Raw genomic sequence first — 60,979 nt, forward strand, 5'->3', positions numbered from 1 at the left:
TTCTTTGACCTTCATCTTGGCCTGTTCATTTCTATGAAGTATGCATACATTTTTCTCTTCCTAAATGATTAAAAATAAAACACACATGCATAAGCTGTACACAGGTTTATAGTAAAATCTGATTCAGTGGTTGATTGTGTACTATCTCTTTTTCCTCTTAGTAAATTATTACATTCATTAAATTGCAGTCACGATGATATTAGCTCTCACCGACATAAGTAAAACCAGCAAATTTACTCCGAACCAGCAGTACAAGCTTACAACTAGTCGTATGAAAACAAAGGAGCAATACTACACAAATACAGATAGTACATTTCTATACATTTTGCATACCTTGTCTTCTGGGATTTGGTCTCTAAGAAGCCGTGCACATCTAAAAAGAAATATTAAAACAAAAGATACACGATTATTAGATTTAGACTTAGAATTATACCACTTCCCAGCCATTCACTACCTATATGTAATATTCACAAAAGACCTCATATAGACTTCTGGATCGATCTCATCAGTCTTTGTACAGATGAAGTTGATGCTTTTGCATTCTCCTCCTGGTCCCAGTTCTTCAGTGCAGTGCTTTACCATCCCCCAAGGGCCACTGTCAGTGCTTGCTCGATTAATAGCACTTACAATCCACACAGAAGAGCATTCTGTCAGTTTCTACATAATTTGAAATATAACAGCGAGTTAGGGGACATGTTCTTAGTGTCATAATATACTGTATTTATTGTGTGGTTAATCTGGTTAAACTGTTCTTTTGAAAGGAGCATAGTAATATATTTACAGATTTCCACAGATCATCTCTAATCTTGTTGCAGTCTCCAGATCCTGGAATATCAACAAGCACAATGTGCTCCAGAAGTTCACGACAATTTGGAATCTTGATCGTCATACTCTTCACAAGCGGCCAGTACCAGTCACCGAAACTTGACTCGCTGTGTTGTATGTAATTTGCAACATCATTGATAAATTCAGAGACCTGTTGAGATAATAAATTGGTTTGTTTTACCTTGCTGTAAAGCAAATTAAGAATGCATTATATATTTAATATGTTAAATATTAAACAGTCTCCTAAAACTTACATCACTTTTTGAGAAACTGTTTGATCTTTCCTTTTTATTGAATCTTTCAAATTTGTCATCGTTCTTGAGCTCTTCTAATGTTTTCTTGTCTGCATCAGCTCCATACAGTGCAGTGATCTTTTCTCCAGCAATTTCCAACAAGTCATCATTCCTGTCATCACTTTCATCTGACAAAACTCTGAAAAGATCTTCCAGCTCTTTCTCCCACTCCTGCAGAGGCACACAAAACACAATATAGTGAAAAATATGGCTTTGTTCCATTCCCTACAGTCGGATTTATTTACACATTTATAAAGAACTCTGATTAAAAGCATAGTCAGATGAATACAAATGAGGATACCTCTTTAGAGAAGAGTTCAAACTCTGCTGTGTAGTTGGAGTCAGTTAGATTGGCTTCCACCTGAGTAATAACAGCTGTACAGGCACCAAAACAACCAGATGGCAGTAGATACTTTATCCCCAATATTGCACTTAATAGGGAGCTCTTCCCTTCTCCTGATGTTCCAAAAATCCCAATGGTTGCCTTCTTCCTGCTGCCTGTATCTATTTGATCTGAGTTTTTCCGAAATCTTTTCATAATTTGCCTCGCCTTCTCCATGATCTCATCTGTGTGAAACAAAGAAGACAAAAAGCAGCCGTGTTTCTGATTTAATAACATTTGTGTACGCAACATAAGTGACAGATGTTTAATTATATTGTTTTATATTGTTTACATGTTTTACTAGTGCGTATGTAATTCTAATATATATTGTGCAGCAAATGGCAGTTACAGCACAGGTGCTTGACTCAAAATGGTAAATATGAAGTTCCCTTTCAAGGGAACTCATGCTGTGTCGAGTGACGCAGTGGGAACGCTCTGCGTGATAATGTATTGAAGCACACGTGAAATCAATCCAATGGTGTGGCAAACGTCAGAGGCAGGTGACGTCACAAACCAGGAAACTATAAAGCCTGCCCAAATAAAGCAGCGTTAGCTTGTCTCCTCAGTAAGCGGCCTCTGTGAAATTGTCATATTTGGTTTGAGAGGAGCGGAGCGTCTGAGACAAAGAGAAGTCGCAATTCAAACTTAACTCACTATTCTAGACATTAGCATTATTTAAGTGTTGATAATGAAGGAATTAAATCATTTAGGCTACATGTAGTAATATTTCTGTCATAAAAAAAGTTTATTAAAATAATATGGATAAAAATGGATAAAGTGGGTAAAAATAATTCAGCAAAAGTGAGGATATTTAGACCATGCTTTTGAGGAGCTGGTGGAGGTTTTAACGTGTGCTGTTGCCAGATTAAATGTTGACTGGCCAGCCGAGAAGCAGGACGTTAAGAACCCATACTTTCACATTTCCATCCTTTCACATCACAGGAAGTTTCTGAGGTTTGCTTTCGGGGGCAAAGCATGCCAATATCGAGTTCTTCCCTTTGGTCTAGCTTTATCACGCACTTTAACAAACTGCGTGGATGCAGCTTTAGCACCACTGCGCTTTCAGAGTATTCGCATCATGAACTACATCAACGATTGGTTGAGTCTAGCTCATCCTGTTGAGACGGGCTGAGGCCCGGGGAATAGAGGCTTCACCCCAAGGTGGTAAAGCAAATATGGAGGGTGTTCGACCAGGCCCAAGTGGATCTGTTTCCGTCTCTAGAGACGTCTCACTGTCCACTCCCATTCTCCCTCAAGCATCCAGCTCCTCTTGGACTGGATGCCATGGTACAGACGTGGCTGAGGCTGCATCTGTACGCCTTTCCCCCGATCACTCTGCTTCCGGGGGTTCTGGAGAGAGTTCGCCAGGACCAAGTTCATCTGCTTTTGATGGCCCCTTTAGTGGCCAGGCCCACCTCATAGACTCTGGCCTCTCAAATGAGGTTTTTGGGATCATACTTCACTCCAGAGCTCCCTCCACAGGGAAACTGTAAGCCTTGAAGTGGAGAATGTTCACTTCTTGGTGCAGTGATCGTCAGCTGGACCCAGTTAACTGCCCTTTTGGTAAAGTGCTGGAGTTCCTGCAAGAGTTTTTCACTGCAGGACTATCCCTGTCTACTTTAAAGGTTTATCTGGTTGCCATAGCTGCTTACCACATTCCTTTGGGTGGAATCTATTTAAGGAGAAACACTTGAGTATCTAGTTTCCTCCGTGATACTTTGAGTCTGAGGCCCAGAGCTCGCATCAGGGTGCCGACCTGGGATTTGGCCATTGTACTTTAAGGCCTATCCCTGGTTCCCTTTGAGCCTATTGAGGAGGTTCCAGCCAAGTTCCTGACCTTGAAAGCTTTGTTTCTCCTCGCTATCACTTCTCTTAAAAGAATAGGAAATCTGCAAGCCTTGTCAGTTTCAACTTTGTGCCTGGAGTTTGCGCCTGGAAGGGTCAAGGCATTTCATCACCCTAGGCCTGGCTGCATTCCTAAGGAACGTTCCTTCTGTCCTTCTCCCTTTCATGATCCAGACCAGGAAAAGAATAAACTGCTGTGTTAGGGCACTGGATGGTTATGTCCACAGAGCTGCCCTGTGGTGTAAATCGTAACAACTGTTCATATGTTTTGAGCCCCCCTTACAAAGGATTCCCAGCATCAAAGCAGATAATGAGCAAGTGGGTAGTTGAGGCTATCTCACTCACTTATGAGTAGGTCAGACATTGGCTATGTCAGTCCATTCCGACTCTACTAGGAGTATGGCTGCCCGTAAATCTCTTGTGTCAGTAGTTTCTCTTCACAACGTTTGCGATGTGGCAGGCCGCATACATTCGGGAGGTTCTACTCTCTGAACCTGGACTCTACACCAGGTTCCCAGGTGCTCTCGTCCTAGTGCTGCTCTTCACAATTTCACACAGGACAAACACTTCTTGCTATGGTGACGTTAGTATAGACGTTTCACACAGCGTCAATCAACTATAACCTCGGTTCCCTGAAGAAGGAACGAGACACTGCGTCGCCCTGCCATACTTCCTACATGCCTGTTTCCTAGTTTCCTGATTCATGTCGCCCACCGCCTCTGACGTTCTGCCACACCATTGGACTGATTTCACTTGTGCTTCAAGACGTAATCACGCAGAGCGTTCCCACAGCTTTAATCGACACAGCATCTCATACCCTCTTCAGGGAATCGAGGTTACAGTCATAACCAAGGCGTTTCCCTGTTCTGTGTTGCTGTGGGTTTCCTCCGGGCACTCTGGTTTCCCCCACAATCAAAATAATTGCAGGACAGGTGAACTGGAGACTCTAAATTGTATGTCTGTGTGAATTATCCCTGTGATGGACTGGCCATCTGTCCAGGGTGTTTCTTTGACTACGGCCTGAGATGCTGGGATAGGCTCCAGCATCCCTGTGACGCTATATAGGACAAACAGTTTGGATCAATGATGGATGAATGTGATACCTGTATGACTATTAGGCAACCAAGTGATTAGTTACAAGTGGCAGGTGGACAGATTCAGTTTTTACTTGCCTATTGTCAGCGGTGAATCCATTCTCGAGTCGGATGATTTATGATCACGCTTTCTTTTAGTACCTATATCAGAGAATTCATTCCACTCATTATTTTGCCTCAATCAAAGAATGTACAATGATCTTTAATTTGTATACCTTGTCTAGTCATTGTGGGATGGATGGAAAGTCCTGGAGGGGAAGGAACATACATTCTTATTAAAGATCTATTGTTTTTTACATTTACATTTACATATACATTGTCATTTAGCAGACGCTTTTGTCCAAAGCGACTTAGACAAATTATGACTAAATTAAGCGAGTCATCGTGAAGAGGCAAAAAACAAAGCAAGAAGTGCTCAAAATATGAAGTTCAGGCATTGTTCAGAGTAGCATAAGCCCGATAAGCGAGGGTTTAAAGGGAAAGGAAATTTCTTCTTTTTTTTTTTTACCAACCAATTTTTTTTCAACTATTTAGTTCTAATTACAACTAATAATTATATTTGTTATTATAATTAATTTATTTGCTCACCATCAGAGGAAGATGAAGATTGTGATGGTACAGGAAGAAGTGGAGGTATGTTCTTCTTCATCCCATGAAATGTTTCCATCTCTTCTTTCAGTGATCCAGAAATGGCGTATCTACTAATTATAGTAAAGAAAAAAAAAAGAAAAAAAAAGAAAGCATTAATTATAAAATGTACAGCTTTACTAATTATAAAATGTACAGCTTTACTAATTATGATGTCCTCAAAATATGTACAGAACTACTGTCCCAAATCAACAGATACTGCAAATTGTATTTCCAGTTAATTACATTTATTCATTTAGCTGACGCTTTTATGCTATAATTCAATTAAGTCACCTTTTTTTGGCAGTGCTTTTATACAATACAGATTGTCAAAGCGGCTTCACAGAGATCAACAGGAAAATAGTAGACCAAATTATGTAAACTGTTTTTTTTTTTTCTTCTTTTTTTTTCTAACTGGTTTATAGCCTAAATGGCTCATGGTAAAATGAATGAGCCACTTTAATAATCGAGTTGGGAACATTTCTCTGCTCCGGCTCACCACTTTTGCTCCTGAGCAAAACCCAAGAACTGTGAGTCACTTTGGAATGACAGTTTCTCCTAATCTTCATTAAAGTATGTTTAAAGCATAATTGTTTATATTGGGTAAAGTCAGAATTTAGGAAGGATTTTAACCCATGTGCTCGGAGTACTTCAGGTGTCTTTGTCCAAATGCCCATGCCCTTTTATTCATTATCCTCACCTTACATCGACTTCCATTGATTCATCTTCCTCAGAGATTTTAGACTCATATTCACTCTCTTCATACACCTTACTCCCATCATCCCTTTCATCTGTTTTAGAGCAGTTTTCTTCTGATTCTTTGTCCCAGTCCTCATCCTTAGCATCAATTCCTAGGCAGTTTAATTGTAGCAGTTCACCATTTCCTTTGAATAATATCTCTATTTCATATACTTCAGTTGTATTGTTCTCCACAGTAGCTTTGACCATTTCTAGGTCCTCAGGTTGAAAGCAAACTATCACACTTTGTTTGAAAATAAAAACCCCAGACTTTTCTAAATGTCCAAATAACTGTGAGGCATAGCTTTTTAGAGCCAACATTATGAGTCCTGGGGTCAAAGGGCAGCCCTGATGTAGCAGTTTGTATTTCTCAACTGAAAAATCTTCTTTTGCATCACTGAGGAGATTTTCTATCATGAGAAGATCCTGGCTCAGAGTCGGGTTTGACCGTTTTTGCTGTTCTAGCTCATCCTTAATATGACTCAAACTTATTAAAGCATGATGTGTTTTGGGAGTGATCATGACAGCAGCTGACTCTCTTTGTACCCGCCCCTTTGGAAGGGACTCGATGACGTCATCTAGGCGTCTTGCCAGAATAGTTGCAATGATGAGGTAGTCAACATTAAAAAAGTGTTGACTATCATCATGTGGACTTTTCACAGTTTCATTAAAGTGTGCCTCAGAGCAGTTAAACGCACCGCTGTGGATTCTGTCATAGAGCATCTTTATGTATAAAATTAGATCCTGAATTTTGTCTTTATAGGAGGATGCTGGGGTGCCGTCTGGTCTCGGTGTGTCTGACACTTGAAGAGATTGTACAGCTGACACAATGTCAACCTCACTGACTGCATTTGAGCTCTCTTCACCCATTGATGAACCAGTCTCATCTGTCAAAAGATCCTTTTTTAGATTCAGCCATTGGAAGATTGTTTGTATCTGTGGATCTTTCTGAATAGGCATCTCAGGGATGTTGATCTCTAAAGACACAGGCCGGTGGTCTTTTTTTTCACTTTTCTCTAAGTCTCTTATTGCACAAACTCCGACACGCCACATACATTCTTCTGGAACAAAAAAGTAATCCAGCCTGGACACAGGAGAGTCTTTAATGTAGAACGTATAATCTTGCTTTATGGGGTTCTTTCTTCTCCAGACATCAACCAGCTGAAGAGATTTCATGAACCTCTCTACAAATAACAGCAGTTTACTATGAGTACTGTTTATTATCAAATTGTTCATTTTTTTGTCGATAAATCTATTGAGAACTGTGTTGAAATCTCCACCAATCACCAGCAGCCCTGTGGTCATTGACTGCAGGTACCTTGAAAGTTTATCAAGGGTTTTTGTGTCTGTGTGATGATTATAAACACTAACAAGAGTGTACGACTGACCTTCCAGTTTACATTTCAACACAACATAAGCTCCACTGTTATCTTTTTCGTCACTTATGTATTTGAAATCTAGTGTTTTCCTCACTAGTATGGCTGATCCCTTACTATAGGAGGTAAACTTTGTGTAGAAAATATGCCACTCATCTTTAAAGTCTTCTACAATATTTTCATCTCCTTCTCCAATGTGCGTCTCTTGTAATAAAATAACATCCACATTTTGTAGTTCTTGAAATTTCTGATCTATGTGTCGCTTAAGTCCATTAACATTCCAAGTGATGAAGTTTATGGTATTTGAAGCCATTGACAGATCTGCTCTCACAGACCAAAAATCCTCAGCTCAGTAAGTTCCCTGTCAAAACAAAAAGTGATGGAGGGTAGGGACATTTTGTTTTGCATTCTGATTGAATTACTGAGACTTTCATGGTAGACAATGTCTCCAAATTGATTTCAAAGATTACATCTTATCAGGTCATGCCCACAAGGTGGGAGTGTTGTATTGTATTCTAGCAAGAGATCCATGATGACCATATTTTGCTGTGTTCAGTGACTAGTTGTTCAGTGACTAGTTGCTGTGTTCGCTGACTAGTCATAACATAAGACGAGTAAAAAAGCAGTTGTGACTAAAATAAGAATAGTTACTAGTAACAATTACAAAAGATACTAGTGTCTAATAAATAAGTACTAACTAGTATCTATTGAATAAGTACTAGTATCTAAAAAATAAGTACTAGTACCTAATTAATAACTACTAGTATCTAATATATATGTACTAGTCACAATTGGAATACATACTAGTCAGAACTGAATAGTTTCAGATCCCCATAGAAGTCCATGGCAAAAAAATTGTATTTGTTACTAGTAACAAAAGAATAGTTACTAGTCACTATTGGAATAAGTACTAGTATCTAATGAATAAGTATATGGCAAGCCGTTTTAACATTTAATCATTTAAACCGACTAGTCTCTATTTTCATGCTACTAGTACTTATTTTTTTAGATACTAGTATCTATTCCATTAAGTACTAGTCCTTATTCATTAGCAACTAGTGCTTATTCTTTAGGTACTAGTGCCTATTATTTAGATACTAGTGCTTATTCTTTAGGTACTAGTACCTTTTAAAAGATACTAGTACTTATTCATTAGATACTAGTTCTTATTTATTAGATACTAGTACTTATTCCAATAGTGACTAGTTCTTATATATTAGGTACTACTTATTCATTAGATATAGTTCTTATTTATTAGATACTAGTACTTATTCATTAGTTACTAGTACTTATTATTAGATACTAGTACTTATTCATTAGATACCAGTGTTGGGTAAGTTACTTAAAAAAAGTAATTAGTTATAGTTACTAGTTACTTCTCACGAAAAGTAACTGCGTTAGTAACTGAATTACATCATTACAAAAGTAACTAATTACTAGGGAAAGTAACTATTGCGTTACTTAAAAAAAGTAACCCCCAATATGAAATGTTAAATGAATGAAATGGACACTAAATAGAACATCTTATTATTATTAAACATTGTACACTAATCTACACTATTTTAATGTTTCTGTGGGACAATGTGAGAGACACCTATTAACTTAAATATTAAAATATTATCATTACTATAGTGGAACAACAAAATAATAGATGGTTTAGAACTTTTAATATTTATTGCACAGACCACAACTGGCCAACAAATAAGTCATAAGTCAATAAATCATGCTTCTTAAGAAATAAATAAATAGTAGCCTTATAAAAATATTCATACACTAGTGCATATAATTAAAATGATAAAACTCACACACCTTTACAACTGGTAGACATACTGTATAGCCTAAGTTTTTTCTTCCTCACAATAGTAAGTTTAACAAAAAGTGCTCTCAATATAATACTGAACAATGTATCAACATAAATAATAATAATACAATATAATCTTTTATGGGTTTATTTTTATAACCTACAGAGAACGTCATCATCAGAGGTTATTTATTTTAGCCAAATTCTAGTCATGTTTGCCGCACGTGTTCACAACCGTCAAACAAATATGTTTGAACGTTCCCTGCAGGTTATTTTGGAGTTTATGTTATATAAACTAATTAAAACATTGCATATGATACCAATATGCTACATATATTATTCTAATGCTGAAATGTGTAATTTATTTATAAATACAGTATTTATGCTCGGACACATTCGGTCTCTCTCGCGCACTGTCGAGTGCGTTCTCGGACACACTCGTTCTCTCTCGCGCACTGTCGAGCGCGCTCGCGGCATTCGCCTCGCTTTTGTACAGTCCGGCGCCTCATAAACACTCACACACCAGAGAAAAAAACTTTGCAGCTCCTATGGCTGAGAGAGAGCCTACTCGGATGAAAACCGCTTCAGTGAGCTCAACTATAGTAACGCCGCATTTTTATTGACAGTAACGGTAACGGCGTTGTAATGGAGGAAGCAGTAATTAGTTTGATTACTCGTTACTGAAAAAAATAACGCCGTTAGTAACGCCGTTTATTTATAACGCCGTTATTCCCATCACTGTTAGATACTAGTACCTATTAAATAGATACTAGTACTTCATACCTCAAATGTATATTATGACTAGTCAAAATAACATTGTAGATATCTTCAATGCATATTATGACTAGTCATTGTCACATTGTAGATATCTTAATTCCAATTAAGGCCAGTCAAAATTGGAATTAAGATATCTGGAATTTGAATTTTGACTAGTCAAAACTAAATTACTACTAGTAACAGCCAGGGGTATTTAATGCTAAAACGGCTTGCCATACCACCTTATTTTTAACACAAGAACGGGGCGATAACGATATAACAAGGGGAGGGGCATGTTGTCAGGGTGTAAGACTGGAAAAACTGGAAGAACTGGTTGAGGAATGACCACTCCTCGATAAGACAAAGGACCTTGCTGGAAATTAACATTTGAACTCCCCCTTGTGCACTATCGAAACAAAAGTCTCACCTCCGAGTCATCCTAATCTATATTTCATTCCCTCATCTCCCACTCCTTCTCCCCCATGCGAAGATCACCAAAAACTCACCCAAGAATCTAAATGGTTTAATGTGAATGATTATCATAGAGTATTATACATGTTTAGTATAATTTGACATTTCTCGGGTGACTGGTACAAATGTCTCATTGCCAAACAAGTAAAACAAAAGGTAATAAGGTTTTTAAGAGTTTAGAGATAACTGGCACACAAGGAGGGTTGGTCTCTAGGCAAATGGTCTCATACCCCCAAAAGGTATAACTTCTGAATGCAAATTTCCATTGTTAGCACTACGTTTTTGGACAGGAATGTGTTGACCGAGGAACATTGTTAAAATATAGCAATAAACAGATATTTTTGTGAAGCTAATCCCACTCCACCCTCTAAACCCAACATTAACCATTTCTTAAAAATGTACGTTATACAGTATTAAAAAAACAGGTAAGATAGGCTATATTCACAATAATTAATTAGCAAAATTGTCAAAACGCAATAGTTCAAATGGTGATTGCATTCACAGTGCTTTCTGGCAGTATAGTTTTGAATGAAGTACAAAGTAAAATTTAATTTGTGAATCTCTGACGATCTTTTTCCGATATGGTACAGTGTAATGGCGCACATATCTCATTCAAAAGCATACATAACATTACCTAAATCACCACATAGTGCAATAGGTGACGAAGTAATAAACATTTGAGCATGTGCGGATTCTAAAGATTTGAAATACAGCACACAAATAAAACGTTTAATTAACTTTAAGAATCATAATAATTAGCATTAATATATATATATATATATTTTTTTTTTTTATTATTATTATTTTTACCTTTTATCTCAGGATAATGTGTGGGACAGTAGTATGTCGTCGTCAATTCAGCTGTCAAGTTGAGCAGAGTAAGATTTATGACCTTGTATCTGATTCACCTTTGGGTGTTGTCAGGATTATGTTTTGTTCCTGTTCCCTGTGATAGTATCTCCCAGGCCTCCACCATAGCTCCTCCCTCCTGCGACTCTGTCATGCAACATCTCGCTGGCTGCGCCCGGGTCCCTGCCTGGCTCCTTCTGCTCTTGGCTCCTCCCTCCCTCTCTCCACTCCCCTATGGACTGTTTTCATTCCACTCCTGTTCTATACCCTCCTCCGGAGTGCCCGCCTTCCCTGTCTCCTTTGTTATGCGCTCTTTATACAACAGCCATACGTTACAGGTGTGGACTTATTGGCGCGTTAAGCAAATGGAAAGAGAAATTTTCTCTTTTGTCAATTTTATTTGAATTTATTTTGTAGAGAATAATTGTCAAATCAGTAGCATACATACTGTAGATGTGTACAGTAGCCTATGTATTTATTTGCTTTTTTCATTTATCCATAATATTCCTTAATAATAAAGCTTATAAAGCTTTTACACTTTAGACTTATTTTCGAAAGAAGTCTAAATAACTGTGACATAATTTTCTTCAGCTTCACTATTAATGATTAAATCCTGAACTTTAGTCTTCTGAAAGGAATAGGAATCGGTTTAGGAGGAAATTAAGGTGAGAGCACATGAAGTGAAAACAAATAGTGCTCTTTGTTGGTCTGTTTGGCTTGTAGGTGGATCGGGGGAGATCAAACTTGTTGAATGGATCCATGCATATTAAACAATCAAACATCATTATTGCATGTAAAGGCTTCAGGTCTGTTATCATTCAGTGAACTGCTGTTACATTTCTGAGGTAACTGAGAATTTCATGAGAAAGAATATGATTATGAAACAATGATATCTTCAGGAGGACAAAGATTATAAGTTTGTATCATTAGGTCAATATATAGCTAATTGATTGGTTGAAGATGGTTAATTCACCAAACCTCTCGGCTCTGTGTGATGAAGCATTGGTTATGTTATTGACTCGCATATTATGGAAATATTGATAAGGAAATACAAGAGTTTGCATATTGTTTACGTTTCTTTTATATCTAAGTATCTGATTCACCTTTGGGTGTTGTCAGGATTATGTTTTGTTCCTGTTCCCTGTAATAGTATCTACCAGGGGCCTGTACCATGAAGCCAGTTTAGGTGGCTAGCCAGGTAAGCTTTAGATTAGTTTGCGGAAACCCTAGGTTTTAGGTACTCTAAAAGTAGCTCGGCTTTAATCGGTGTTTGTCGCTATGGTATCTTACGTTGCACTGCTAACCTGTTTCGGGGCAGGTTATGTTCTGGATTCGAGATCTCAGATTGAAATTTGACCAATCAGCTGTGAGCAAAGAAACATATAGGTGACGTAACTAGTTCCCATCGTCTGTTCTCTGTTGCAATGGCCTCACCTTTTCTTCCAAATCCTGTGGACATCTCCGCGCAAATTGTTAGACGAGCACTTTGTAGAGAAAGGGTTTGTAGGGACAGACAAAATCCCCTTGACTTTCCTGATACTTACTTGTATGAAAGATACAGATTTTCCACAGAAGGAATATCTTATCTTTGAGATATTGTCTTATCTTCCTCGTCAGGGACGTTGGGGATGGAGAAACACACCCAAATTAACTTCGGTTAAACAGGCGTATGATAATTTGGGTAAATGTGTAAGCTAGATGTATGCTTTTATAATAAAATGTCTATCTATCTATCTATCTATCTATCTATCTATCTATCTATCTATCTATCTATCTATCTATCTATCTATCTATCTATCTATCTATCTATCTATCTATCTATCTATCTATCTATCTATCTATCGTAATAATGTATGCGTATAATGTACACTGCGTCTGTGTGTAGATGAGAGAATCAAAGTGTATGCGCGTTGTGAACACGCTACATTGATTATGGCCAAGCATGCGCCCTTAAAATAGCATATGAATAACATGCGCAACGCGCCACTGACTTTAAACTGTTTTTTTTCGGTCAGTGGCGCAATTGTTTTCTAAACCTGTAAAATAGCATGAGGGAACGTTTGCGCCGGAACACGCCTCCTCTTTGCGCTGAACCGCCCCGGGGAGCGCAAGTGTATTTCTTAGTTAACCGACGTGCATCTGTGGAGGGAAAAGTCCGCTTTGCGCGGGTGCAAAATAGGAATGATACATGCATCGGTGTACAAAGTCAATTGCGCTGGGTGCAAGATAGGGCCCACAGTATTTACTGAGAAAAATGATGACGTGTTCAATACTTATTTCCCCCGCTGTAAATCTTTAAATGAATAGTAACTAATAGATAGGACAATGATTTACTGTACATTTCATCTGCATTTTTCATGAGTCTATGTTGTGTCAGCGCTTTGAGGAAGGCAAGTTAAATTTGGTACAGTATAAAACACTTTAAATTTGGTACAGTATAAAACACTTTAAATTGTTCATTTTAATTATGACACAGCAAAACTTTTCTGTTCTATGACAGGACTTTTTGATGGCCTGTTGGTAGGAGACCGGTTTATGCATGCCAGAGGTTTTTGCTAACCCCCTATCCTGACCCTCAGAAGGGCCACAGAGCTGCTTCAATGTGGCCCTAGGTAAAACCAGGGTCAAGATCGAGATGACCTTTGGCATCCTAAAGGCACTTTTCAATTGTCTTAGGCGCTTAAAGGGATACTTCACCTCTGGGAAGATGAATGTGTATTTAAAATAGGTCATTTAAGTAGAAGAAATGTGAAGACATTTTTGAATTTGGAGCTTTCTAGACTGAGAAAAGCCAGAAAATGTATTTTTGGCTTATGTGGATGAAAGACAACAACTCCCAGAATGCACTTGCTTCGCTGTCTTAGGAGGCCACGCCTACCGGTAAGAGTGCGCAGTTTAAAACAACAAAGCTAGCCTACGTGATGAGTTTGCGAGGGATTTAGAGATAGCCCAAAATGTCCGGGATTCGGCTTTTGCGTTCTACAGTCGCCATTCATCATGTTTACTGTGGCGAGCAGGACGAGGCTGACGGCCGCGGGAGAACAGCGCGAGGCCGGTGGCATGATTACTGAGACGCGCCGGGTCTCCCATCTCTCACGGAGGTGCGGGAATTTTTCTTAGCAATGGTAAAACGCACATCAACCGATCACTTGTTTAGCGTTCATGTAAACACTACATTCAAATTCACCAATCAGAATGAATTCAGTTAGATTGAAACAAAAGGTGTGCATGTAAACAAGGAATAGCGACCGCAGAAAGCAAAAGCTGAATCCCGGACATTTTGAACGATCTCGCCCGCCGGACAAGTCCGGGAAAAGGAGGATGGTTACTTACTCAGCTTTCTCCTACTATTCAGCTTTCTCCACAGAACAAGAGCCTGCTAGCTTAGCTTCCAAAGAAAGACGGCTGACACTGTGTACATTCTGTGAGTGAGATCCCACCCTGTATGGGCGGGCTGAAAACATGCGGAACAACGCCATCTACTGGCTGTAGTCTTTAGCCTCTGGCCAGAAAATCCTCCGATGACACAAAATGACGATTTTTGCGTCATCGGAGGATTTTTTCCAGACAAAAAATACATAAATCTCTTGTCTCAGGGGGATATGAGGGTGGAAAGCATGGTAATTCTAAAATACTACAGGTTTTCTACTAATACAAAGCTTAATGCTAAATCCTGAAGTAACCCTTTAAGAATGTCACCAGAGCGGGCATTACAGATAGTGGCTGCATGTGCCATTCTGCACAATATAGCCACTATCAGAGAGGAGCGAGTACCACCACAAAACCAGCTTCTCCCCGATGAAACTGGCCCCATCACACTTGACCACCCAGCTGGCGCAGCTGTCAGAAATGCAATCACAATATTTTACTTTATAAAGCACATTGATACTGCAAATAGGTCTCAAACTGTTTTATTAGTCATGTGGCTAGGGAAGAAGAAAGAGAGCAAGAGAAAGTTGCATTAATAAATATTCATAGTGTTCATTCTAAATGGTTACTTGGTTAAATAAGTTCACATACTGAGATCTGTTTTTTCCAGCTGTTTGATCTCCAATTTATTTATTTTTAATTTGGAGCCTCCTCAGCTCACTGTCCAGCTCCTTTAGTGAACAGTCTAGTTCGAGACTCCTTTTGTAAAGGGCCCTGACTGAGTCTGTTTCCACTTGAAACAATTCCACCATAAACAATCATTACAAGTTTTTGGGAGGTTAACCAAATCACAAAAAGTGGCATGACTTTCTACAGAAAGTGGACTGACTGTAATTTATGTCAAGGGATTAATGCATTACCTTGTTCACATTCCTTCTTTAGCCCATTGAGGTAGAGGCTTGAGTTTCTGGGGCAGGTTGTGAAAAATCCTATAATAAAAGAGATATGTAAGGGCCAGTTACTTAATTATGAGATTCAAATGTGTGCCATAATTAAAAAACCCAGACACAGACAGAGTGTCTTCATCATTTGCTTCACCCTAATAAATAAAAGTAGGCCAATGTAAAACATAACTGTTATAAAGCAGGTTATGTTCATGGTGTTCTGTCTGCTGCATACTGACCTCTGTGCAGGAAACTGGGAGCATGTGTGCTGGCTTCAACAGGGACACAGTATTTCCCTCTACTTCAGAACATAGAGTCAGCCATATCTAACACAAAAAATTATAATGCACTGCACACACATACCCAGCGTCACTTGCTTAGAGGAGCCAGCACCAGGGTCAGACTGTACAGCACCTACAATCCCATCCATAATCAGCCGTCCCTTATTGTTACTCAGCGCCAACTCCTCCGCCAAAGTGTATTCTGGAGGAGGTGGCCCTCCCCCAGTTTTCCGGATTTCACACTTTTTTCTGTTTGCTGCAAGTGCAAACAAGTGTTTGTGATAAAATAATAAAAGGTTATGGTAAATACTTACCACTTTGAATTATATTTTTATATTTTGTCTTGATCTGCTGCCAAGAATGTTTGGAGTTGGGGTTGCATCTAAAAATCAATGAATATCAATATTAGGATGTAATAGCCTATACATTCACATTTTACATATACACACACACACTTACTGTTTATATACACACAGCATATATACATGTGTGTGTGTGTGTATATATATATATATATACTGTATATACATATATAAGTGAAAGCAAAAAGTGCTCTTTGTGGGTCTGTTTGCTCTGAAGGCGAAATGGGGTGATCATTCATGACATTTATTGACTTCAATTTATCAGGCCGTCAAAATGATGCTGTCATGTAAAAGAACGGCCAAAACGCATAAAATGTTTTACGTTTTTAGTTGAAAATAGTCTTGTGTAAATGGATACTTTACACAAATCGAGATTAATACGCTGATAGTCACCTAGAGATGTTTGATTTGTATTAGATAGTGAAAGCAAAAAGTGCTCTTTGTGGGTCTGTTTGCTCTGAAGGCGAAATGGGGTGATCATTCATGACATTTATTGACTTCAATTTATGTTTAAAGTATTTATTTTATTTAGAACTTATTTATAGTTATTTAGAACAATAATTTGCACTTTTTTCTTTAAATTACCAAAATAAGGCATTCTGCCCTTATTTTGTTGTTCCTCGTATATAAAAAAAAAAAAACCCTATTGGCAAAAGAGCTTTTATGTTTAAGCCCCAGATTGGAATCATTTACCTACAGGTATTAGATCCATTACATATTTAAGGATTTTTAAACAACCTGTTATCTTATTTTGCATTGGACTGTACATGTTATTGTTGAAGCTGTCACTGTTTATAGCTGATATATTTGTTTATATTTGCTTATACTTTGTTTATATATACAGTATATATATACAGTATTGGCTATATATGTTGTAGCCAATTTTGATATTATATATTTTTTGTTGGTGGTAAGTTGCATTGGGGTGATGCTCTTCCACCTACACACCAGGGGGCATAGGCAGGGCATCACAGTGGTTATGGACACTACATGAGGAAGTCACAGGTGAATAGCGACAGGGAATTAGGATCTGGGGAAGCCACACAGTTTTTCAACCGTGCATGCGTGTATGCGTGCATGTGTGGATGTTCGTGATGGATTTTGTCATGTCCAGCTATTAGCATCATGTTTACTGTTGCTTGCATATGTACGAGCTCAATTTACATCAGTAATGCAAGCAGCAGTGTTTGTAAGTAATTTTACTCTGCATAAGATCTAAGATCTGCTCAGGTGTCTTCGCTTGCTTGCCATTCCACTCCGTGAACTGGATACGTGCGATATTCTCCTCAGGTGAGCCTCCCCGACAGGCCCTGAATTCCTCCAGTGCTGCTGACGTCAACACCAGAATTATGCCACTGGCAGCTTTCGCGTTGGTGCTCACGAAACACTGTGCGCCTATAGATTGACACATAATACCTATGTACAGTTTATGTAGTTTACACAGGACGATAAAGGTATCGTTTTCAAAAAATCAGGCCGTCAAAATGATGCTGTCATGTAAAAGAACGGCCAAAACGCATAAAATGTTTTACGTTTTTAGTTGAAAATAGTCTTGTGTAAATGGATACTTTACACAAATCGAGATTAATACGCTGATAGTCACCTAGAGATGTTTGATTTGTATTAGATACAGCTGTACCGTGTGATGCTTCAAAAAATAGTGGGGACAATATTAAGCTTGTCAAAAAGTAGTAGTGACATGTCCCACCTGCAAATTACACCTATACAAATAATTAACTGTTACTTGATTTATGTATAACAAATTGTTCCCTACATTATTACAGGAAAATGTCATGTGATTACTCAGCCGCTGCTCTGGACAGTCCACAATAAGGATGGCCCACAGTTAAAGGAATTATAATATTATATATTTTATTTTATATATTTACTGTATACATTTATAATTTGCATGTGATTTTAAGCCTTGCCAATTTAAATATTCAAGAGCAAGAAAACATGAAAGAGAACTCAATTTGGGACTTGCATGCTGTGTGAGAAGTTTTCTGTGCACAAACATCCAAAGCATGCACCCAGAAAGCCTCCATTCAATCAGCGTGCGAATACTTTCAATTCAATTCAATTCAATCCTATTTCAATTTATTGTTGGAATTTCCTCCAAAAATGGTCTCATATCCCACAGGGTTTACCATTTCACATCAATACACTTTAACATACAGGGGCGTAATTTGTGGGGGGGTTGGGGGGGAGATAACCCCCCCAATATTTAAATCTATGCATTACAACCCCCCCAATATTTATACCATGATCACATGAAAAGGAGGCATCAGGAGGCATACCCAAACTTCAACCCCCCCAATGTTCAAACCAAATCTACGCCCTTGTTAACATAAAATAATATAATACAATAAAAACCACTTAATACAGAAACAACACATAAATACTTAAATACATGACTAGCTGCAGTGCATCAATTTAGTCTTTGAGACCTACTTAGACCCCCAACTCTAATTTATTAATTGAATAGACTGGTGAACAACAGAATTCTGTAATCTCTTCATATGCTACTACTCTAACCCCTGGTTTCACAGAAAAGGCTTAAGTCTAGTCCTAGACTACAATGCATGTTTCAGCATCAATTCAGTCCGTGAGACCTACTTAGACCCCCAACTCTGATTGGTAACACTTTAGAATAAGGTTCCTTCATTAATGAATAACTACACATGAACAAATGAGTAACACAATATTAACAATCTAATAACTACTATTAACTAACAAGAAACTCTGATTAACGAATTAGTAAGTACACGGATGAAAGTGTTAGTTCACTATTAACTAATCAATAACTAATATTTTTTTTTTAATGCTTTCCAGAGAACTACTGAAAAAGTTTCATAATTCATGCAAAACTAATCAATAACTAATGCAGGACAAATGTCTAGCACTACATTAACATTTTAACTCCTATTTTAAACAAATACACAAGGTTATTTACATTATCAATATGTAATAGCATAGCAGACTTATGATTTGAGAAAGCTGTCAATAATTAGCCTATGCTGTCATATAGCAATAATTAGCTAGCTCAAATACGTGTGTGTGTGTGTGTTAAACGAAGGAGCCTTATTCTAAAGTGTAACTCTCTGATTTATTAATTTAAAAGATGTCTGTGATCTCTTCATTCTAGCATATGCTACTACTCTAACCCCTGGTTTCACAGAAAAGGCTTAAGCCTAGTCCTAGACTAAAATGCTTGTTTGAGCTGTTTTAACTGAAAGTCACTTCAGTGACATATCTTATGTCATAATCTATGTCACTGCCATTGTTGTGACTCAAAATTCACACAAATGTTTTTTGTTTTTCTAAGGCCTAATCCTAGCTTAATCTAAGCCCTGTCTGTGAAACCAGGCCTAAGTCTTCTGTTTGATGGCAAAAGTTGATATTCCTCATATAAAATATGAGAAGGTTCAGACATAATTTTACCTGCCAGAGACAAAAACAAATTCCTATATTAATCTTGAAAACTTGACACAAGCTTTTGGGCCACAATCTTTGAACAAATGCATAGCAGTCTACCTTATAGAGCTTTGAGTTGAACAGAGAGACAGCTACACTATGCACATATTCCTTATTGTACAACACAGTGTAAAAACAATAAAATAATAGCAAGATCTGTTTGTTTGCTCCAGATGGCCTTATTCTCCCATGCAAGAAAATAAATATGCTGTTGTACCTTACATCAAACATAATCTATCGTCACAGTGTGATGCAGCCATTTGTGGAAATGAAATGGGGGCCAAGAGGGGCACCTTGTTCGACATTAAGAATGGTCAACCGATTCGATCCATGGGAGTGAAATTTTGTGTTTTATGGAGGGCTTAATGACGAGCTGTTTGAAATCAAATTTAAAGCTAAATGCGAAGTGTATAGTCAAAAATTCACTGTTGGGAGAAAGACGTTTACTTTGTACAGTGGCGGCGCCAGGGGGGAGCTAGGTGGTGCTGTAGCTCCCCCTATAATAGCCATAGCACCTGCCCAGCACCCCCAAGAAATGTCTGTAATTTTTTTATATTTATATTTTAATGTCATGTTTGAATAGTCTTTTTCATGTTGTTAAAAATAGGAATTAAATAATAATTTAAAAATCGCGAGCGGACGCGTGCAGGCGGGCACGGGCGCGGTGAGAGCTGAGCGAGCAGGAACGAGTAACGTTAGTGAGTTGTCGTCGAAAAAGATGGATAAAGCAAAAAAGCTGTCGGGGACTAAAAATAGAAAAAGAAAGAGGAAAAGGAGATGGCATGTCAATTGATGCGACAGCAGCTACTGTAAATAAGTGGATGGTGAATGGCAACAGGTAGGATTTAAAGTGTGACGTCCAGGCATGTAGGCTACTGGCCATCGGGACTACCGGGAGATTCCCGGTGGGCCGACGTGCTTTTTGGGCCGATACATCTCATACTTTTTTTTTGTCTTAACGGACCATAAAACTCGTACATCGGCGGCCCATTCGTTTTGTTTTGCTTAATTGGCGGCGCATGGGTTAGTGCCGGTGTAATGCATTGGTTAAAAAAAGTCAGCGTTAGTTTTTTTTTTCTTACACCCCATGAAACACGTAAGTTAGCTCAGCGGCCCATTGGTTCTTTTCTTGATTGACACTGGGCTGGCCCAATCACATCTTTAATGTGAAGTATAGAAATATACTCTTTCAACTATAGAAATTAGTACAAAATTAATTATGGAAGTTTCCTTTATTTTTCAGTGCATTTGTTTTACAATATATGGCTATTACTATCATGGGATTAATATTATAACTATTATTATGTAGTAGTGTAATGTAGACTGACACTGTAACTAAAAGAGGTTTGAATTTTTCTTTAATTTGCACACTGAATAAGGGTTGGAGCTTTTAATTTTTAACTCTCAAAGTGCACCAGATTGATGATTGCCAAAATTGTTGCTGCATACCCCTCTGACACTGGATAGTTGTGTCCCTGTCTATATCCCTTGCGTTGAATACTTTTACATATATATACAGTATATATATATACTACTTATAGTCGCAGAACGAGTGTAGTTAATTTGCGGGCATGTACGCATGTGTATACTTTCATTATGGTGTTGTTCATGATGGCGTTTCATTATGGTGGTCCAATGCGACCTCCATAATGAAACGCCCCAAAATTCAAAGCACCTTCTCTTAAGTGTTGAGCATCCCGATAGCACCTGCAACAGAAAATCTCTGGAGCCGCCACTGACTTTGTAGCATCCATTACCCACTGGACTTATAGGTCTTTCTGTGATTTTTATCAGCAAATGCTTTTATAACTAAAAGGGAAAGATCAGCGGTTTATAATAAATTAAGTGGCAAACATAGAGTAGTGTATGATGTAATGACGTAAAAAACGATAATGCTTTGGTGCTTTTTAAAATTGTAAATACATTAAAAATATATATATATTGCCCCTTTCAAACATTGGGCCCTATCATACACCTGGCACGCCTGTCACGGTTCATGAATTCACTGTATCCTTTTTGTCTCGTGTTGCTGTTGTTATGTGTTGATCCCAGTTGATCAGCGATCCAGCTGATCTCACTCTTCTCACCAGCTGCAGCCTATTCACTCATCCTTACACACTCATTGCACTCTCCTCTCTTTGTCAGATCGTTGTTTGATGTCCTTCGTGTGTGTGTGTTGGTCCTGTTCCAGTCAGCGGTTTTGTTTCGTGTTCCTGTTCCTGTTTCATCGAACTGTCATTCATTATCTGGATTACTTCACCACTCACCGACATCACCATCTCATCACTTCACCACCGGACGCTGACCATCTAGTCCCTGCGTTACCAGCCTGCCTGAGGATCTGTACATTCATCATTGTTACAAATAAAGAGTTTTACTTGCATCCTTGCTTCCGTTTCATTGATCGTGACAGAGCCAAGCTCGGCACAAGTGTATTTTGCTAGTTTCAGCCTGACACAGTTATCATTTTAACATCCTGCGCCACGTTGTTTAAATAGCAAATGCATTTGCGCCCATCTGCTGGTCTGAAATGAGGTGTGTTCAGGCGCATTGTTGGCGCGTTGCTATTTTGAGGCAACTGAAATAGACCAAAGACCATTGACCAACAAAAACCTGATCTAAAGTCAATGGCGCAGTATTTTTATTATTATTTAAAGGGCGCATTAGTAATATGCGCCTATAGGCGGGTGCACAATGCGTGTACACTCTGCTTATTACACACACAGGGACGTGCAGCAGCACACAAACATGCCAAATATTAAAAATAAAAGGATTACAATGTTAAACATTATTATTGTGTACATACAGATACGGTGGAATCTGGCTTGTCCCGTAGATGGTCTGCTTAAGCAATTTAACCTCACACACGAGCAGATCCGTTTCCTCTCTGGAGACGCGTTCACTCTTTCTGCTTGCAAATTCCGCCATGTAAATAGCGAATCTGCCATGGTGTGAGCGCAACTGGCTTTTAAAGGGAATGGGAAATAAGACTCTGTTTGGTTTATTGCACCGTTACGCCCAAAACACACCCATTACTCATTAAGAGAATAGGGACAGCCCTTTTAGACCATGCTCCGGGCTCGACGACCATTTTTCTGTTGTTAAACTAGCAAAAGTGGATTCGTAGTCGCACTAAGTGCACTTGCACCGTGCGCTTTAGACCATGTGCTTAGATCTTTAAAATAGGGTCAGTACAGTTAAATTACCAGTAAATTACCGGTAGGAGATCCTGTGTGAACAAGACCTTTACAAAAATACCGTGAATAAGGGAAGTTGTAACATTATCAGTAAATTACCAGTAATGTGCTCTGTGTGAACATGGAATGAAGATTACCGGTATGATCACATTCAACATCAAAACATGCTGACACAAGAAGTCTACTTTGGGTCAATCATAAAGTTCTTATGGAGATGACGTGATTACTCTGCACTGTTTACAGAAAGCTTTTTAATAGGTTTATTTTTTTTCTATTTAAATATGTGCTAGATGATCATCTTTGACCGTTGCCCCAAGTTTTGCATTTTCTATTCATCAGAGTTGCGGCTCTGCAGTTGGACACTATAATGCGTGTCTCGTGTTTTTAAGAGCAAAAACGCATTCTGTTTAATCATCTCTGTATGCCTTTCACTCAGATGTCCACATTTTTTGACATCTGAGTGATTGAACAGATAGTGAAACTAAAGTGTTTTTCCTCGTGCGGGCGGATGAAGACAACAGTGTAGCAATTAAAATGACTGGCATCACATAATTTACTGGTATTTTGGAGCTGATGTGTGAATGGTCTCTTACCGATAAAAAGCCAGAACGCTGTTGCTTGAGTGAACAGCATATTTGTGTATTTACAGGTAAAGTCATTCTGGTAATTTTCAGTAATTCTTACTTTTATTATAATCTATTAATTTTGTTTGTCCATTCAGCCTGTCTTTTGACTGTTGTCTTTGAAAGAGCTGGGGTGTGTTTCTTGTACGGCGGCGTAACTCGCTACTTAACTACCATAGTACGATGCATCGTTGAAGAAAACAACTAGCTAGTCACAACTGTTTCCCGAAACCGTATTGTCGCAAACTGGTCGCTCAACCACACTGGTTAATGATGTCACAAACATAGTGGAGTAATAACTACTTTAATGAATCAGTTTGAGATTGACTTAATGATAAATGTTTTGCTATAAATTACGGACATGGCATCTGAGGACTTTTTCTCATTTTTCTTTTGCTTTATTTCCAGAATCAATCTAGGCTTGTTCTTGCGCACTAGAGCTAGAAAAACTAAGCTTTAAATCCTTTGAAAAACGAAAAGACTTAAATGACATTTGCATGTATTCTAAATAAAAGATACAGATTGTACTGAATGTCATAAATCAATTAATGCATAAAGCATTTAACAGTGTTAAGAAACACTTAACAATGAATGTTTGAACAGATCAATTATGACAGACGTGAGGACCAATAATGTTTGACTTCATAAATGTCAAAGCTGGTGCCCTTGTGCTTAAATGTTAGGGATGGGTGATATGACTTATTTTCTTTTCATCTAATATTAAGTATTAAAAAAATATATAATTAATAAAATGACTCATGCACAAATCATTTTTTGTGCTTTATGAAAATAAAATTTGTTATTAAAGAGATTTAACATTTATATTTGTGAGCAATCATTATAAATAAACTATAAAGAAGCAGATAGCTGTTTTTATTTATTAACAGATCTTTTGCTTTGGCACTATTTTTTTCAGAAATTTCCACAAAAAAAAAACAGACCCTTGAAATTACATTCCAGTCTATACGGACATTAAATGTATTACTATAAAGTTTCTTGAAAATAGGACAGCTTCATTTTCTGTATTATTTTCTGTATCTTTAATCCTTTCAGTAAGGAATGCACAGCTTGCTGGAAGAAATGATCGCAGACACAAAGTTCTATGGTCAAACTTTTTCAAAGTTTATTGTCATATTCCGTTTTATACTGTTTGTTTAATGCATATTCATGCATCATGGAACAAAGACTTACAAAGTTGATTGGATAAACAAATGGACAGATTATCATCAATGCCTCCTATCTGCTTTTACCATACATGTAAAATGTTTTTACCAGTTTCAAGGCCATAGTTTCTTAATATATCATATAAGGCAAAGTGAATAACTTTTGTTCCACACTTTTCTAAAAACAACAGATATTTCCTGAATGGGAAATAATAAGGACACTTTTTCATGCTCCTCATCCTGTCCTAATCTAAAGCTAACACAGCAAAACAGAATAGAGAAGTGAGAGGGAGTTTACATCATGTAACTTTAAAATTCCTGCAAGCTGATTTATTTATTCTTACAGTTAGTTTTTAAATGTAATTTCCAAGTTTTGCTGTAAAACAGTTACAATGAAAACAGTGCAACGAATCAATATACAATGTATATGTCTCATGCAATCCTAAAATAAATCACAGAGTTCCAAGAAATTTAAGTTAACAACTTAAGATAAAATACATCTTCCACCAAACAAACATATAGAAAATAATAAAACTACATGGACAAATTATTTTGAGTAAAGAAATAAAATATTTGTTATAAAACTAAAGAAAACACTTAAAAAAAAATGTTACACTTTATTTTTATGTTTTTGTTTCTTCTGTGATTTGTGCTTTTTCTCTTGGCTTCTTATTGCTTGACCCCCCATCAGTCAGACAGTTGATCCAACAGTCTGTCCAGCTGTTCAATATCCCCGGAGACATCTAGAAATGACAACGATTAAGATTAATCAGTCACTTGACATTGCAAAAGATTGTTTTTTCAAACTCTTGCTTCTGTGGTTTAATAGGATGACGTTCTCTCTTACCCTCTCTGGGGATTTTGCCAGTTTGTGATTGTGAGCGTTCAATTGCTTGCTTTATCTTTTTTTCAAGAGCATCCATTATGTACAGCTTTATAAAGAAACAAGAGAAGATTATATTTGATTGTACAAATAAAGTATTATATTATACAACTAAATAAATTATTGTCTTTTATAAATATGAGATCAATACCTTTAAGTTATTACAATTTTTAAGCACTTCCATTTTGGATTTGTTGAACATTTCTTGTTTTATCTCATCAACCCTGTCTCTTAACAGTTCTTGCCTTCTCCTCATGGATCCGATTCCAGTCATTGCTGCAGCTTCTAAAATAAGAACACATTAGAACAATGAAAATAAATCAATTATTGTCTGTGTGTTTCATAAATGAAATGTATAAATGAAAAGTGCTTTTTTATTAACCCTTACAAAAAATAAGTATACTTCAAGTTAATTTTATTCAATATACTTAAGAAAATAATATGCCCTGGTTTCAGGCAGGCTTAGATTAAGCCAGGATTAGGCATTAGTTCAATTAGGATATTTAAGTGGCTTTTATAAACATGCCTTTGAAAAAATTTAAATAAAATAATTTTTTTAAACTTTGAGAATTGCACTGACATATTTTAAGATATGCCAGTGCAAGTTGCTTTCAGTTCAAACAGCTCAAACATGCATTTTCATCTGGGAATAGGCTTCAGCCTTGAAACCGGGGGTACATTTTTAAGTATAGGCCTACTTTATGTAAGTATACTAATATTAGTAAACTAATAGTATACTTTTAAGTGTACTATTTCAATAATTTGTTGAACAAGAATGTACAAGATGGCACCAAGTTGTGTGTTGGCTTGCCGTCTCTCCCGGATGTCCAGGATTTAAGGATGTCTGTCTGTCTTTTGTTTGTTTGTTTTACTTTTATGTTTTATCAATCATTTGGATGACTCATAGTTGATCTATGATCGCCTTCAGTTGCTAAGCCTTCGATCTACGGCTTTCGAGATGTGCAGCCGTGATTTGAACTTGAAATTGTTCGCTGAACAGCCATGCACGTTCCAGCCGCCAATGAAAGTCTGTCAGGTTACTGGCTGCGCGTGCTGGAAGAGGAGACGCCGTCATACGGGCTGGAGTCTTGGTGAAACTTAAGATACTGAGGAACCTTAACAGTGGAGTTAGACCAACGGCCTTCCTATTTGAGACTGTTCTGCCTGTCACATCAACACCATTGCGTTGGACTATGCTGAGAGAGACGAGACGCGGAAGTGTGGTGCATTTAAATTTTGAGCTTCAAGCTGGGCAATGAAGCTAAGTGCTGTTTCTTCCTCTAATCGGTCCGTTGAGTCGACCACAGTGCTTATGGCTTTGATATACACATGCTTAGTTGTCAACAAAACATTCATCCTGAATGACTATTATGTAACATATGGGCTGGACTTTCTTTTTATTAGACTACTGAAACTTGGTTAAATGACGCTGATACGAGCCCTCTTGCTGAGCTTTTACCAAGGGGGTATAGCTATTTTAGTACTTCGAGGAGTAATCGTCAGCGTGGATGCTTGGCTGTTATTTTTAATAACATGATGAAGTGCAAGTTTCTGCCTGTTGAAAGTTCCAAGAGTTTTGAAGCTCAATTAATGAAGATTGACTTGCCCTCGATCGCCAGTGGTTTGTGCCCTTGATACAGAAGGGAGAACAAGTTTTCCCACTTACAAAGCATGCAGAAATCTGTAATTTTTATCATAGGTACACTTGAATTGTGAGTGACGGAATCCAAAAAAAAAAAAAAATCCAGAAAATCACATTGTATGATTTTTAAGTAATTAATTTGCATTTTATTGCATGACATAAGTATTTGATACATCAGAAAAGCAGAACTTAATACTTGGTATAGAAACCTTTGTTTGCAATTACAGAGATCATACGTTTCTTTGTAGTTCTTGACCAGGTTTGCACACACTGCAGCAGGGATTTTGGCCCACTCCTCCATACAGACCTTCTCCAGATCCTTCAGGTTTCGGGGCTGTCGCTGGGTAATATGGACTTTCAGCTCCCTCCAAAGATTTTCTATTGGGTTCAGGTCTGGAGACTGGCTAGGCCACTCCTGGACCTTGAGATGCTTCTTACGGAGCCACTCCTTAGTTGCCCTGGCTGTGTGTTTCAGGTCGTTGTCGTGCTGGAAGACCCAGCCACGACCCATCTTCAATGCTCTTACTGAGGGAAGGAGGTTGTTGGCCAAGATCTCGCGATACATGGCCCCATCCATCCTCCCCTCAATACGGTGCAGTCGTCCTGTCTCCTTTGCAGAAAAGCATCCCCAAAGAATGATGTTTCCACCTCCATGCTTCACAGTTGGGATGGTGTTCTTGAGGTTGTACTCATCCTTCTTCTTCCTCCAAACACGGCGAGTGGAGTTTAGACCAAAAAGCTCTATTTCTGTCTCATCAGACCACATGACCTTCTCCCATTCCTCCTTTGGATGATCCAGATGGTCATTGACAAACTTCAGACGGGCCTGGACATGCGCTGGCTTGAGCAGGGGGACCTTGCGTGCGCTGCAGGATTTTAATCCATGACGGTGTAGTGTGTTACTAATGGTTTTCTTTGAGACCAGCTCTCTTCAGGTCATTGACCAGGTCCTGCCGTGTAGTTCTGGGCTGATCCCTCACCTTCCTCATGATCATTGATGCCCCACGAGGTGAGATCTTGCATGGTGCCCCAGACCGAGGGAGATTGACCGTCATCTTGAACTTCTTCCATTTTCTAATAATTGCGCCAACAGTTGTTGCCTTCTCACCAAGCTGCTTGCCTATTGTCATGTAGCCCATTCCAGCCTTGTGCAGGTCTACAATTTTATCCCTGATGTCCTTACACAGCTCTCTGGTCTTGGCCATTGTGGAGAGGTTGGAGTCTGTTTGATTGAGTGTGTGGACAGGTCTTTTATACAGGTAACGAGTTCAAACAGATGCAGTTAATACAGGTAATGAGTGGAGAACAGGAGGGCTTCTTAAAGAAAAAAACTAACAGGTCTGTGAGAGCCGGAATTCTTATTGGTTGGTAGGTGATAAAATACTTATGTCATGCAATAAAATACTAATTAATTATTTAAAAATCATACAATGTGATTTTCTGGATTTTTGTTTTAGATTCCGTCTCTCACAGTTGAAGTGTACCTATGATCAAAATCTACAGACCTCTACATGCTTTGTAAGTAGGAAAACCTGCAAAATCGGCAGTGTATCAAATACTTTTTCTCCCCACTGTATATATACAGTGGGGAGAAAAAGTATTTGATACACTGCCGATTTTGCAGGTTTTCCTACTTACAAAGCATGTAGAGGTCTGTAGAGGCCTCCTGGTTATAATAAGAATTTTCTTGATGAATTTTATGAGTTTTTATCTTGGTTGTTCCATCTGCTGACAGGATTTTGATTATGGGTGATTTTAATATTCATGTCAGTTGTCCTGGTAAACCCATGACCAAATCATTTTTTTAAATTTAGTTGATTCCTTTAATTTATCCCAATGTGTCTGGACCAACACACGATCATGGGCACACACTTGACTTGGTGGTTTCTTTGGGGATAACGATAGAAAATATTTGTTGAAGAAATGACCATGTCGGACCATATGTGTCATGATTCCTGTCTTGTGTTCCACTTATTTTGTGTGTACTTTTGTCATTTCCTGTCTTGTGCTAAGTCTTGTAGTCCTATGTAGTTTTTCATGTTGATTAGTCTCCCCAGGTGTATCTTGTTTCCTCATTTCCTAGTTAAGCTTGTTTGCCCCTGTGTATTTATAGCCCTTGTGTTTCACTTGTTACTTTGTCAGTTGTTGTACATGTATGGTTGTTCTAGTTTGGTCATTCTCGTGGTTTTGTTTCTTTATCCCTGGAGTTCTTTATTATTTGTTCTATGTGTTATTTCGTTAAAACCCTTCCGATAGCTCCTCGCCTTCGCCTGCTTTCTCCAGCACGTTACAATATGCCTATTAGGTTTAATTTTACTTCAACAAATGGACTCTGTTATCAGCCTCCATCATTTTTGTCCAGGGTTATCACTACTTCTGCACCTACTATAGTGCGTTCTCAACTGCTTTTACTGAATTAGCCCTTTATACTGAGCCTACAGCATTGCCCGTTGTGGGACCCGATGAATTGGTAAATTATTTTAATCATGTTTGCTCTGAGATCTTGGATAATGTTGCGCCTTTTAAAATGAGATGTCAAAAAGTTAAAAACAACCGTGGCTAAATGATGTAACACGGAATCTGAGGCGGGTTTGTCTAAAGTGGCTAAAAGGTAAATTGCAAGTATCTTATGATATTCTTAGATATTATTTTTTTTTATTAAACTTCTTCATATTTTTCGCGAATTATATCACATAATGCAAATAACCCGAAGGTATTATTTTCAACCAAAGAGAAGGGGTAGGCAAAAATTAATAGACGTACTCAGTAGCCTACCGTCTAAGGATCTGTGTGTTAAAAAAAAAATGTATATATATATATATTGATAAGGTTGCTAGGCAATGTTGTAGTTGATATAATGAATCCTTTCATTGTTTAAGTAAATTTGAATTGATTAGGCTACATTAGCTCAGTTGGGTTCCTTAGGGATCAATCCTTGGTCCGACTCTGTTCTCATTATACATGAGTCCAGGAGTATATTTTATTGTAGACATAGGGATATTTTTTTATCCCTGTGTGCACCAAACCAATCTTGAGTGTTTGCTGGGTAAAAATTTAATTAAAAAAATATTACCGCACTGTCTGTGAATGTCCCGGCGCACACACGACACACAGAAAGACACACGACACACAGAAAGACACCCTACCGTATTGTGCGCACAGACAGCGCGCCAGAATACAGTTCTCTTTCGTGCTTGAACCATAAAACACAATATTGCCAAAATGTCAGTTTTGTTGAGTATCCTCATAACATAAGAGCAGTCATAAATGAGGTAAATAAAGTCTTAAATTAAAGTAAAGAGTTGTGAGAGAATGAGAGGCGTGTGAGATCTATGTCTCTGTCAGCAGTGGCTGGTTTTAAAGGGACAGCAGCCAATAATGCTGTCTGTCAGTACAGTTAATCAAAGAACAAAGGGAACAGAGAAAATTACTCCCTGCTCTTGACTAAAGAACTTTTGTAGCTTTAATAAGGATTAGTCTATATTTAATCTATAATTTATGCAGTGCAGACTGTTTTTTAACTTTATTCAATTTCTGTATATGAAGACCTCCAATGCAAAAGCCTCTAAAGCCACCTATGTCAAAAATTAGATGATAATATTGAGTGAATGCTCTCCGCACATATTATACGTTCATCAAATACTTTCACTTCAAACTCACTAAATTCCAGCCTCAGCCCATTCAGAAATGTCGGTACTTAGAAACCTGTACATAGGAGCCTGATAAAAATGTTAATATTAAAGAAAAACGTTCGACGGACTTAGAGGCTTTTGCATCTGAAGTCTTCACATGTCCTAGACAGGAAGGGCATAGGTATATATGACATTTATTATGGGTTTATGTGAGGCTTGTTTGAAGTTCACTTAAATTAAAAGTTGTTATATTTTTTGAAGCCTAATTAATGTAAAAAAAATATAAAAAAATAAATAAAATAAAAACCTTTCAATTATACTGTAATGTTGAATGGCTATAATTAATGTTTATTTTTCTAGACATCAATTGCTGTATTCATAAAAAGATGCCATTAAACAAGTATTTAAAATATACTGTCGTTATGTTGTCTCTATATTATTTTGCCGTTCATTTAGACAATATACTGTAGGTGCATATTCTCTTCCAGGCAGATTCATAACATTACATGCTATTTTTGTACTTATTTTACTTTATATTCTGTGCTATTTTCTTAAAATTTCTAATTTGTCAAGCTCAACAATCTTTTGCTGCACATCAGAAATATATTCTTTGGTTTTACTCATTATGATGGATGATTAAGGCAATTTGACCTTTTTGTTCCCTCATATTAATAGTCCTGTGAGACAGTAAGCCAACAATTTCACCCTGGTGTGCTAAAAATTGTAAATATGGATGGGAATATACTTCAGAGATCTTCAAAGATTGTACTCATAAATATTTTGTAGGGGTACCAATAAATGTGGCCAATGGGTTTTATAGAAAAACATTATTTCATAATGCAAATATTTCATTCAAACACACGCATGCACACACACGCTTTAATTTGTTTTACTTTTGCAAAAAAAAGCATCTGCAAAGAATTTCTTTTTTAGTCTAGCTTCATGCAGTTTTGAATCAACACTTGAATGTGGTTAAATTTAATGTAAAATTAAAAAGATATTTATTATTTATATTTTTTATTATTATCAAAGACGTCCAGGTGGGATTCAGAACAATGATCAAAACATAGATGGAGTAAATCGCCTCCCATCAAATTCCACAAAGCTGCACAGTCCTATACCTCATCCTCGGTCGACATTTCATACGACAACACGATGCCTCCGTCCACTGTGCTTTAGTTAAAATTGAACACAACAAGTCCTTTTCGCTGTTATATTTCTTTTGTCAGAATAGTAGATACCAAACATATGAGACACCAGAACATTGCTATGATACTCTATGTTTCGGGAGTGAGTCGCGTGCCACACACACATAGAATGATACTTTAGGGGACACACTCCCACATTTAAATGTGGTTGTTGCCCCTGAAACTTTACAGTGTGTACGTGGCCTAAGAAAAAAAGCTGCTGCATTTCGATCCGGGCATCCGGCTATTTATCCTATTTATATATTTATCCTTGGTTTCGCATGGGCCGGTTGTAGTCTTTTTTTTTCTCCGAAGTCTTTCGCGTTTTACAACGGGTGAATCTCCAGTTGTCATTGGTGATTGTCGTTTGAACCTTTCTGGTCCACCATCAAATTGATGAGTTTAATTATATCAAGTGCTGCGAGAAAAGGCTATAAATCTCCACCTCCAACATCCTCACACGCAATATAGCCTACTAGCCGAGACTCTTTCTTTATGTGTACAGATGTGACGTAATGACGCAAAGACATGCTCGAATTTCCCGTGGAAATCCACCAGTACCACTGGAATTAAATACATTATTACAAGCTTACCATTTTGAATCGAGCTAAGGCAAGCAGATAGTTTTGAACACTGGCTGGTTATGTACTTGCTCAAATTTATTTTGGATAATTTTTAACCCAAAAAAGCTACGGACTGTAGCTTTAATTTAATTTCTAATTATATTTCTGAGAAGTAATAAGTAGACTGAAAATATGGTTTCTTATTTTTATTTTTTTGTTTAAAATAACTATACTAATAGCACACTTGAATAAACTTCTTTTTATAAAGGAAAGATGTTTTTGTCATGCACTAAATAAAAAGTACACTTTATATCAAAATATTTTGTGATGAATTTTAACTCTTAATGTTTGATTACCTTCATAGCAAGAGGCCATTTCACTCTCAATGGTTTTTTGTATTGATGAGTAGATCAGCTTCTTCATGGTAACAATGTCTCCAATGAGCAATTTCTTCAGTTGGGTTTCCTTCCACATGAGGAAAAACACAAGAAAAGTCAGAAAGGTCTTGAAACATTAAGTCCTGCATTAAGATTTTTTTATTTTTTTATTTTGTATTTGCTGAATTATATAAAAAAAAGCCTGCTTAATTATAAAGATGAGGATTCACACACACTTCAACAGAAGTAAAGAAAGGCATAGAGGACCAGGTCCGGAGTATTACACATTAGTGTCAGAAGAGAACATATCGGTTACGTATGTAAGTAACCCTCGTTGCTTGAAGGAGGGAACGGAGACATTACAAGATTTTCAAGTCTACTGATTGCAAGGGCTCAAATGGTGCATTCTGGAGTGCTCTGAGCAACAGAGACAAATCCCAAGAGGATAAAGAAGGAGGGCTGGGTGGATTTAATCTCCTCGCCCCCTTAAGGAACCTGATGACAAGGTCCATCCATCCATCCATCCATCCATCCATCCATCCATCCATCTTCTACCGCTTATCCGGGGCCGGGTCGCGGGGGCAGCAGTCTAAGCAGGGATGCCCAGACTTCCCTCTCCCTAGACACTTCCTCCAGCTCTTCCGGGGGGACACCGAGGCGTTCCCAGGCCAGCCGGGAGACATAGTCTCTCCAGCGTGTCCTAGGTCTTCTCCCGGTGGGACATGCCCGGAACACCTTCCCGGGAAGGCGTCCAGGAGGCATCCGGAAAAGATGCCCGAGCCACCTCAACTGACCCCTCTCGATGTGGAGGAGCAGCGGCTCTACTCTGAGCTCCTCCCGAGTGACCGAGCTTCTCACCCTATCTCTAAGGGATCGCCCAGCCACCCTGCGGAGAAAGCTCATTTCGGCCGCTTGTATCCGGGATCTTGTCCTTTCAGTCATGACCCACAGCTCATGACCATAGGTGAGAGTAGGAACGTAGATTGACTGGTAAATCGAGAGCTTCGCCTTGCGGCTCAGCTCCTTCTTCACCACGACAGACCGGTACAGGGACCGCATTACTGCAGAAGCTGCACCGATCCGCCTGTCAATCTCCCGTTCCATCCTTCCCTCACTCGTGAACAAGACCCCAAGATACTTGAACTCCTCCACTTGAGGCAGGAGCTCTCCACCAACCTGAAGCGGGCAAACCACCCTTTTCCGACTGAGAACCATGGCCTCGGACTTGGAGGTGCTGATTTTCATCCCAGCCGCTTCACACTCGGCTGCAAACCGTCCCAGTGCATGCTGGAGGTCCTGGTCCGATGAGGCCAACACGACAACATCATCCGCAAAGAGCAGAGATGAAATCGTGTGGTCCCCAAACCCGACCCCCTCCGGCCCCTGGCTGCGCCTAGAAATTCTGTCCATAAAAATTATGAACAGAACCGGCGACAAAGGGCAGCCCTGCCGGAGTCCAACACGCACCGGGAACAAGTCTGACTTACTGCTGGCAATACGAACCAAGCTCCTGCTCCGGTCGTACAGGGACCGGATAGCCCTTAGCAAAGGGCCCCGGACCCCATACTCCCGGAGCACCCTCCACAGGCCGCCGCGAGGGACACAGTCGAATGCCTTCTCCAAATCCACAAAGCACATGTAGATTGGTTGGGCAAACTCCCATGCGCCCTCCAGCACCCTGTAGAGGGTATAGAGCTGGTCCAGTGTTCCACGACCGGGACGAAAACCACACTGTTCCTCCTGAATCCGAGGTTCTACTATCGGCCGGATTCTCCTCTCCAGTACCCTGGCATAGACTTTCCCAGGGAGGCTGAGAAGTGTGATCCCCCTATAGTTGGAGCACACCCTCCGATCCCCCTTCTTGAAAAGAGGGACCACCACCCCGGTCTGCCAGTCCAAAGGTACTGTCCCCAACCGCCACGCGATGTTGCAGAGGCGTGTCAGCCAAGACAGCCCCACAACATCCAGAGACTTAAAATCTGACAAGGTGACATGGTCACCATGGATGACAAGGTCATGCTTCTCAAATGATTTACCCTCCACCAAGTCTTGGTGGGCTGAGATGGTGGCAGCATTGACTTTCAGGGTGGAGGGAGACAGCTTTCGCTCCAACCCCTGCTGCAAGAAGGAAAGCACCGCTCTGATGCAAGTTTGGGGGTCTTCTTGTTGAGAAGAACACCATTCTGTGAAAAGGTTCCACTTCAAAGGCGCACAACTGTCTCGTACAACTGCTGGGCACAGCTCTCGACCACGTCGCTGAAGAGGCCGGCCTGGGAGACGGGAATTTAGAAACCACGTCTTGTCGGCATCCCGCATGTCAGCCAGGCACAGCCACAGGAGGCGTTCCTGGACCACCAGCGTGGACATTGCACGACATAGAGACTGCGCCGTAACCTTCGTTACGTTATGTTACGTTATGTTAAGGGGTTTCCAAAGATCCCCTCACCGTTATCCTGAGTTACCCCAGCTACCCTGTGCAGTGGACCTCTCCTGGCACCTGTGATCAGGGAGGGCGCCACTACGAGAATTAAGGTATAACTCTCTTGAGGTATTGGAGTCTAGATCTCAACACCGTGATGGACATGTTCCCGCTGTGAGAACATGTCGCATCCAGGAACGCAGCCTCAGCGTGCTTAATGCCCAGGCACGTGAGGCAACGATCCTTGACCATCAGCCGACCACATCCAGAAACACACGTCTTGAAATCTGACATCTTGAAAAATACGAGATCTCAGCCGTGCAAGCTCTTTTAGGAAAAACGCCCTTTGGTGCTGAAGCGCAGAGGGGACTGGCCACCTCAGAACGCAGGGGTGGCGCTAGGGCTGGGCTAAGGGGGCTTAAGCCCCGAATGTTTTTAGTAAAGCCCAGAATATTTTGTTGTCTTTCTCGTGGAGCAAAACAATTAATCAGAAAAAACAAATGTGAATAAGATTACAGCAGCCGCGATTACCTAATCATGAAAAGTGCATATTACAGTTTTATTTATATTTTTCCCTTTGCATTAAAGACATTGCATTACTTATGACATGCTTTTGCAGCGTTGAGCATTGTAGCCAATCACAGACATGTCTGTTGAACGCATCGGCCAATCAGAGGCGTTTAAATGAGTCGCTGTGATGAAGATGTGTTTTGTCGCGAGCTCACCAAGTTCTACACTTTCGCAAACCTGTCATTATTACTGGCAATAAACTTAAGATGCAAATAAGAGATTCACTGTAATATATTTGATATTCTTGATGCTGCTCTGATGCACTCCATTACGCACCCCTCTGTTTGTTGTTAGGATGACTAAAAAAGGTCAGCGGTCTAGCTCATCAATGTCAAAATGTAAGTAGATAAACATTTAATATTTGACTGTTTTACAATAGAAATGTTCAACTACCGACAGTATCCGGTGATGCAAATTACTTTTTTTATTTATTTATTAAATTATGCCTTTTTGAATTGAAAATATGCTATAGTTTCCTTGATTAATTTAGAGAGAGTGCATGCATAATTAAAAATAAAATATTATTTGCAAATAGTTAAAATTATTTCACTAATACAATAAGCCTTTCTTTTTCTTTATTCCCTTAAATCGCTTTTATAATTAATTAATTCCTTTAAATAAAAATACCCTATTTTAGTTTGGGCTACCCATACACAAAAGAAATATATTTTCAGGATATATTTTGGAATATATGCAAATATTTGAAATTGGCCCAATAAATATATTTCATACTTATATTTCATATATTTTTGTTATATTTCAGAATATATTTCAATGTATTTTTTTCTGTATGGGTCCCCAAAAGTGTTAAAAATATATGTGGCATATATTCCAAATACACTGAAATATATTCTGAAATATAACAAAAATATCTGAAATATAAGTATGAAATATATTTATTGGGCCAATTTCAAATATTTGCATATATTCCAAAATATATCCTGAAAATATATTTCAAATATATTTCTTTTGTGTATGGGTAAAGCCACGAATATCCACTGACTTTAGAACCGCCCCTGTCAGAACAGACAGGGATTTAGTGCAGCCCTGATTCTTGCAGTTCACATACCCCTTTTCCAACAAAAAAGAACTGGTTCGGAACTGGTGCTGGTTCAAAGTTGGTTCAACTTGCGAACCTTCTCAGAACCTGTTTGTTTTTCCACTGACTAGAGAGCCCAGAAAATGACGTCGTTACATCACTGTGTACGTTGCCATAGGCTACGTCTTAGCTTTCCTAGAAACGCTTGCGCCAAATTCAAGCATAACAATTACAATGGCGGACTACATCGTCTTTCTGCAAATGTTTCTCCTGGCTTTGCGATCCTATATTGGGGTCAGAAGAAGACGTTTAGAACACATTTGTGCTGCTCATCTGGATTACTATAGACAGAGGTTATGTTCGAGAATAAGTTCGACAATAACCCCGCCCCCAGCCCCCGACATAAGCATGATGTGGTAAAAGAACGATTCTAGTCCAGCAAAGAGTTGGTGCCGCTTTGGAACCAATTTTCCTGGCTGAGAACCGGTTATTTGGCTGTCGAAACACAAAGAACTGGTTCGCGAGTAGGCACCGGCTCCGAACCGGCACCAGAAACTCTTCAGAAGCAAGAACAACAAACGTTCTACTCTGAAGCTAAAATGCAATTGCACCTGCTACTCATTATATACCCACACTGAGTGGAAGAGTAGCTGCTACAAATAATTGCATGCCAATGTCCACTGGCTCGTTTAGTTACACTCGAAGTAGATTGGCTCTCTAAGCGAGATTCCTATTCGTCGCCCCAATGTTACGTCAAGAGACCGACTGAAAAGGAACAAGAAAACAACTGAACTCACCTCAATTTGAATGAAGTTCTGAATGTTATTTATGAGAGGTGTGGGGTTAGCAGAGTCATTTTGGATGATACTGAACTTCTCAATCTGTTCCTGCGCTGACATCCCTGTTTTTCCAGTCACACTAGAGCCAAAAAAATATATATAAAAGAATTAAAGCAGGCGTACACGTTGCAAGTTCGCATACACTCGTGAGATATTGCACAAGTTACAAGTCAGTTAACTTGATAATCTCGTCAAAGCAGCTGATACACGGCACAACTGTCCAGCACAAATTTGATCCCGAGCCGGCAGCATTGCAATCACGTGAGCTTTCACGCTAAACACAGAGACCGGAGCTTTCAATGTTGCAGGCAGCTATAGCTTCAGATGGAAAAATTACCGAAATGTGTGTGCAAATGATTTGTTGAAAAGCAGAGAACAGTAGCCATTTCTTTCAACATAAATAACTAATCGGGAGGTTGGTAGGTGCTCGTAACGTGCTCAGCTTGACTCGTAATTCCTCTCACACGCTGTGAGCCGTGACCATGCAAGCATCAACTATTTCCACGTGATTTCTCCTGAGTGTAAAAAAATCATCTGCAAGCTCGTAAGGCAGCAAAAATCGCACCGTGTACGCCCGCCTTTACTGGAAGGAAATAGTGAAGGGAATGGCCAAATCCCCAAAGCATGCAATGTTTGCTTTATAATTCAGAGGGGACTTTGGAGGTGAGTAAATCATTTCTTTTTTCCTGTACAGAGTGTATGTGGCTGGTCTAAATGACCCATCACTAGAAGGAGTATTAATACAAATCCACATATGTTGGGTCCTGCACAGATATAGTGTGAAACAAACATAAGGACCCTTAACAAAACATTTGGCCTCAAATTAATCGTCACAAACAAAAAGTAAATCCAATCTGTATCTTCCGGAGCATCAGTCTCATTTGCTGGTTTACTGCTCTACATGTAATCTACAGTTGGTCCACGTTAACAAGCTTTGCTCCAATTTATGCTTCAATATAATGTTAATTTGTAAACAAAATGCCAACAATATAATTAACAGCAATGCTAATTAAAAGTAAAATAAAATTAACTTGATCATGCTAATGCCCTAAAAACAACAAGCATTGTAAAAAGTTTTCATTACATTTTATTCTAAGACTGGAAATGGAATGATGAAACCAAACTTACGGAAATATCTTATTGAAATCTTTAAGAATCCATTCATGCAAATGTCCGGCCAATGTCTTGTTCAGGTCAAAAACTTTAGCCCAATTTTTCGACCAATAGCATCCATAGTTCTTGCACAAAGCTCCAAGGATTTTATGGAACCCACTTCCATATTTATTCTGAGTTTAAAAAAAAAATGTGTTAAAAGGACAAGAAAATAGTGATTATGCAAAACATGTGAATCAAACTCACTGCTATCATTTTGTCTGTGGAAGCAACACATGATTTCACTGATTCTTCCACTCCCTTTGAGAGACACTGGTCCAAATCACTATAAATGTCATCAAAATATTTGCCCAGGTCATTTAGTGACGTCATTAGGTTCTTCTCAAATTCCTTGACTTTCATTTCCATCTAAAACACATCCATACAAGAGCAGTGAATTAGATAATAATACATATTGGCATTCTAAATTCTAGGATTCTAAATACACTCTAATTCTAGTCATTCTAATTCTGACTCGTACCATTTTCTTGTCTGTATCTAGTTGGTCCCTTTGGATTAAGAGCAAAGTCCCCTTTGCTTCATTGACATAATCTCTGACCAGTTCTTTATGAATGCTCTTGTTAAGACTCCTCAGTTCATCCTGCAGCTTAGGGATTTCTAGAAATAAAGACAATGATGTGATTTGGACTCATTTAGTCAGTGCTTTATATCACTTAATAAATTATTTTAACTTCAGATTAATACAAAATATTTAAAAAAAAACAAGCAACAGTTGATTGAACATGATTATTTTTTGTCATGAATAATGTGGTAAAATGAAAGCAACACTGAAAAAAATGATTCTGACCCCTTGTAAATGTTACATGTTTTTATCTGGTTAATTTCACTGAATATAATGTGTTATTTAATCCTACTTATTTTTTATTATTAATTTTCAAATTCACTGCTCTTGTTTAAAACAAGTTAATTTCATTCAATTAAAAGTAATTAGAAAAAAATAAGTTTAATTTAATTTCCATATTCACTGTAAAATGAATACGCTATATCTACTCAATAAAATTGTGCAGATTACAAGCAATATTATTAATTAAATTTAACACATTAGAATTGAGTAATAATTAATCAAATTAATTCCTTAAAAGTTAACCATTTTACACTTTTTAAACAAAAATATCTGTATAACAGACAGACGTCAAAGATGAATTAAGAACTCTTTATTTTTTATTGCCAACATTTGAGAAACCTGATGGTAACAAGCAGAATCACTGAAGGAGAAAACTGTAATGTTACAACCGTAATTTTAAAGCTGCCGTCGGCAACCCTGGAAGATTGAGTGGACTTAGCCAAATTTTGAATGTTTACAACTCTCATGCCCCTCCCCCACTATCAACTAATACCCTCCCATCGAGTTTGTGCTGGTCAGTGCGTGCACCAGATTTTCGGTGAACGCGCCCTTCTCATCAGCATCGATCAACACCATGGAGCAGTGTTCGAATTATACCGTGAGCTTCGAGGGGTACCGCTATTTCGACTGGTGACGTCACTTTTTTGCCCATTTTATAGGCTTACACAGAAGAACCACTAATCTATATCAGAGTTTTTCCTGGCTCAAAATGAGGCGGAGGTGGTAAAATCGTAACTCTAGGGGGGTTCGGAGGCATGCCCCCCCGGGAGAAAATTTTGTACATTTTAAAGTTAAATTCATTAATCTGGTGCACTTTGAGTCACTCGAATCTGTTTTTAAAAATAAATAATAATCCACCCGCCAACCGCCTATATTCTTTGATTTAGATATCTGCATCTGATCATCACATTACAATTATTCAATTAAGCATGATAATATGGTAACATATCACACTGAAGTAGGCTGATTTAAAATGAACATTTATTTAAAATAAAAGTTCTTCTTTTGGCAAAATTACATTTCCTTTATAACCTAAACAGAGGCTTTACTCCCTTTAAACTTAAATTGTCAATGTTTCATTTTTGAAAACACTTATCGGAATAATTTTTTGTACCTTTATAAAGGGCATTTTCCCCCTAATTTTATTTAATGCATGCTCTAAATTTCATTTCAAATTCTTACATTTTATCAATACATTCAATTAAAATAATAAGACACTAGGCTGTTACCAATCAAATTAAATAATTTACATTGAAAAATTATAACTGTATTAAATGAGATTATGAGATTGTTTTGAATATTTTTTGAATATACAAATAAGGAATGTTGAAAAGAATCATACTTTATTAAACTAAACCGCCAGTAGGAGGCGGCAGGCGACCGTCTTAATGAGCGAGTCATTGAGTCATTAATTTAAACGATTCGTTCAAACGGCTGATTTATTCAGAATGAGGCAGTTTAATAATGGGTAATTGAATCTTTGACTCGAGCGATTAGTTCAAAATGCTGAATCATTCAGTAGCCTAATGAATCATGGATGCGTGTTGCTGTGAGATGCGCTATGGTTCTGTTTGGAACTATTTTCGCTGCTGAAACAGAACAAAAACAGTCATTGCGTCTAAAAATGTAAGTAGCCTAACTTAGTTTTAATTATTTGTTTATTGAACTGTTATGAAATCAATATCTCGGTTTCAATCGTGATAGCATTCAGGAAAACAGCATTCTGGTCGTGTGTAGCCTATAATGTTATTGTTTCTTAACTATAATTAATATGTTATAAATAACTGCGCGAACCTCAACAGCGCAACTTTGTTACCGTCTGTACATTAGATAAGTTACCATGATGGGAGTCCCGTGTCTTTATTACACTCAACACATTATAATGATTTATCTGTCATCCACCCTCGATTGAATGGAATGTTGTTATTACTTGGCCCGCTCGACTCGCGGATTATGATCTGTGCAAACTAATCGAGTAGCCTACGTATGTAACGCAGCTAACGTTAGTGATATAAAAAAACCATGGTAAAGAACAGAGGCTGAACGTACCAGAAAAATAATACAGCCCGATGGGGGGTAGGGTTTGAAATCGTATTTAAATACATACTATTTTGGATAGGCTAACATTATATATTTTTTTATTTTTTTAAATCTGTACCCCCCAACTATTATTTTCCTCCCTTTTGGGAGGTACCAAGTCTCATCTAGGGGGGTCGGACCCCCCCAATACCCCCCGTAATTCGAACCGTGCCATGGAGTACTTATAAAGTAAATGGTTGATTGCAAGCTCTGACCTCCTAGCTCTTGAGGTTAACCGAGGAATTGGAATCTTTTCCGCCATCACTCTTCCTTACTGCGCGAACTTCAGGCGTGTGTATGTGATTGTAACGTGCGCGAGGGGGTAACGGGATCTGTGGCGTGTGCACGACCTGTGATTGACAGTCAGATCTCACACCCCCCTGCGCTGATTGGACCTGATGAAGCGGGAGCGGTGGATTTTTGCAAAACAAATAACACGCTCCAGGTGGAGTTAGAAGCTCGGGTCTTTTTCTAAAACCACCTTATTAATGTTGTTCTGTCGGATTATAGTGTCGATTACACTGAATATGATAAAAAAAAATTTTGCCGACGGCAGCTTTAAGTTACAACCATAATTTTAAGTTACCATCATGGGGATCAGTGGGTGTTTAAGTTGGGCTCTTTACCCTGAAACCAATAACATAACACTTTGATTGGCGACTGCACTTGAGTTGTAACAGCCAGTTGAACTAAAGTGTAAGGAAATCTGATGGTATTGGTTGTGTTTAACATAATCATCATTTCACAATCAATTAACCTGATACAAATCACCTTCGAACATAAGCTCATTATTTATTCATGCAGCAATGCATAGTGAGAGCCATGAATGAGTTTTGATTGGTGGCACCCAGAATGCACTGCAACATGCTTTATAATTGTCACAATTGTTGAGATTCACAGGCTGGTTCTTGAAAAAATTGAGTAAATTCAACTTAAAATAGTTTAGCTAAAATTATGAATATTATTAATCTGAAATTACTTATAAAATATAAGTACAACCAATTTACAAAATATAAGTACACTCAACTTAAAAAATATATCTGGATTTAGATAAATTTATTTCGTGCAACCCCTTGACGTAATAAAATTAAGTAAATTCAACATAACATTTTTTTCAGTGAATAGACAGAAGATAGTTTACCTGTTTCACTAGATTCCAGATTTAAATTGTGGTCAAAGAATGCATTGGAACTTACAGTTAAAACTTTGAACTGATTGTCAGTACTGAAAATTTTCTAAAAAGAAAAAAGTAAAGCAATATGAATAAAATTACAAGAAAACCATATATATCATATATATATATAGTTTTTATAAAGTAATGTAACAATAAAAATTAGTTAAAGTAGTACCTGAAGTTTAGATTTTTCAAACTTTTCTTTGACCTTCATCTTGGCATGTTCATTTCTATGAAGTATGCATACTTTTTTCTCTTCCTAAATGATTAACAGAACACACACACATAAGCTGTACACAGGTTTATAGTAAAATCTGATTCAGTGGTTGATTGTGTACTATCTCTTTTTCCTCTCCGTAAATTATTACATTCATGAAATTGCAGTCACAATGATACTAGCTCTCACCGACATAAGTAAAAACAGCAAATTTACTCAGAACCAGCAGTACAAGCTTACAACTAATCTATGAAAACAAAGGAGCAATACTACACAAATACAGCTAGTACATTTCTGTGCATTTTGCACACCTTGTCTTCTGGGATTTGATCTCTAAGAAGCCGTGTACATCTAACAAGAAATATTTAAACAAAAGATACAAGATTATTAGATTTAGACTTAGAATTATACCACTTCCCAGCCATTTACTACCTATATGTTATATTCACGAAATACCTCATATAGGCTACTGGATCGATCTCATCAGTCTTTGTACAGATGAAGTTGATGCTTTTGCATTCTCCTCCTGGTCCCAGTTCTTCAGTGCAGTGCTTTACCATCCCCCAAGGGCCACTGTCAGTGCTTGCTCGATTAATAGAACTTACAATCCACACAGAAGAGCATTCTGTCAGTTTCTACAGGATTTCAAATATAGCCGCGAATTAGGGGACTTCTTGTTGGTATTATAATATATTAATTGTGTGGTTAATCTGGCAAACTGTTCTTTTTAAAGGAGCATAGTAATATATTTACAGATTTCCACAGATCATCTCTAATCTTGTTGCAGTCTCCAGACCCTGGAATATCAACAAGCACAATGTGCTCCAGAAGTTCACGACAATTTGGAATCTTGATCGTCATACTCTTCACAAGCGGCCAGTACCAGTCACCGAAACTTGACTCACTGTGTTGTATGTAACTTGCAACATCATTGATAAATTCAGAGACCTGTTGAGATAACAAATTGGTTTGTTTTACCTTGCTGTAAAGCAAATAAAGAATGCATTATACATTTTTATATGTTAAATATTCAACAGTCTCCTAAAACTTACATCACTTTTTGAGAAACTGTTTGATCTTTCCTTAATAGTGAAACTTTCAATCTTAGCAAATTTGTCATCTTTCTTGAGCTCTTCTAATGTTTTCTTGTCTGCATCAGCTCCATACAGTGCAGTGATCTTTTCTACAGCAATTTCCAACAAGTCATCATTCCTGTCATCACTTTCATCTGACAAAACTCTGAAATGATCTTCAAGCTCTTTCTCCCACTCCTGCAGAGGTACACAAAACACAATATAGTGAAAAATATGGCATTGTTCCATTCCCTACAGTTGGATTTATTTACATATTTATAAAGAACTCTGATTAGAAGCATAGTCAGATGAAAACAAATGAGGATACCTCTTTAGAGTACAGTTCAAACTCTGCTGTGTAGTTGGAGTCAGTTAGATTGGCTTCTACCTGAGTAACAACGGCTGTACAGGCACCAAAACAACCAGATGGCAGTAGATACTTTATCCCCAATATTGCACTTAATAGGGAGCTCTTCCCTTCTCCTGATGTTCCAAAAATCCCAATGGTTGCCTTCTTCCTGCTGCCTTTATCTATTTGATCTGAGTTTTTGGGAAATCTTTTCATAATTTGCCTCGCCTTCTCCATGATCTCATCTGTGTGAAACAAAGACGACAAAGAGCAGCCGTGTTTCTGCTTTAATAAAAATTGTATACACAACATTAGTGACAGATGTTTAATTATATTGTTTTATATTGTTTACATGTTTTACCAGTGCATAGTGTGTAATTCTAATATATATTGTTCAGTCAAGTGGCATTTACGGCACAAGTGCTTGACTCAAAATGTTAAATATGAAGTTCCCTTTCAAGGAAACTCGTGCTGTGTCGAGTGACGCAGTGGGAACGCTCTGCGTGATAATGTATTAAAGCACACGTGAAATCAATCCAATGGTGTGGCAAACGTCAGAGGCGGGTGACGTCACAAACCAGGAAACTATAAAGCCTCATCACTTCCTCTGACGCTTGTTGTGCTCGCCGTCATCTCGCTGAATGTCCTCACATGCATTTGCGAGAGCTCACTTGCCTGGCAGATCTTGATAGCCCCTTCCAGCATCAGTTCCATTTCCCTCAGTACTTCACTGACTTGTTTTATCCTCCACACCAAACACGATCTGGTCTCTGAGCATGGAGTCCCTCAGTGTTGCAAAATTGCATGACTGTGCTTTAAGCTTCAGGTCGGTCAGAAAGTTATCAAAAGGTTCGCACTGTTGCTGAACTCATGAGCGAAAAACATCTCTCATATGTTTCGTTCTTTTTCGAAGAGCAGTGGGCATCAACTTCTCAAGCACTTTATCCAGCTTATCTTTGTCATCAGCATTATCATATACGAAGGTAATGTATACTTCTATGGCTTGAGGGCCTGCTATAATTAGCAGTAACGCTACCTTCCTTGTGTCCGGCTTCGTCTCTAGGCCCATGGCCGCGATATACAGCTGAAACTGCTACTTGAAGGTGCGCCAATTACTGTCGACATTCCCTGTTGGTTTTAAACTACCCGGTGGCTTCAAAGAATACTTGTCACTTTTCACAATGCACCCCGTTCTGGTTTTATTCCTGGTACCATGTTTTGTTCATTGTTGTCCATGAAATAAACTGCATCTTTTCGTGAACATTTCTCTGCTTTTATTCTCTCCTGCTGGTAGGTTAACAACCACCACTACTGACCCCCTCTGCTACACTATGAAATTACAACTAATCATTACACGTGTTATCCACACCAATTACAAAAAATCAACTGTAACACATCATTTAGCCTTGGTTGCTTCAAAGAAAAAGAATGCCTTTTTGAATTCACCTTAGGACTACAATAAAACGACTTTTTTTATTTTTTTTATTAAAAACCTTTAAATACATTAGCTACAATATTTATTATTTAATTAAGATAGTGCCTATTTGGAAACATCGAGATATTTTAATCCTGAATGGAATTTTGCCTGTTTTGTATCATCAGGCTGGCTATCCAACACTCTCCATATGAAAGACGGGACATTAAAGGGATAGTTCACTTTGAAATTAAATTTTGGTATGTTTTAGCATACCTCAAGGGCATCCAAGATGTAGGTGTCTTTTGTTCCGCAGTAGTTTCAATTTTGATATTTTTAGGTCAAACCGTTCTTGTCTGTCAGTCATATAATGCAGGCCTGTGGTCACCACCTCAAAGAGCAAGCACAGAGTCCAAATTAAAACAATTCCCCATCGTCCAAATTAAACAATTCCCCATCGTAAGTACACTTTGATGGCCTAAGACACGAAACGAGCGGTTTGTGTGAGAAAACTAACAGTATTTATATCGTTGTTACCTCTTGAACACAGCCGCGTCCAGTGATCTGAGGGCGCGGGCGGGTATAGATATATACACTAGATGTAGACTGCAGTTCATTGGAACGAAACCGTAGCATTACTTAGTATTACGTAGTATTACTTTATAACATGCAGTTTCAACTCCACCAAATTTTAGGTTGTTTTATTATTGTACAGCAAATGTCAATAGCTCTTTTTTATTTTTCATGTTTGTAGGCTTATTTGGAAATTACTATAGTTGTAGTATTTAATCCTTACTGTTAATTGACATTAGCCCCACTTGCGTTTCAAAATGCGGCAATTGCTGCTGTTTTGCAAAATGTCCCTTTGCGCCACCTGGCGGTCATTTTGCAAACGACTTTGAAATGCGACTGGTTTATTTTTCGTTTATTTTGCAACTGGCACATTTTCATCCTTTCACATCACAGGAAGTTTCTGAGGTTTGCTTTGGGGGACAAAGCATCCCAATATCGAATATTCCCTTTGGTCTAGCTTTATCACACACTTTAACAAACTGAGTGGATGTTTGCAGCTTTAGCGCCTCTGCACCTTCTGGGTATTCGCATCATGAACTACATCGCAATTGGTTGAGTCTAGCTCATCCTGTAGAGATGGGCTGAGGCCCGGGGAATAGAGGCTTCATCCTGAGGTGGTAAGGCAAATATGGAGGGTGTTCGACCAGGCCCAAGTGGATCTGTTTGTATCTCGAGAGACGTCTCACTGTCCACTCCCGTTCTCCCTCACGCATCCAGCTCCTCTTGAACTGGTTGCCATGGTACAGACGTGGCTGAGGCTGCATCTGTACGCCTTTCCCCCGATCACTCTGCTCCCGGGGGTTCTGGAGAGAGTTTGCCAGGACCAAGATCATCTGCTTTTGATGGCCCCTTTGGTGGCCGGGCCCAGCACATAGACTCTGGTCTCTCAAATGAGGTTGTTGGGATCATACTTCAATCCAGAGCTCCCTCCACAAGGAAGCCGTACGCCTTGAAGTAGAGAATGTTCACTTCTTGGTGCAGTGATCGTCAGCTGGACCCAGTTAACTGCCCTTTTGGTAAAGTGCTGGAGTTCCTGCAAGAGTTATTAACTGCAGGGCTATCCCTGTCTACTTTAAAGGTTTATCTGGTTGCCATAGCTGCTTACCACATTCCTTTGGGTGGAATCTCTTTAAGGAGAAACACTTTAGTATCTCGTTTCCTTCGTGGTACTTTGAGTCTGAGGCCCACAGCTCGCACCAGGGTGCCGACCTGGTATTTGGCCATTGTACTTTAAGGCCTATCCCTGGTTCCCTTTGAGCCTATTGAGGAGGTTCCAGCCAAGTTCCTGACCTTGAAAGCTTTGTTTCTCCTCACTTTCACTTCTCTTAAAAGAATAGGAGATCTGCAAGCCTTGTCAGTTTCAACTTTGTGCCTGGAGTTTGCCCCTGGAAGGGTCAAGGCGTTCCATCACCCTAGGCCTGGCTACATTTCTAAGGAACGTTCCTTCTGTCCTCCTCCCTTTCATGATCCAGACCAGGAAAAGATTAAACTGCTGTGTTAGGGCACTGAATGGTTATGCACAGAGCTGCCCTGTGGCGTAAATCGGAACAACTGTTCATATGTTTTGAGCCCCCTTACAAAAGATTCCCAGCATCAAAGCAGATAATGAGCAAGTGGGTAGTTGAGGCTATCTCACTCGCTTATGAGTAGGCTAGACATTGGCTATGTCAGTCCGTTCCCACTCTACTAGGAGTATGGCTGCCCATAAATCTCTTGTGTCAGAAGTTTCTCTTCACAACGTTTGTGATGTGGCAGGCCGCATACATTCGGGAGGTTCTACTCTCTGAACCTGGACTCTACACCAGGTTCCCAGGTGCTCTCATCCTAGTGCTGCTCTTCACAATTTCACACAGGACAGACACTTCTTGCTATGGTTACGTTAGTATAGAAGTTTCCACAGCGTCAATCAACTATAACCTCGGTTCCCTGAAGAAGGAACTGCATCGCCCTGCCATACCTCCTACATGCCTGTCAGCAACTTACTTCAGCCTATTAGAAGCTAGCGCTGCTTTGTTAGGGCAGAATTTATAGTTTCCTGGTTCATGTCGTCAACCGCCTCTGACGTTCTTCCAAACCATTGGACTGATTTCACATGTGCTTCAAGACGTAATCACGCAGAGCGTTCCCACAGCTTTAATCGACACCTCATCTCATACCCTCTTCAGGGAATCGAGGTTACAGTCATAGCCAAGGTGTTTCCCTGTTCTGTGTTGCTGTGGGTTTCCTCCGGGCACTCCGGTTTCCCCCACAATCAAAATAATTGCAGGACAGGTGAATTGGAGACTCTAAATTGTATGTCTGTGTGAATTATCCCTGTGATGGACTGGCCATCTGTCCAGGCCAGGGTATTATACGGCCTGAGATGCTGGGATAGGCTCCAGCATCCCTGTGACGCTATATAGGACAATCAGTTTGGATGAATGCTGGATGAATGTGATACCTATATGACTATTAGGCAACCAAGTGATTAGTTACAAGTGGCAGGTAAGAGGTGGACAGATTCAGTTTTTACTTGCCTATTGTCAGCGGTGAATCCATACTCAAGTTGGATGATTTATGATCACGCTTTCTTTTAGTACCTGTATCAGAGAATTAATTACACTCATTATTTTGCCTCAATCAAAGAATGTACAATGATCTTTAATTTGTATACCTTGTCTAGTCATTGTGGGATGGATGGAAAGTCCTGGATGGGAAGAACATACATTCTTATTAAAGATATATTGTTTTTTCTTAACAACCAATCTTTTTTTCAACTATACAACTAACTAATTACAACTTATAATTATATTTGTTATTCTAATTAATTTATTTGCTCACCATCAGAGGAAGATGAAGATTGTGATGGTACAGGAAGAAGTGGAGGTATATTCTTCTTCATCCCATGAAATGTTTCCATCTCTTCTTTCAGTGGTCCAGAAATGGCTGATCTACTAATTATAGGGAAAAGAAAGTGGAAAAAAATGTACAGCTTTACTAATTATAAAATGTACAGCTTTACTAATTATGATGTCCTCAAAATATGTACAGAACCACTGTCCCAAATCAACAGATACTGCAAATTGTATTTCCAGTTAATTCAATTAAATCACATTTTTTTCGATAGTGCTTTTATAAAATACAGATTGTCAAAGCAGCTTCACAGAGATCAACAGGAAAATAGTAGACCAAATTATGTAAAAAAAATGTTTGGTGCTAACTGGTTGATAGTAGTTATAACCTAAATGGCTCATGGTACAATGAATGAGCCACTTTAATAATCGAGTTGGGAACATTTCTCTGCTCCAGCTCACCACTTTTGCTCCTGAGCAAAACCCAAGAACTGTGAGTCACTTTGGAATGACAGTATCGTCTAATCTTCATTAAAGTTTGTTTAAAGCATATTGTTTACATTGGGTAAAGTCAGAATGTTGGAAGGATTTTAACCCATGTGCTCAGAGTACTTCAGGTTTCTTTGTCCAAATGCCCATGCCCTTTTATTCACTATCCTCACCTTACATCGACTTCCATTGATTCGTCTTCCTCAGAGATTTTAGACTCATATTCACTCTCTTCATACACCTTACTCCCATCATCCCTTTCATCTGTTTTAGAGCAGTTTTCTTCTGATTCTTTGTCCCAGTCCTCATCCTTAGCATCAATTCCTAGGCAGTTTAATTGTAGCAGTTCACCATTTCCTTTGGATAATATCTCTATTTCATATACTTCAGTAGTATTGTTCTCCACAGTAGCTTTGACCATTTCTAGGTCCTCAGGTTGAAAGCAAACTATCACACTTTGTTTGAAAATAAAAATGCCAGACTTTTCTAAATGTCCAAATAACTGTGAGGCATAGCTTTTTAGAGCCAACATTATGAGTCCTGGGGTCAAAGGGCAGCCCTGATGTAGAAGTTTGTATTTCTCAACTGAAAAATCTTCTTTTGCATCACTGAGGAGATTTTCTATCATGAGAAGATCCTGGTTCAGAGTCGGGTTTGACCGTTTTTTCTGTTCTAGCTCATCCTTAATATGACTCCAACTTATTAAAGCATGATGTGTTTTGGGAGTGATCATGACAGCAGCTGACTCTCTTTGTACCCGCCCCTTTGGAAGGGACTCAATGACGTCATCTAGGCGTCTTGCCAGAATAGTTGCAATGATGAGGTAGTCAACATTAAAAAAGTGTTGACTATCATCATGTGGACTTTTCACAGTTTCATTAAAGTGTGTCTCAGAGCAGTTAAACGCACCGCTGTGGATTCTGTCATAGAGCATCTTTATGTATAAAATTAGATCCTGAATTTTGTCTTTATAGGAGGATGCTGGGGTGCCGTCTGGTCTCGGTGTGTCTGACACTTGAAGAGATTGTACAGCTGACACAATGTCAACCTCACTGACTGCATTTGAGCTCTCTTCGCCCAGTGATGAACCAGTCTCATCAGTCAAAAGATCCTTTTTTAGATTCAGCCATTGGAAGATTGTTTGTATCTGTGGATCTTTCTGAATAGGCATCTCAGGGATGTTGATCTCTAAAGACACAGGCCGGTGGTCTTTGTTTTCACTTTTCTCTGAGTCTCTTATTTCACAAACTCCGACACGCCACATACATTCTTCTGGAACAAAGAAGTAATCCAGCCTGGACACAGGAGAGTCTTTAATGTAGAACGTATAATCTTGCTTTATGGGGTTCTTTCTTCTCCAGACATCAACCAGCTGAAGAGATTTCATGAACTTCTCTACAAATAACAGCAGTTTACTATGAGAACTATTGATTGTCAAATTGTTCCATTTTTTGTCGATAAATCTATTGAGAACTGTGTTGAAATCTCCACCAATCACCAGCAGCCCTGTGGTCATTGACTGCAGGTACCTTGAAAGTTTATCAAGGGTTTTTGTGTCTGTGTGATGATTATAAACACTAACAAGAGTGTACGACTGACCTTCCAGTTTACATTTCAACACAACATAAGCTCCACTGTTATCTTTTTCATCACTTATGTATTTGAAATCTAGTGTTTTCCTCACTAGTATGGCTGATCCCTTGCTGGAGGAGGTGTACTTTGTGTAGAAAATATGCCACTCATCTTTAAAGTCTTCTACAATATTTTCATCTCCTTCTCCAATGTGCGTCTCTTGAAATAAAATAACATCCACATTTTGTAGTTCTTGAAATTTCTGATCTCTGTGTCGCTTAAGTCCATTAACATTCCAGGTGATGAAGTTTATGGTATTTGAAGCCATTTACAGATCTGCTCTCACAGACCAAAAATCCTCAGTTTCCTGTCAAAACAAAAAGTGGAGGGTTGGAACATTTTGTTTTGTATTCTGATTGAATTTCTGAGACTTTCATGGTAGACATTTTATCCAAATTGATTTCAATGCTTTGCATTCAAAGTTTACATTTTATCAGGCCTGGGAACTCATGACCTTGGCTGCAAGTATCATGCCCAGTTTTATTTTCCTCTCCTTTCGGTTCTAAACATTGTGGTGTCAACAAATATACTTTCTTGCTGTATTCTTAATTCCATTACTTGGTTTGGCAGCAGTGTTGTGTTAGACATGATATATATCTGCATCTCCCCCAAATGCCACTTCCTGCTTAACAAGTTTAGATTCTTACAGAGCAGAGTATAGTATTAGTGATGTGACGTTCGGCACCGAGGCTTCGAAGCTTGTATCAAAAAAACGAAACATCTCACACTGAAGCAGTGTATCGGAGCTTGATTCGTTTTTCCATAACCACGTGATCCGTGACGTCCGAAGCTTCGTTTCTACACACAGTCACGTGACTGCTTCATATTCAGAATCAGATTAGAAAATAGTGCAAACCCCTTGAGCAGGTTTCGAGTGTCATGCCCTTCGGAAGTAGTAAATAAAAAAAGAAATAGACTTAGCCCTCACACTGTTGAACAAGTCCTGTTACTTAATAAGAATCTTAAATTTCTTAAATTACCCACAAAATAAAATGTCAGCTCCCCAGTTCACAAGCACTTCACCATTCCACAATAATTTTATTTTATTTCTATATATATATATACTGTATATATATATATTAGGACTGAGGCTAAAGTTTATGTGAATAAGGCTGCATTTGTTAATCAAAGCAGATTCATAAGAACTGTTTCTGTACACGTTAATTTGTCCCATTTATTATTATTATTTTTTTTTATGTTTGTTCATACATTGTGTAAGAACTACATCAACACTAACACATGAATTATGAGGATTATTTTATTGCTTTGCGGTTTACAGAGCACAAAGTGTTTTATTAATGTCAATGTCACATTTATTTATATAGCACATTTCCAAGGCCAGGGCCTACCAAAGTACTTCACAATAAAATACACAAAATATTAGTCGCATACTGAAACAATAAAAACAATAAAAATAACAAAATACTAAGAATAAAGGTACACATACAGTAGAATACAACACATTCACCAAGGCGGCTCCCCTGTGCCAAAAGCTACTTCAAACAAATGAGTCTTCAACAATGATTTAAAGGTGGACAGGCTACTAGCAGTCCGTACAGCTACGGGCAGTGAGTTCCAGAGAGTGGGAGCTGCCACTGAGAAGGCTCGGTCACCACTGGATCTCAATTTCGATCTAGGAACCTCCAGGACCATCAGGTTGGCTTCTGGTCCATTACATGAAACAATAAAAAAAATGGATGGGTCTTCTAGGACAGAAAGACAGCTTTTCCACCTTTTGACCACAAGATGTCGTAGTTTGTAACCATTTGCAACGTGTTGAAAAGCTTCGAGTAATACCATTTTACAATACAGTCGAGGGTGAAAGCCCCGGTGCTTCACAAAGCTTCATTTCACCATCACTACATAATATCAATAAACCTGTAACGCTGTGGTGTACTCAGGAACAGGCTGAAGACTCAGAAGATGAAATCCAAACAACACTTTAATAGCAGGCTAACACTCAAGAACCAGGTAACAGGCAGGGAAACTCACATTAACACGGTGTAGGTATTACAGTGACCAGACAAAGAGTGCAGGAGAAGGAGCAACTTAAGTAGTGAACATAACACAGCTGACGCACATGAACTAATAATGACGGTAACCAAGAAGACGGATGGGTTGCATGTGACAGATGAAAACACACTTAAAGTCCATGAACAAAACTAAACTGAATGTGACAAAACCAGTGTTACATGTTGAAAATCAAGTGTCTTCCTAAAACATCAAGAAAACATAAATAAAATTTGCTTAAAACTGGTCAAGCTTTCTCTGTCTCTTGTCATGATTTAAAAACCGATCTAAAACAACTAAGGAATAGGAGATTTTAACACTTAACACCCACTTAAATTCCTTGAATTTCTTGCTTCGTACAAATACATCCAATCTTTATACAAACATCAAATTATAGATCAGGGTTTCTCAACCTTTTGCCTATTGCGACCCACTTTTTTGTATGCCAGTCATACGACCCACTAAGGCGGGAAATAAATCAATAGCCTAACCGAAATGCCTCTTTAGACCTAGGCTACACCTTAGGCCTAGCCTATATGCTTATTATAATTAATTTCACGAAAACACACAAATATTTTAGATAATTAGGCAGACTATGAGGCAAACTGATTTTTTTACTCACGTTAATGTGACACTTGAGACTGCTGCTCTGAAATGATCATATCAAGACTCATAGTGTTGCACACAAACTAGCTGTTGTCAGCCTATTCCTGCTTTTTGTTTTCGTGGCTGCGTACAGTATAATAAGGTCTGGCATAGCAATGGGGCTAGTGTAACATTATGTAAAGAGAGTAGGCTAGGACCTTGTCCAATAAGAGCCGTTCGCGGCAATAATAAATTATTGTGATAGGACAGTTGAAAAACAGCGTTAGAAAGTTACGGTAGTAATGTGTTTTTATATGTCACAACCTTCAAATGGGAATAGATTTTTTGACATGCACAAATATAGGCTACAGTTTCCCGCTGTTTTTGCGCATAGCTAGGCCTACTAACTATTCTCTTACATTGGTTCTTGTTTTATACAGCAGACTTAATATTTATCCATTTCTGGTCATAATTTGGAGACAATGAGCATATGAACCGTTGTGCCGTGCTGCTTATAGGCCTATTTATCACGCAGTAAAAATGCCCAAAACCAGTCGTCTGTGGTTGAGAGTCTGAAACAAGGACTGGTGGGACGTTGTCCTGCTCCAAACAGACGCAGTGAAATGAGAATTATAGAATGACGGGACACTCATTTATATGGCACTTTATTCAACAGGAAGAACTGCTCGTTCAGCGCGACATACATCAGTAGGCTATACTATGCGCAGTCCTTTCAGTTTCGGTTTTCAATCCTTTCAAGTGTTTACCCCAGCAAACACAGAACGTTGGCACAACATACCCAACCTTATAACAGCGTTTTATCAACATGGCCAAAAGGTTGCTATAAATACGTTGTGTGGTGTGACTTTTGGAAGTGCAATTTGATTAGGCTACCATATGCAGTTAGTTTTCATAAAGTTGAATTAATGTAACCTTCTGTCATACTCTTCAAAGTGTACACTTGCAGGTGTTGCTTATAATTATATAGGCTAATTTACTGATAAGGATAAACAATATTTTTATCTAACATCTGACTAATCAAAAAATAAACTCAAAACATAAAATGCTAAATGGGGAATATCTATAGGCCTATCTAGCATAAAAACAAAAAATGGTCAGAACGTCATCTCTCCGTTGCTGGATGTCGCGCAACAACGTTGCTACAGCCCTGTGGCTTACAATTCTACGTTGTTACAATGTTGCCAGCACGTAGTCAGCGACATCGCCATAGCAGAAATGCAACGTGCCACAGACGTTGCCACAACGTAAATGTGTTTGCTGGGTACATGTCCTCTTGGTTGGATTAGAAAAGGAATAAACCACCCCTTTTCAATCCGATCAAAATTTCATTAGGATCGAGCTCATTTGGATCGATTAAGGTGTTTACATGAAGGCTTTTCAGTCCGATTGAGCCGTCAATGCGTTTACTAACGAATTATTTGGTTTCATGTAAAAGTATAGCCTAGGCAATTATGTGCTTTTTGTGATGCGCACTTATTGGGTGTGCCGTTGTAACACCGAGAAAGTCTCGAGACCCCCTATAGAATGATGTCGCGACCCACTGGTTGAGAAACACTGTTATAGTTGATGTCAAATGCTTATTTGATAAATCAGATAGGAATATTAATATGTATTTCTGTGGATTGTTTAAAAAAAAAAGAAAAAAAGAAGATTAAATACGGTCTGACATAAACTAAGTTTTAGAATTATAGCTAACCTAATGCACCATCATATTTTGAAGGAAAATTTACCTTTTATCTCTCGGGATAATGTCTGTGGGGCAGAACACTGCAGTCGATTCAGCTGTCGAATGTCTGAGTAAGAATTCTGACGTGAGATCTGATTCAACTGTGGGTGTCTCTTGTGATAAAGGAAAAGACAAAGACAATGAGAGAGGGACACTTTTTTCCTTTTATTTCACTTTATATTGCACCGGATACTTGTAAAATCAGTCGAATATATTTACTTGTTTTGATTGCTAAATGTACTGAGAAAGAATGTGACCTCTAACTGAAATTAATATCTTAAAGATTGAGAGTTTTTACATTTAAGCCAATTTATCAGTGAATAATATATTTGCATTTACTGAATTGTAAGCATTATGACGTTTGGGTAAAGTTTTTTTATGCACAAGAGTCACTGGCAGTAGTCCATTTTGTTGTGTGCAACCTATAGGTTTTTGTTTTACTTTAATGTGTAATATGTTTTTTTTTTTTTTTTACTTGATTCCTTATCAAGTGCTTTTTTTTTTTTGTAAGAGGTTACTTCACAACCTCTCAGCACTCTTTGAGGAACATACAGCTTGCATATTGTTATTGTTGCATAATATATTATATATATATATAGGCCTATATATATATATATATATATATATATATATATATATATATATATATATATATATATATATATATGCAACAATAACAATATAAAAAAAAAAAGAAAATAATAATGATTCAAAAAGAAACATGTTGAAATGTGAACTATAGACAGGTAGGCAACCTCTCAATGCTAAATTTATATACAAAAGTATGTTTTTATGTTCGATAATATGCTAAGATAAGATAGTAGTGTTTACTCTAATATGGTGTGAATTATAATGTTTAGACCCGTGTTTACTGTTAAATATTGTGTTTGTGGATATCTGCTCAAACGTATATATATATATAGCCTACATATAGTACATATATATACATACATATACACATATACATACATATACATATATATATATATATATATATATATATATATATATATATATATTAGGGCTGGAGGAATTAACGCGTTAATCTTTGCGATTAATTTGAAATGTTTAACGCGTTAAAAAAAATAACGCAATTAACGCAATTTTTTTTTTTGCCTCGTTTTAATGATTTCCTGTTGTGGCTGCTATTGAGAAGGCCGAACATATGCCGTCCCGCCTCTCCGTGTTCGGTGATCAGGTTTCATTCTCGCGCAGCTTTCATGAGCGGGTCTTTTCCGCTCCGTGTGTGCGGCGCGCTCTCCGTTCCGTGTGTGTGTGTGTGTGTCGGCGCGCTCTGTAGTTAACGGCCCAGCGGCGCGCTCTCCATTCCGTGTGTGTGTCAGCGACTCTGTCGTTAATGGCCCAAACGCTCCAATCATGTAGGCTACCTATCACGCACTGGAAAAGTAAAGTCCACTCAAATAATGTGAAATTTCTCTGTAGACTTCTGATGGTATAGTCATGCTGGGAAACAATGGTAAAATGACTTGCTCTGATCTCATGCTCTGGTAATAATAGCTTTATAGGACTATATTTTATTTTGATAATTAGTAGCCTAAAAAAAAAAAAAAAAAAAAAAAAAAAATCTGTTAAATTGATTATGTTGATTGATTATTGAAAATGATTTTTCCTGTGTTGTTTAATTTAATTAGGTGATTCAAAATATTGATGATTACAAGCTTGGGGGAAATGCAATGTATGTATGTATGTATATGTACTGTATGTATATGTATGTATGTGTATATATATATGTATGTATATATATATATATATATATATATATATATATATATATATATATATATATATATATACACATATATAAAAAAAAAAAAAAAAAAAAATGTACACAATTTTTTACCAGAAAAATCTAAAATGTATTCCCAAAATCGTGCAGCCCTATAGTTTCTCTTGATATCAGCATGTTCACAGTTGTTTCTGTTTTTTTTACAGGGACCAGATGCCACTGATGAGTCCTGCTGACTTAAACATTCACATGAGTCTCTGTACATGAACATGGTAAAGTGAAAAATCAAACACCTTGGAAATGACATGTATGTACTATGTTTCAGGAATGGCACAAAGGTGTGTGACTGTTCAAGTCTCTGTCTTTAGATCAGTGTGTTCAATAATGTGCTTTTTTTTGTCCTTTGTTGTGTATCTTTGGATTATGTTACGTTGTAAATAAATCCAAACAATCAAAAAGCTATTATTTTTTAAATCTCTACTCATTCTTTGTTCTGGTTCTCTCACAGTCCCCACCTGATAGGGCCATTATGGGAGGGTCTTTGTCTTTCTCAGGTGTGAAACGCATCAATATTCATGATGATACACGCCTCCTCACATAAAGCTTTCTTACACAAAACATGTCTTACAAATTTTTTAAATCAATATATTGTTTTATTTGAATGAGTATGCAGGATGACTTTCACATAGTTTTGAAGCAAATAGTCTAGGCTACGCGATACAAGACATAAGACTAGGTGGGGACGTCGATTTGGAGACGAGACCCAGATATCGAGTGGGGACGTCAATTTGAAGACGAGACCCAGATACCCGAGTGGGGACGTCGATTTGGAGACGAGACCCAGATACCCGAGTGGGGACGTCGATTTGGAGACGAGACCCAGATAGTTAGGTTTAGGGAAAAATCCACTACAACACCGACGCATGTATCATTCCTATTTTGCACCCGACGCACAGCGGACTTTTCCCTCCACAGATGCACGTCGGTAAATTAGGGAATGAACTTGCACTCCAGGGGCAGTTAGGCGAAAAGAGGAGGCGTGTTCCAGCGCAAACTTTCCCTGGTGCTATTTTGCAGTTCCAGAAAACAATTCCGCCACAGACCAGGAAAAACCTAGTCTAAAGTCAGTGGCGCGTTTTTTAGATGCCGTTTTAAGGGCGCATGCTTCACCTTAATGTAGCGTGTGCACAATGCGCATACACTTCTCTCATCTAAAGATCTCATCTATCACAGACGCAACAGTTGCCATTTTTGCAAAACATACATAATTACAAGGAAAAATATTCCACACAAGGGAAATCATTGTGGTGTCCGAAGATGTGAGAAAATAGGCATAAATCTAGCTTACACATTTACCCAAATTATTAAACGCCTGTTTAACCGAAGCTAATTTGGGTGGGTTTCTCCCATCCCCATACAATGTCACTTCTCTGTCTTTTACGGCCCTGACGAGAACGTCGGTCTCCTCAGCTGTGGACCGCTTCTTGCTTGTGCCTGTCAAATCTCCCGTTATAATAGCAATCTGCCATGGAACAAGCGTGCCTGCTCTTAAAGGGAATGTGAGATGTCGCTCTGATTGGTTTATTTCACGTTACGCCAAAACCACACCTATGACTAATGTAGCTTCAGACCAACCCATTTTAGATTTGCGTTGTGCGCAAGAGTCATTTATCCCACCGGTATAATAGCAACAGCGCCTGAGATCCGCCTACAAAGTTACTTGCGTTTCACGTTTGATACTTGTGTTTCAGATCGTTAAAATAGGGCCCCAATGATTTAAGTACAAAATTATATTCATGTACACATTTTGTGTGCTTTCTTAGCAAAAAAATTATGATTAAAGACATTTCACATTTATATTTGTAAGCAGTCATTATGAATAAATAATCTGCAAAGTAGATATCTGTTTTTATTATTTATTGACAATTAAATCAAAATCTAAATTTCAATTAAATTAAAAAGATTTAAATGATTTAATACAAGAAGAGTAGGCCTATTCCAAAGCACTTAAATTAACATTCCTAACCTAAAAAGCACCAGTAGATGAAATGCATTTACTTTTATGCTAAATAAGATAAAGACATTTTAATTGAAAAAACTAATTTGAAAGAAGACTTTTAGGGGGTAACAGTCAAAGACCCAGAACCAGATATGATTAATGAAGACCCAGAGTCAGAATTATAATAAACTGAAGAAAAGTTTTACTGAAGATAGTTTGCAGTTTCATCAGCAGAAGTCAGCTTCAAAACTCACACAGGAGTTCGTAGGCCGCCCCGCTTACAGTTACAAAGATCACAGAAATTATACCCTTCACCAAGGTCTAAACTACGTCCTTGCTTAGAGTTGCAGTTTCTGATTGGCTAAGAAATATATAAACATAGTAATTATCCACACATATACAGATAGACTGAAGCATATCTCCATGGATTATGCAGCTGACACTCGGACCCTGAAGTTACGTACGTCGTGACATTCCAGGTCGCAGATTTGGGTTGCTGGGCACCAGCATGTCCCGAACAACAACTCAGTCAATCTCCAATAATGCCAGTGCTTCCTTAAAGGTGCCATGTGTAAGAATTGAGGTAAAAATATCCAAAAAATGAGCTACACGCATCAAAAGAATGAGAAGAAATAAGGGCGATGATGTCATTAAAAAAATGACAAGTTATAGTGCTGCAGAGATATCAACCTTAATTAGCATGCTAAATTACTAGCCACAGCCCGACAGGTGTCATAATACCAGTTTCGGCCATGGGAGGTGGTATGCGGGCAACATAACCACCAGCCAAACTGCAATACACTAATAACTCGCACGGCTTGTGGCCCACAAGTTGTGGGTGTACTTGAACCAAATCTTCTTATTAAACTGTCTGTACACTTACAAAGTTCTCAATGCTTCGGTTTGCATGTAGTGACCCTCATTATGCTACCGTGTTAGTGTGGGGCTATTTTGAGCCTTGTTAGTGGTATTAACTAGCGATTTCTTTTGACTTTCTCTATGCCCTATATACTAGCGTTATAAGCTAATCAGTGGTTCGAGATAAAACTGGGTACATTCGATTAGCATGAAAACACATCCCAGAGAACGGTCGACTCGTTACCCATGTGTTATTAACCCCTAGGTTCATTTTGCGCCGGAATTGTCCTTTGTCCTTTTTCCCAGGTTGGATTTGGCCAGGCACTAACTATAAACAGGAGAGTCCTCTCAAAACATCAAGATAATGCGTTCTTTCTCTCAAGGAGAGCTACACTTTACTCTAACTGGAAAGTAAGGCTTTATTAAAGAAATGGTCCCTTAAACTATTGGCTTCAATGACCCCTATATGTTTTTAACACGTTGAAGACCTTTCTCAAATACAAAACAAGTCCCTATTTCATTTCTGGAAGCCAGGCTAAATAAGCAAGCACTTTTACTGCATTC

The 60,979-nt window shown here is 38.4% G+C and overlaps 2 protein-coding genes across 3 annotated transcripts in view; both read right to left on the minus strand.

The window, feature by feature from the left end:
- The window catches only part of LOC311300236 (nuclear GTPase SLIP-GC-like), a 19,618-nt gene extending 8,402 nt beyond the window's left edge, over positions 1-11,216 (minus strand). The window contains exons 1-10 of one of the 2 annotated variants that reach the window (XM_084424389.1): positions 11,019-11,216; positions 5,028-5,140; positions 4,655-4,687; positions 4,518-4,580; positions 1,420-1,685; positions 1,080-1,289; positions 782-976; positions 479-657; positions 334-373; positions 1-60 (exon numbers count right to left, since the gene is read on the minus strand). The exon at positions 1-60 is cut by the window's left edge and continues 24 nt beyond it. In XM_084424389.1, coding sequence (XP_084280515.1) covers positions 1-60; positions 334-373; positions 479-657; positions 782-976; positions 1,080-1,289; positions 1,420-1,685; positions 4,518-4,580; positions 4,655-4,687; positions 5,028-5,106 — 1,125 coding nt within the window. In that variant the 5' untranslated portion in view covers positions 5,107-5,140; positions 11,019-11,216. Of the gene's footprint in view, positions 61-333; positions 374-478; positions 658-781; positions 977-1,079; positions 1,290-1,419; positions 1,686-4,517; positions 4,581-4,654; positions 4,688-5,027; positions 5,141-5,766; positions 7,523-11,018 lie in introns of those variants that run through there. The other variant, XM_084424388.1, reaches the window with a different exon arrangement.
- A 13,191-nt stretch (positions 11,217-24,407) lies between these two features.
- Positions 24,408-55,927, minus strand: nuggc.1 (nuclear GTPase, germinal center associated, tandem duplicate 1). Its single transcript, XM_084424387.1, has 20 exons — positions 55,816-55,927; positions 50,011-51,776; positions 49,338-49,450; positions 49,171-49,203; positions 49,034-49,096; positions 44,510-44,775; positions 44,161-44,379; positions 43,862-44,056; positions 43,565-43,743; positions 43,420-43,459; positions 43,067-43,150; positions 42,859-42,952; positions 39,255-39,391; positions 38,981-39,142; positions 38,750-38,907; positions 37,580-37,700; positions 32,734-32,842; positions 25,505-25,638; positions 25,318-25,402; positions 24,408-25,213 (listed from the first exon to the last, which is right to left on the minus strand). The coding sequence occupies exons 2-20, from the start codon at positions 51,735-51,737 to the stop codon at positions 25,158-25,160; spliced, it is 3,975 nt and encodes a 1,324-aa protein (XP_084280513.1). The 5' UTR covers positions 51,738-51,776; positions 55,816-55,927; the 3' UTR covers positions 24,408-25,157.
- Between the last annotated feature and the right edge of the window lie 5,052 nt (positions 55,928-60,979).

This window comes from Rutilus rutilus (assembly GCF_951802725.1).
Source record: "Rutilus rutilus genome assembly, chromosome: 11".
NCBI classification, from domain to species: Eukaryota; Metazoa; Chordata; class Actinopteri; order Cypriniformes; family Leuciscidae; genus Rutilus; species Rutilus rutilus.

What these genes read in the sequence shown, in the direction of transcription:
- nuggc.1 (XM_084424387.1), bottom strand. Translation starts at nt 51,737, where the DNA reads ATGGCTTCAAATACCATAAACTTCATCACCTGGAATGTTAATGGACTT. An exon ending in ATCAAATCCCAGAAGACAAG is followed by an intron (nt 43,151 to 43,419) that starts GTGTGCAAAATG and finishes TTAATCATTTAG; the next exon opens with GAAGAGAAAAAAGTATGCAT. An exon ending in TCTGGAATCTAGTGAAACAG is followed by an intron (nt 39,392 to 42,858) that starts GTAAACTATCTT and finishes CTTTATTTCTAG; the next exon opens with AAATCCCTAAGCTGCAGGAT.